The sequence below is a fragment of the Cyclopterus lumpus genome, chromosome 11 (assembly GCF_009769545.1).
Source record: "Cyclopterus lumpus isolate fCycLum1 chromosome 11, fCycLum1.pri, whole genome shotgun sequence".
Lineage (NCBI taxonomy): Eukaryota > Metazoa > Chordata > Actinopteri > Perciformes > Cyclopteridae > Cyclopterus > Cyclopterus lumpus.
In genome coordinates this window covers 9,672,094-9,744,182 of record NC_046976.1, presented here as the reverse complement: position 1 = coordinate 9,744,182, position 72,089 = coordinate 9,672,094, and the positions used below count along the sequence as shown (strand labels likewise).

The 72,089-nt window shown below is 42.9% G+C and overlaps 3 protein-coding genes across 8 annotated transcripts in view; 1 reads left to right on the top strand and 2 right to left on the bottom strand.

Moving 5' to 3' along the window:
* The window catches only part of tpd52 (tumor protein D52), a 16,074-nt gene extending 1,116 nt beyond the window's left edge, over nucleotides 1–14,958 (top strand). The window contains exons 2-7 of one of the 3 annotated variants that reach the window (XM_034544780.1): nucleotides 8,031–8,158; nucleotides 9,126–9,274; nucleotides 9,678–9,779; nucleotides 10,920–10,961; nucleotides 12,146–12,194; nucleotides 12,781–14,958. In XM_034544780.1, the coding sequence (XP_034400671.1) occupies nucleotides 8,031–8,158; nucleotides 9,126–9,274; nucleotides 9,678–9,779; nucleotides 10,920–10,961; nucleotides 12,146–12,194; nucleotides 12,781–12,903 (593 nt within the window). In that variant the 3' untranslated portion in view covers nucleotides 12,904–14,958. Of the gene's footprint in view, nucleotides 1–8,030; nucleotides 8,159–9,125; nucleotides 9,275–9,677; nucleotides 9,784–10,919; nucleotides 10,962–12,145; nucleotides 12,195–12,780 lie in introns of those variants that run through there. The other 2 variants (XM_034544781.1, XM_034544782.1) reach the window with 2 other exon arrangements.
* Nucleotides 14,959–24,645: 9,687 nt separating this feature from the next.
* On the bottom strand, nucleotides 24,646–65,837 carry znf704 (zinc finger protein 704). Of its 2 annotated transcripts, none has more exons than XM_034545547.1 (9): nucleotides 65,067–65,837; nucleotides 57,600–57,787; nucleotides 32,687–32,790; nucleotides 31,195–31,472; nucleotides 27,797–27,897; nucleotides 27,075–27,369; nucleotides 26,175–26,309; nucleotides 25,996–26,087; nucleotides 24,646–25,502 (listed from the first exon to the last, which is right to left on the bottom strand). In XM_034545547.1, the coding sequence occupies exons 1-9, from the start codon at nucleotides 65,325–65,327 to the stop codon at nucleotides 25,391–25,393; spliced, it is 1,566 nt and encodes a 521-aa protein (XP_034401438.1). In that variant the 5' UTR covers nucleotides 65,328–65,837; the 3' UTR covers nucleotides 24,646–25,390. The 2 variants fall into 2 exon arrangements, with proteins under 2 accessions (XP_034401438.1, XP_034401437.1); XM_034545546.1 differs by having other exon boundaries at nucleotides 24,646–25,505; nucleotides 65,067–65,835.
* A 1,715-nt stretch (nucleotides 65,838–67,552) lies between these two features.
* The window catches only part of pag1 (phosphoprotein membrane anchor with glycosphingolipid microdomains 1), a 41,165-nt gene continuing 36,628 nt past the window's right edge, over nucleotides 67,553–72,089 (bottom strand). For all 3 annotated transcript variants that reach the window (XM_034544712.1, XM_034544715.1, XM_034544714.1), the window contains exons 8-9: nucleotides 70,056–70,115; nucleotides 67,553–69,782 (exon numbers count right to left, since the gene is read on the bottom strand). In XM_034544712.1, coding sequence (XP_034400603.1) covers nucleotides 69,420–69,782; nucleotides 70,056–70,115 — 423 coding nt within the window. In that variant the 3' untranslated portion in view covers nucleotides 67,553–69,419. The remainder of the gene's footprint in view (nucleotides 69,783–70,055; nucleotides 70,116–72,089) is intronic.

The window sequence follows — 72,089 nt, the reverse complement described above, 5'->3', positions numbered from 1 at the left end:
TATTGGCCTTAAGGTGAACATATATTCTAATGAAAGGCTCAGCATATTTTATATATTGACAGATGTAACTTGTAACAGGTTGATAATGTGAGTTTATTGATATCCGACTGAAAGGGGTCCGTCAGTCGCTATGTCATCTCAATGTATTTTTCAATTATCTTTGTCACTATTAGTTACAGGCTACTTTTCTGGCTGCTGGTTTTGTGACCATGGTTCCTCTTTGGTGTAGTTTTCCTGTGCCTCGCACAGGAAAACTACAAGGTTACAAACCTTCAAGGTTTTTCCTGACATTACATTATTTCTACCATGTGTGTGTGCAACTGATACACCAGCAGTTCAGGCAGCAAGTATCTTAAGTTGCCTTTTGTGGTCTCAGATAGAAAAAGAATTATGGACTTATGTAGCAGAAGGACATTTTCATCCTTGTTTGTTCCTTTTATATATCACCATAGGAACTAATGAGTTCTCTTTTTTTATATAGTCTCACACTCATGGCAACAGTGAAGTTCATTTTATTGTCACCCTTCTATGCAGGACTCTATGGTGTCTCTATCTCGGCACCGTCTGTACCCACGTTCTTGTTAATGCTTTTCCTTGTCACTGTCAGCTGTTGGATGTCAGCCTGCTAAAAAGGTGCGCTACAGTAATCACTGCCCTCAACAAACTGTTGCAATAATACTCAATTGGTTCATGTTTTTGTAACTGTATTGTGTACCTTGTGGCTATGTTTTTGTGATTGTTTCCTAATTGTTTGTGTGTGTGTGTGTGTGTGTGTACGGGCTGTGGAAACTTCCTCTAATGGAGAACAATAAACTGAGTGACTGTTTCTGTGTAGCGACTGACTAAAAGGGCCCTTTTGAAGCATATCATAACAGATCTCCCATTTAAAATCTGCTTTGGTTAGCTGGATGCGGATGAGCGAGGTTAGCAGGTTTTGGAAGGAGGGAGGTCAGTGAGCCTATTGAGTGTTCAGACTGGCCTTCTCAAAGGAGCTCTCAGGGGACTGGAGGGGGCTCTCTTCTGATTGTGTTTAACTAGATGACCTCTATGATAGCCAGCATCTCTTTCTTTGTGCTTGTGTTTCCCTGCAGCTTTTCCTTTTCAGTAATAACTTCAGATCAATTAATTCTAAAAAATAATCTTTCTTTCTGAGGAATGTATTCCAACTTTCTTTTAGCAATTCCCATTAAGGTTTTATTCCCTTTTTTAAAAATAATGCTGCTGTATATCTCACTCCAGGATTCTACACAAAAAATTGGGATTTATAGTTTGAGAAGAAAGTCCTGCACGCTCTGCACCTTTCTTTGGATGGTTTCTGGTATTTTCTGCTTCCTCGATGGAGGCTTAGAGTCTCAGCTCAAATCAGATGTTCAATCAAAATGAGACGGTCAGGCTTCCCAATCAATCTTGTTTTTCTAACTCTGGTGTCTCATGAGATTGCTCATGAGCAGTCTACAACATTTTTGTCTTATTAGATTTCATTGAAGCACAACACAATGCTTTCATCTGTGGGAACAGTCAAAGGAGTTATGTCACAGATGGCATCCCACCAACCACGTAAAGCAGACTTGTTTGTGTACGAAATGGTACAGGACAATATTTATTTATCATCCAGCCTTGTTTTAAAGTCTTGATTTAACTCTTAAGTCTGAGTCAAATAGGACTCCGCAGCTATCGTTCTCTCGTGTTAAATATTTCATGTAGGTGGTACCGGATGTTTGTTTACCCAAAAAATACTCAAAATGATGTTTGCACACCAGTCATGGCTAGAAGCAGTTCTAGAAAGGTCTGATGTAAGCCATTATTGAACTAAAACATGCTACCCAAAGCTCATAACCTAACCAGGTTCACTGGTGTCAGAAGATTTCCTCATTTCATCTCAAAGATTCAAGGGAAAGGCGCCTGTCTATTTCACACCTTTTCATCTCTGAGTTGACTGTTACATGAATGAAAAGTAGCACATGTGGTGTATGATTAAAACGTTACCGATGCTACTAAATATAGTTTATTGCAGCGATAAGAAAGTAATGGAAATCACAACATCGATGACAAAACTTTGTAACACAGAGACGAAACTGTAGGAAATTGACTACTCAAATTATACAGTGGCCATTTCATTCATTGTCATGTACCTTCTCAATGGAGAATGTTTCAATAACGTGTGAGATTTGTCCAAGCAGAGGTCTCACCTGTCTGGGATTTCTGGCAACAGATGGAGTATCTTCCAACATGGCACTGTGGAGAGAAACGTTGGGTTTCACTGTTAAATGGAGCATAGTAGGTGAGGTGTGTTAATTTAAACCCTAAATAACATAACCGAAGATTTCATTTGTCATGTACTCTCTCTTTTTTTTTTTAATCGGTGCATCTTTGGAAAAAAATAATCTCTTGTTGAATTAAACTACAAATACTGTGCCACAAACTGCTGAAGGCCTTACTACTGACTCCTGAGAGATTTCTTGACATCTCTGTGTGTCGTCTACACACCACAACAGTTTTCCAGGGCTTCTGTTGTGATGAGATATTTGCTGTTTCCCCCTCAACACAGACGTTTTTATAAAAGTGACATTCTTTTAAACAAGGCAGTTGAAATCTTTAATCTAGGTAAAGCGCAGGATGTCAGTTTTAAGACACAATTGTCAGGGTGGACCCCTTCGCATATTTGGGATAAGTCAAACCTTGTGTTTGAAGAATGAACCTGACTTAGTATGTTAACCTTTGTTTAAATGAACGATTCAACATTTTGAGAAATATACTTTTTCTTGCCAAGATTTAAAAGAGAAGATTGATACCACTCTGGTATCTCTACGGTAAATATGAAGTTACATGGAGAGCTCTGCTTTAGACGCAGTACCACAGTAAAACCACCACCCATTTGTCTGTGTTCCCTCTTACTGTTTTCCCATGGAGCACATGTCATGTGAATATTGTGGAGTGGCCACTCTCGCTGCATCCCGGGCCATCTATGTCTCATGATTCTTGTTTTAGGCTAATCATGTGACAGGGTATGCCATACATTTCACGATAATGGATCTCCTGCGGTGCTTCATTAACCACTTGAAAACGTCTGGTTACAGTCTGGGTGAATTGGTGCTATGTACTGTGATTGAATTTTTATTTATAATATTATTAATTTATCCAATTCAAACTTACCAGTGATTTTCTATTGAACAAATGTCACATGAAACCAGTGTTGATCATGAATAAGTTAATATATATACTGATCAGGAGGGCGTCAGTGGAAGTAATGTTGAGTATTGTTAAAGTATTCATTGTGATTTCAAAAAAAATATTACTACCATATTCATAGTTGAAGTGTTAATTTGCGAAAGCAGATAAAAGCCATTCTTATAATGAATAAAGTGCACAATGTTACTAAGAGATACTTTATCAATACAACCAACACACGTTTAATATTGTCCTGGAACAAACACACAAACATGATTTAGGAAAATCAATAAAAGTGGAGATATACATTTTTGCAAATCAACCCATTTTATCAGTATTTTATTTTGTCTCAGAATAATGCAGTTTTAGATTTGGCTTTTTAATGTGAGTGTGTGTGTGTGTGTGTGTGTGTGTGTGTGTGTAGGTTGAGGATGAGATCCTGACTCTGCTAAGAAGGATTAATTGTCCTTGATGCAAGCCCATTTTAGTGCATGTGTACGTGTTGATACTGTTGTACCTTTCTGGGCTCACATTGCTACATGGAAGCACAATGCAGTAAGGCCTGACTCTACAGACCAGGACACAGCACCGCCCTGCATGACCCAAGTGGTTTGAGATTGTAGAGACCATCATCATTTGTTTCTCTTCTCTATAGAATGAATAACTACAAACGTATTAGTGTGGATGTCACCTCACTTTCTGACTTTTTATGCTCCAGATGAGTCTCTACCGCCCTCCAAACCTCTACAGAGGTACACTCAGTCTTTAGTAGAATCTAGATCTAATAAAGTTAGTGCCGGCATGTCACCAGGCCGTTTCCTCTTCACTGCAGCCTTGAGAGTATGCAATGTCTGAATGTCTTAGAATTGAATAAGACGTGACCTATTCTTGCATGTTTCTTCTCTCTGTGCAGCTTGAATTCCTGCCTCATAAATCTCCTTTTTAAATGCTTCTTAAATGTGTATATTTGTAGTCTTTCATAATATAAAAATATATATGAATGGTAATTGTTGGATGAGCAAAACAAAATGTTTTATATTTTCAGATATCTGGATGTTATGACATTTTATTTACCAATCATCGATTTTAAGCGAGAAAATAATCTAGTAACAAAAATAGTCATTAGTTGTGGCCCTAGCAAGAACAGACAAACAGACGGTGTACATGTACGAGCTCTCTCTACCACACATAGAGCACTTTTCCTTAAGTACACACACACACACACACACAATACTAAGTGTAGCCTCTGGCAGCCTGTCCCCTCCATTCTAGCTCACTAGCATTACTGCTGCCTCAAACTGGACTGGCCACCCTGGATTAGCGCTTCGCTGTAATCTGGGACACTGCAGATTATGCTTTTCATCTAAAGCCCCCCACAACCACACACACGCACACACACACACCATGTGACCAGCCCACACAAATGGGACTTCTTTTATTTCCACCTTGGATGACAGAAAGTGAGGGAGGGAATTGACCGAAAGACCTGAGAGTATTGGAACTGGACTGTCACGCAGTATCACTGCAGAACCAGCTCTGCTAATGGTGGCAAGCATCTGAAAACGGCACTGATTGCGCAAATGGATGGCTTGAGAATTGACCTTTGGGATTGTGTGTGTGTGTGTGTGTGTGTGTGTGTGTGTGTGTGTGTGTGTAACAGCTGCTTGAAAGGACAGGTAACTTATTAACAGCAAGAAAGGAGCAGGGGGTTCACAATGCCTTGGCCTGCTGCAGAAACAGAAAATGGAAATCTGGCTTCACTGTACTCTCACTCTGGCCATCTGAAAGCCAATACACATCCTCCTCCCACTTGCACACACCCTCGGATATTGTGTCCCTCTGTCACACACACCACGAGAGTCCAGGACGCTGTAAACAAGGAGACACAGAGCCAGCACGCGGCAGCATCACATGCAGACAATCAGCCCTTGGCTGGCTTTGCTTAGGTAGCGGTGGGGGTGGGAGTGGGGGTGGTAGTGAGGTGCTCGTCCCTCCGACCAACAAACACGCTACAGGCTGTAAACATGGAGCCCCTGGAGGAATACCACTCTCCGTTTGACTTTGAACAAGGAGTCAACGCCAGCTACCTCTACCTCTCCCCGGCCTACAGCGACACGCCGCCCAGCTCGCCAGCTGTCAAACCCAGAGGTAATCACAAGGTGTGCGTGTGCGTGCAAACATAGGTTTGATTCATTGGGTGGGAAGAATTCGGGGAACACAGCTTTCAGTTTACCTTCATTTAGTTAAAAAGACTTTTAGTCTACTTTTGAAGTTTAGAAAAAAAAAAAAAAAATGTTTACTTGACATGAGAATGTATTTTGATTATTTAATTGCACTTCTCTTGTTTGGTACACCGGATGTTTTCATCTATCTTGTTTTCATCTGTGTTTTTTTACACATTATTTGAAACATATATGAGACAAAAATGTTCCATATCTTAATATTTATAATGTTAAGTGTTTTTAGATCTGCACCATAGCTTTCATGCCAGGAAGATGTTTGCATATCTTTTGGGGTCCACATTTAGAAAATTGCATAAAGTTGACGTTATACTACTATTAATTATGTAGGAATTGGAGACCACCTAATATTATTATATATTAACTGCGTTGTTGTCTTTGCCACACTGCATCAGAAAAAGACAAATGTGTGTGTATATTCAGCTTCCAGACTAAAGAAACTAATCTATTGATTCCACATTAATTTGTGCTACTTATGAAAGATATAAAAAAGTGGCTTAGTCAAAATAACAAAGACTAGTCTACATTATTGGGCTATAGTAGAGCTTTGCTTGTCACTCATTATCACCAAAGAGGAGATCAGTATGTGCAGGCAGTTTGGCAAGTCTGTTTTTTTGGCATTCTTTTCTAATTGCTAATTGTTTTCTAATTATTGAATTGTCTAATCTAGTTGTTGTGGATTTAATAGCCGCAGAGAGTTGGGTGGCTATTTGGCAGAGCATTCTCGTCTAAAAGGAAACGAGGGGTGGGGCAGTAATGTGGGGCGGTATGCAGTTTGGTAAAGCCAGACAAACTTCTGCTTCCACATACAAACTTCTCTCTCTCGCCCTTTCCAAGTGTGTGTTTTTTCCTACTGATGGAAACGCCTACATTCGCACATATAGCTCCCTCCACACGCTGCCGGCAGAAGTGTGTGTGTGTGTGTGTGTGTGTGTGGCACACAACTACAGGGCGGATAATCATACAAAAAGCAGCAGAATGTGGGTTATCATAATAAAAGAAGCATTTAATGAGGAGGGGGATTGGCTCTATTAGTGACTGAAGGGAAGTGTCCACTACACAGTGCTGTCACTAAGCAGGTGCGTGCTGTTAAATATATTGTGTATGTGTGTAAGTGGCACTGCTGCACCATCAGTAATAGGAAGTAAGAAGTGAGAAAGAGATGGATGGGTGGGGGGAGATGAAGTGTAAAGCTTCAGAGGAACAGGGTGGTGTCTGAATACTATTTCCACTCACTTAATCTCTGTATGACTGCCTCTGTCATCTGTAATATGATTGACACATTTTTAGTCATGCCTGTTTTGACATTTATAAATATTAAGACAGATCCAATCAGTGCTTCTTCTTCCCAGTGTATTATCCCAGTCCTGAGCTTATGATAACACTTTGTTTTTGGAAGGCTGAAACATGGTGTGACTTCATGAGCAGTTCTCCACACAGTTGGGACACGATTCTACTGTATTCTCTGTGGGATTGCATACTGATGCTTGTGATTTTGGTATCTCTGTCCTAAAGAATATTCTGTCTCATTTAATATGTGTTTATGGTGTTGGGAGTTTTTGGGGTGTGACATTAAAAGAGAGAATGATGGACAAAATCACTAGCGATGCTCGTAGATGCTGAAAGGCAGATTTTAAGGTAAGCCAAGTTAAAAATGATGAAATATGTAATTAACAATACATCATATTTTACAGAGAGAGCTGAGAGTGGTATCGAACTTCTTATCTAACTGTCGGCAGGAAAGTAAATAAGCAATATTTTCCACGACAATATAACATGCCATTGTGTTATCTGAATAAAATAACCAACAACCAGATAAATGCAAAAGGTGTTCTTGTTTGTTTTATTTATTTTTGGTCCAAGGCTTGCTAGCACCACGACGGGTTCAGAAGTTAAATGATATTTGCAAAGGAAATCTTTTAATAAAATGTACTTTCAGTCCCTTTCTGCCTTCCCCCCCTTGTAATGACTCAGTATAGTCCTTTTTGTTTCTCGAGCCGATCCTTTTCTTGTATCTAGCACATTTGTGTCACCCTATTCCAGCTCAATTCTGGCCCAGTTCACCGTCACCCGCTGTTTGTTTTTTACTGGCAGATCTTCTTTTTATTCTGTTTCTCTCACGCTGTCTTAGCCCATGACGTCTCCATCTAGAAAGTTCTTTGTATTATTAATGCACTGCTGCTCCTACTCGCCACAACGGTTGTGCGTGTGCGCGTGTGTGTGTGTTAAGATATCCCCCCCCCCGTGTGTTTGGTGGGAATGAATGTTTTTCCCTTTTGGCTACCACCCATTGTGAAACTGCGTCTTTTGCATCCTTCATTTTCCTGAAGTTTACTACTACTACTACTGTCCTACTACCAGCTTCCTTTCTTTTCCCCATCCTCCAGAGGACCAGCTGAGCGGAGTTCAACATAAGACCCCCCCCCCCCCCACACACACACACACACACACACACACACACACACTATATCACCTGTTCATTCACACAGTAAACACGGCCCCATACATGTCTTTTTAAATAACAATCGGACTCTACAAAGTGTCTACAGCCTCAAAGTGAATACATGCATTGCCGAGTGAGACGTGCGGATGTATTTATAAAAAATGTATTTGACCTCCCAGGTTCCCAGTATCATCCGGACTCAGACCCAGAGGTGGGAGAAGATGCAGCGACATCCGTCGGTCCCTTCCCCCCTCCCCCCGCCATGACAGAGGAGGAGCAGCAGGAGCTACAAGAAGCGTTGGTCAAGGTCAGGACAGGAGGGATTAGGGATTAAACAGGTCTTGGTTCAGGGAGTCAAGAGCAGGTGTTGGACCCCATAATGCAAATAGTCGATAAGGGGTTTAAAAGCAGGCTACAGTATACAACACTTTTGATTGCCGCTTTTGTGTCTGACAATAGGTTGCACGTGGGTAAAGTATGGCAAGGCCAACAGCCTTCCATAGTAACCAGATAATCATGTTTAGGTCCCTTGTTGCTCTTGTAGCTGATCCAACCACTTACCTTTGCCTTTTTAGATGTTGGATTTGTAATTCACATCACAGCCAGTATTTCCAGCAGCTCTTTCACCACTGGCGGTGGCCGCTTCCTATTCCTTTAAATATAGGATAGGCAGTGGTATTCCAACTAATTTAATTCATTAATCAATACATATTGGTTTGATGAAATGACACAATTCCCCAGTTGCCAACGTGGACATCTTCCAACGCCATGTCAAGTCCGTCTAACTTTCCACTTTACAATGAAGAGCAGAAAAACTCATTGAAGAAGTTTGAGAATCTTTTGCTTTTTATTTTTTACAATTAGTAGCCAAACAGTTGTTGATTCATTACCAATGGACGGACTAATACACAAATCAACTGTTGCAGCTCAATTTGGAAAAAAAACATTACATTATAGTCCACCTTTACTCTCTGTTTTTGGTTCTTTAGTTGAACTATAGTTAAACTGATATATAATCAGACTAGACATGGTGAAGCATATCATATACATTTAAAACCTCAACAAAATAGGTGTGTGTGTGTGTGTGTGTGTGTGTGTGTGTGTGTGTGTGTGTGTGTGTGTGTGTGTGTGTGTGTGTGTGTGTGTGTGTGTGTGTGTGTGTGTGTGTGTGTGTGTGTGTGTGTGTGTGTGTGTGTGTGTGTGTGTGTGTGTGTGTGTGTGTGTGTGTGTGTGTGTGTGTGTGTGTGTGTGTGTGTGTGTGTGTGTGTGTGTAGGTTGAGGATGAGATCCTGACTCTGTCCCAGGTGCTGGCGGCCAAGGAGAGGCACCTGGCAGACATGAAGAGGAAGCTGGGCATCACACCTCTCAATGAGCTGAAACAGAACTTCACCAAGACCTGGCAGGAGGTCACCACCTCCACCGCGTAAGTGCCTCCCCCACCACAGGGTGCTGAACTGAGAGTGCACCATATTTCACTTGTTACGCAGAGTTTATGAGATACCTTTTGTAGTAGCTTGTCCTTTTTTTGACCTCGTAATCAACTGCTTTCTTATCCATAATGTTTCCTTTATTTCTGTACTGAATGCCTTGAAAATATAGTGAACTCAGCACTGTTGAGAGAACAATGAGGAATAAGATGTGAGTGCTCTTGACAAGCTGCCTGTAGTGTTGCGTTTTTATATTACGGGAAACGAGCAGCATTGTGATGCTTTCTAAAATAAAAAAGACATTGAGGTTTAGTTCTGACCTTGATCCTTTCATCACTTCCATATCTTCTCTTAGTGCTAACCATGTCTTTCTCTTTCTGTCTCCTACCTTTCTTTCAGCTATAAGAAGACATCTGAAACATTGTCTCAGGCAGGTCTGAAGGCCACGGCAGCGTTCTCCACTGTGGGCTCGGTCATCACCAGGAAGCTGGAGGATGTCAGGTGAGACAGACGGGAGACTTTGAACGTGAATGATATTTTGTGAAGCACCGAATCTTTAAGAAACAACAGTATCCTTTATTCCGCTGAGCAACCTGATGATTAATTTCCTCAGTGCTAGTGTTCAAAGTGCTAGTTAAACAGGCTGAGAGATTCAGACCCTGAATATCTTCAATTTCTTTCTTACTTTCTTTCCTACTCTCTATTCCATTTTTACATGTTAACAATTGTTTATATTTGTTTGTGCATGTAATTTACCAACTTCTACCAATTTAACTGTGATATTGAGGTATTAATGTCGCGGTAATAGCATGTGGTCCGATTCAGGCGGCAACCTCCCAGTCTGAAAAGTGAAGGTTGCATAAAAATGACAGCCGAAAACCAAGATGGCGATGGCCAAAATGCCAAACTTAAGGCTTCAAAACCAAAGGGTAACGTCATATTGACTACAGTCCATTTCTTATATCCAGTCTGTGGTCTGACATGATTCACAACTATCAACTTTTCTGTTGTCTTCTCCTTAATTAATTAATAAAAAGGATATATTATTGTAGCTGTTCGATTGTAGATTGATTTTCTGTCCTCACATTCTAATATCTACCACTACATTATTGCTAATATTTGCTGGTTGAAAAATGCTTTAAAAATGAGCAACAGATTGTTCTGTTGGAGATACTATTTGAGATCCACATGACCCGTGTGTGTGTGTGTGTGTGTGTGTGTGTGTGTGTGTGTGTGTGTGTGTGTGTGTGTGTGTGTGTGTGTGTGTGTGTGTGTGTGTGTGTGTGTGTGTGTGTGTGTGTGTGTGTGTGTGTGTGTGTGTGTGTGTGTGTGTGTGTGTGTGTGTGTGTGTGTGTGTGTGTGTGTGTGTGTGTGTGTGTGTGTGTGTGAGATATCCCCCCATAATACACAGGATTAGTGCACACCCACTGTGTTAATACATAATCAATCTTAATGGGATAAAGCAGGATTTATAGGATTTATGCACTTAGTACTCACAGAGTGAACATATCGTAGAATAAATAAGGGTAAGTGTGCCTGTCTTTCTCTCTTGGTTCTGTCTGTGTTAAAGTGTACTGTGCTACGATGACCACTAATACCTACCATGCTAACACCTTTCTTCTCCATATTGCTGTCGGATAGCACACGCTCAGTACAACACTCCGCTAGTATGCCTGTCATGAGGTAAGGGGAAGTTTGTGTTAATGTGAGTCTGGCACACTGTGGTGCCTCTGAGCTGCACGCGTTTAATAACATATGAAAGAGGAGAAGGCCGTACAATGTGTACAACGGAGCGAAAAGAGAAACGTGTTGGGCTTTAGTTCTGCATAGTTCATGCCTCGTCTCAAGTGTGCACCTTGAGGAGCGACCACCGCTCAGAGCAATCGGGGGAGCTGCAGCATTTGTTATCTGGCCGAGACAGACCTCAGTTTCGTCAAGCTGTTAGAGGTCGTGCAAAAAATCTTGAGATAAAAAGACATCTTTGAAGCCAGAGGCATCATCGGTTAGCTGTGAATTTGGAAGCATCCACTTTCAGCAACAAAGAAACGCGGTCAGTCCCGTGTTCCTTACTGGTGTGAAGCCAGTTTGACGAGGTGCCGGTCTGGATGTGTGAGATTAGAACTGCAATTATTTTCCCTTATCAATGAATCTGTGGCTTATTAACTGAATAATTGATTAAATAATTAATTGTTTGGTTTCAGAAATTAATTTTATTTAGTAGAATTTTAAAGGGGATGTCTTTTTTAAATTGCTTCTGGCTTCACAACAAGCCAAAACTTAAGAGTTCACTAACATAGAAGACTAAAATGCTTCATATTTGAGAGGCTATAACCACTGAATTGATTAATTGTCTGTCAATAGGCTTATTTATTAATCGTCCAACCCTATGTGAGATTAAAACATTACATATATTACATTCATGCAAACCATTCTGACCTATAACCAACAGAAATATCACACGACATGAGCACCCATCTGTGTTTCTGCAGCTCTGTAAATCAAAGTGTTTTTCATTCACGGTCTGCCTCCATGTTTTCAAAGTTGTATGAATCGCACACAGCTTTTCAAATGCTACACATAGATTGTTTAGAGGAATATGTTTTACGGTTACCTCCTACCATCCTGTTCACTCTGCTCTTGGTGATGTTTTCGTGAAAAGGAAACGCCTCTTTGCACCTTTTCATTAGAACAGAACAGAACGGGGTCACTTCATGGTTCGTGTTCAGTATCGGATCACATGACCTCTCCTGCTCCTTCTTCCTTATGATAGGGGCAACTTGTTGTCTGTAACTCACGTTCTCAAACTAGAATGTAGAAGCATGTCGGATAAATTCAAACAATGATGTTGTTATTTATGTCTTTCACAGGAATGCATCAACTTTCAAGTCATTTGAGGACAAAGTGGGGACTTTGAAGGTAACTGAGTAGCTGCGTTTTCAGACGTACACATTTCAAAATGTTTAAAGTCCAGGGCCGAGTATGAAACCACAAACTATTTTCTAATCAACATTTAAAGTGAGACTATTTAACTTCCTGACCAGTGGTCACAAGTGTTCGTCGCAGAACAACAGCACAACTTCTTTTCATTTCCCAACATTTCGAGTCCGTTGCAAATGGAGAAATGTCTTGAAAGACAGCAACTCTACGAGGAACCGTGATGCAGCAACGTCTACAGAAGCTAACGCTCAGTGTATTGAACTGAGCAATGTTTTACTTCTGTGGATTAAACTTGTCTTTTGTAAGAGGAAGAATTTGTTATTTCTTTCTTCAAAAGCTAAATAGGGTCTCACTCTAAATACATACATTGATGATCTAAGATCTGTTTATTTAAATAGGATATTTTCATAACATTGATGGATTTTAAATTGTAGCATTATAGTTTCAGGAATTGTTCCACCGTTGTGTGTGTGTGTGTGGTGTGTGTGTGTGTGTGTGTGAATTACATAGTTAAGTCAATAATGAAATTATTATTCCTCATCTTTTCTTCCTCTCTATGCTTCAGACCAAGATGAGTCCACCAGGGTCTTCCGGCATGCCCGACCAGCAGGAAAGCGTCGTCGCCTTCACCGAGACTTCGATCAGTCAGCCCGACGACTTGGCCACCCAGGAGACGCTGATGAACTGAGACCTCCTGACCTCCCGCCCGCCCCCCGTCACTTGACCCTCTCTAACCCCTGGACCGTAAACACTCGCCCCCTAAACTCTTGTGTGCCAGTCTTCCTTTATCGGAAACAAGTGACTTCCCACAGCTTGTGATCTAATTGTCTGGTCTTTTTGTCTGACACGTGCGTTCACTGGTTGATTGGTGTGGAAACTGAAGGCGCGGGCCGGGTGCAGCATGTGGTCTCGTGTCGATCGTATATGTTATCGTCTATTCTGGCTCACTGTGGGAGAATTCCTCCCTGCTGTAGGACTTTCCTTTTCTCCGTATCCTTTTATTTGCCTTCCTTATTTCTCCGCTTTTATCCAACGAGCAAAACTTGGATGCCAAACATGCTCCAATATAATTTTTCTTCATCAAATTAACACTGTTGCGTACTTTGTTTGAGTGTAGAACATTGCACATATATAACATTTTACAAACTTGATTAGAGAAGGATTTATACATAACAAGTTATTATCATAAGCCCTTGTTGTGTTTTAGGACACCACACGATCATAAAGTAGTTCAGAGTATGAATGTATGCCTTCTTCTGTCATATAGGGACACCACTTTGTTTACTTCATCCCACAGCACTGAGTCACTCAGCCACCCACTCCAAAGCTGGTCTCTTAAAAAAAACACACACACACACACTTTAGAATAAAAAGCATCCCTTTTACCATTGTTCTGAGTCTGTCATAAAATGATCTCCACGCTTAGATAGTTACAGGAAAACAGCCGAGATCAGCGGAACAGCGGCAGAGCAAACACACAGTCAAGGTTCAGCCTTGACCCGAGGTGAGAGTGGGATGAATATGTCTCCTCCAGAGTCAATATTGAAACACTTGCCCATTGTTTCTGCTGGGAGGTAACACCTAGTCGCTCCCCTTTCTGTCATCCATTTGAAAGCAAGGCGAGCGACTCCGCTGGCTGTACTTGTGTATAATAATGGTGGAGAAGAGAAGGTATCCAAGTTTGACATCATTTGTCTTTCGTTTGGTTGGTCCACCACTCTGTTCCAGACTGAAGGATCTTTACAACATTCACGTCCGTCTCAGGATTATTTGTAATAACTTTGTAGATCCCTGAACTTTTCATTCTAGCAACATGATCCAGTCCAATCGTTTGGTTTATGACCTGCAAAAGGAAGGACATTCCCATCAGCCTCAGCTGTAATTTGTGTTCAGTGCTAATGATCGAATGTTAGCATGCTTTCCTTGGATGGTGAACATGGTAAACATTACAGCTGCTTAACATCAGCATGTTTTGGTTTTTGATAGCATGCTGACGTTAGCATTCCCCTCTACCTAATGCATGCTTATAGCAAGGCTGGAGGCTCTTAGCCTGGTTACTCCTAAATGTTCGGTTTGGAGACGTTTCATAGGGAATTGCACACAATGATCAAAATCAGCTGCTTTTGATAACTGCAGGATTTACAGTATTTTCTAAAAATTCTGCTTTCATACATATCCAAACTATCAAACAGTTACTCTCACCACAGTTGTCTAATATGCACAGGGCTACTAAATGAAACCTGAAGGTCAAACGGAGTCAACCAGAACACAGCCATGTGTCCTCTGCTACACACATGGAAGACACAAGGACTGAAGGCATTTTTTTTTCTAGCACTTGTCCTGGACACACAGGACTGGGCTGGTACAAGTCTTCCCCTGCTGGTGGACAAGTGAATACTCATGAATGTGAATCAGCTCTCCCACGTCATTGTTAGTGCCGCACTTTGACACCCAAACTGGATCAGCACCCAGCAAATAAATCGCAAACAGGCCAAGGGGGATTTCTGCTATTAAGATCTTGTTTTCAGCCGCCATGACAATCTTTAGCTGTGCAGTATCTCATGTCCTCATGGTGAGCCATGACCTGGTTCACTGAGAGAATGTAATATCGCCTTTTGTCTCAGACGTGAGGGTGTTATTTGTATTTAGTCATACATGACACACACACACAATTAGTTTGTTCTTAAATTGGAACCGTGGCATGAAGACATGCTCTAATTAAAATGACCTCTGAAGAAACCTTGTTCTGAGTTAACTGGTGTCTTTATGCAACAACAACGGGATATACATGGGAGTTTATTTTACTGCAAGGGGAGTTCCTCCAGTGCAACATACCACTGTGTTAGTAGCATGTGGCCTTTTATCACACTAGTGTGTCTAACATGGGGAAATGCATTTAAATTGACCCACAGAAGGTCAAAACAATACAACTATATGAAAGAAGAAAAAAGCCTCATTAAACTGCAGTACCTAATGTGAACACCGGAGGGCAGCCAAGAATAGAAGCACCACTTGATGAATGTTATTTGTCTGCATCCAGACCACACCTGAGATGAGGGAACATTTGGGTTTTCAGTTTAGGGAAGAGAGGTAACTTAAACTCTGGGTTACCATGGTAACTGACTCCTGAGTTACTCAGGCAAGCTGATTTATTTCCTCATTGATTCAGTTTTAAAATATATTGGAGGGTTTACTCTATGGCACATACTAGTTTGATACTCAGGACTATCAAAAGTGATTGTGGAAAATAAACAGCAACAAAACCCCTTTAGTCCAAACCAACAGAAGTGCACAATTATACAAACATACTAAGATAACAAACACTTCCTCAGTGTAGCCTCACAACAATTAACCAGAAAAGGAAAAAAACTCGAGACAATTACACAAAAATGTAACCAGGAGCTGTGCACACCACACACAATACAACGATCCAGTCCCATCGGCCTCAGTGGAAGCTACGGAGGATTCTTTAAATGTTAGCATTTTAGCACGTTAGCCACACGCAGCGTGCCCCGAAAAGGTAGTGGAGTATAAAGTACAATATTTCACTTTTTAAATGTTGGAGAAGCGAAAAGTAGCAGTACAAATTAAATCCTTAAGTAAAAGTAACTCAACGGTATTTGAGAAAATGTCCTCAGGTCAATTCCACTACCGGAGAGGCGGACATATCATAGTCATATAAAGTACTTTTGTACTTTCATGTGTTTTTAAATAACATTTTATTGATAGAAGCGTTCTTTGAATTCTGGCTGAGCAAAGAAAAGACACAGTGACAGCGGCTAACAAACAGCTGCCAACAAATCTTTATTCAGCTAAAAGCAGATGCCTCCAGATTCTTCCATTCACACAGTTCACTCTGGAGAAGTAAACTGTAAACACAGAGTCAAACAACAACAGCACCAGAACGAAATTAGTCAGAAAACACAATTTACAACAATAACAATGGCAGTTTCTACACACAGAGATTTGATAAGAAAACAACTGGTACAGAGAATAACAGTCAGTGTGTGTTGATTCTTTGAGACAAATCATTATATAGAATTCATTTCATTATATTGTAGAAAAGAATATTAGAAAACATCATTGGTGCAACAGAGTATATAGCATTTGTGATAGAACAGATATTGCAAGTGCTTTGTGTGGTGTGTTAACAATAAAGAATTTCATGTTTAGGTTGAATGTGTTAACTGATGGACGGGCCTCGTTTTAAATGTGCAGAGCGAACAATCAGTTCAAACATGGCTTAGTTTGAGTGTGGGTAGAAGGCAGAACACGGCCCAGATCAGAGTCTACGGACACACTTTGATGGAAAGGAACTTTAGATATTTGGAGTTATTTGCCTTCTTTCAGAGAGTTATATGAGAGGATTTAAGCAAATACAAAGCCCAAAATGTCAAACTATTAATTCAAAGTTCAAAGGGCAGGGAGTCATTTGTGGGTTCATCCACAATATCGACACAAAAACCAAGGTCGTGCAGTTGTGCGTTTTCCCTTAATCAGTCCCGTTTCTTTTCCTGGTGAAACAATGACCTCAGTGACCTCTGGCTCGGAGACATATCAGTTGTAGTGCAAGAAGACATACCTTCCTCTATTATTAGCTAACTGAAAACCAGATCCTCCTACAGAAATATCTCCTAATCTTGAGTGTGCAGATGGTTTAAAACTGATCCCAAATGTGCCCCTTTCTTCCTCCTCATCCTCCCCCTCGCTCTGAACCTCACAGCGGAGGGAAGCTCCCGATTTCACGGACGGCAATGATTCTTATCCACCGAAGTCACAGCTGGAGCCCGTGTACATTCAATGACTCGGACACACGTAAACAGCTCCCTGTGCTCCTCTAAGACGGCGAACATCTTCACTCACAGACGCCTCGATTCCTCTGCACCTCAACCAAAAGCCTCACTGGAGCCGACAGATAAGTGCACAGCACCTGTCTGCAGCCGGGACACACACACCTCTACAATCACTGCATCGTGGAAAGATAACCAGATGTAGCGTCCATTTATGCTTTGCATCATAAACTGGGGGCTCCTTTTGGTCGTCCGATGCTCTGCAAGATGCCGACGTTTATGATAATGAAGCAGCATGCGTATTTGAATTGTTTCATGTCAATGCACTAGTTGATAATGCATGAGGGATGAAACGTGCATTAATGGCTGCAGGAATAGCTTGATCAGGGAGTAAAAGTGCACCCACACACACACACACAGGCAGGGTGAGCTTTTATGCTTACACTCCCCCCCCCCCCCCCCCCCCCCCCCCCCACACACACACACACACACACACACCGACAGGAGGAGGTGTTAATGCTCCATCGAGCAGATGGGACATACCTCAGGCGGTCATGTGAAACACACACTCCCTCATCTGATGCTATGAACTCCTTGGCGGAGCTGTGCGTTTGGACCAGAGGGACGCGAGCAGCTTCCACCAGCGAGCTCTTCACATCATCGCAGGATGAGAGACCTGAAGCCACGGGGACATATGCTGAGCAGCACATTGCCCCGACAACATGATCCAACACAGTCGGCTTTCACAGCTCTTTCACTCGTATTGTGTCTGTGTGCGTGTGCGCAGAGGCCTGGGTTGTGTGATATGAGCTTATGCATGAGTGCAGCGAAAGAAGTCCTACCCCCCCCCCCCCCCCCCCCCCCCCCCAAAAAAAAAGGTATTAATGAACAATAAAACACGGGCGACACACGTTTGCAGCTCAGATGTTCAGCTGCATATTCAAACGCTGATAAATGATGCAGCCTGACGTGAATGTTGCAGATGATTGAGAGGTGGGATCGAATGGGAAGGAGGCGATTTAGAAACATCAGGCCTCTTCAACCTTATTAGCGCAGAATGATGGATGTTGTCTCACACAGCGTGCTCATAAAAACAAGCCGCATACTCTCGATGACCCGGAGGAAGCACACCTGCGGGACTCCTACTGGAGCTCATGCCGTAGTTTTAAACCGTCTCCCAGACGTAGTTTCTCCACATCAATATAAAACAAATGGAGCAAGTACTCCTGTTAGAGCCGACAGTGTTTGAGCTGTCTGAGCACTCTGGTGTTGTAAATAATTCCTCAACCTTCTGCCAAATTAAACTTCCTCCTACATCGTTTTTTTTTTTTTTGTGGTGTGGGATATTTGAGGTACATGATGAAGTGGATGAAATGTCAGCGGGCACATCTGGAAACAGTTTTGAATACTTTCCCTTCTTGTCCTGGACGGACTGTTCATCTGAGCATCCCATAACAAGGCAAAACATGACAAGAATGTAAGCTAATCAGCATATTTCCCTGAATGTCAAACTCTTCCTTGACATTTCCTTCAGCACAGAAATAGTACCCCCCCCCCCCCCCCCACACACACACACAAAAATGCATCTTCCCTGTTCATGTCAGGCCATGTGTTGCATCTACGATTTAGTTAAACACATATCCAACATGTACATTTAGAGGCTTCAAAAGGATATAAAACGCAACATACTGTGCCGGCCACGTCAGGGTGGAGAGCCGCCGCTGCCAACTGGAGTCTTAGACCCCTGTAGTGTTCGTGGTTACGTCTCAAAACAAGCGCACACATATTTATGAATGTCTGACCAGTCCTTTTAAAGCTCCCTGTGTGTTTCGGGGTTGAGGGATGCAGTTGGAGGAAGAATAACTGCGACTTCCCACTGAGACCTCTTCGTAACTCCAGCTGCGAGTGTTCCCACCACTGCAACACTCACTGGGAGACGCAGTCTGTGATGCACAGCCTCCTCTAGTGATCCGTCTTCCACAAGCATCTCACTCAACTCCCCCGGGCTAACCGGCTAACTGGTAATACACACACCAACACGGATGGCGAGACTGTGACAAATTGGTCCGTGCCAGCAGGGAATCACAGGTACTTCCGACAATTTTGGACATAATTGAAAACACAAGACAGACATTTCTTGTTGTATCCCAATCTTATGTTTTGAAAATCACAATATAGGTGTGAGGTTGAGCTCAAATACAAGTATAACGAGGCAACCCCGGCTGCTCCCAACCCGTCGTGGACGCCAAAGCACAAATACAGCACATTTATATAAAGTCATGTATGTCATCATTTCCTTATTTGCATGCACATGCAGTATTAAAAATCCAGATAGACCAGAGCATATAGGATATATAATGTTTGAAAAAAAGAGTGTAAAAATCCAGTGCGACAGTCAGAGTTCTTGAGGTCTACATGATTGTAATCGGATAAACCAGCCAATGAGATGATCCAGTTTACAGAGAGGGCGGGTCTCTGTGTTGCATATTCAAGTTTAAACTGAAGGAGCTGTGGCTGAAGTACTCTTTAGTCATATTTGTGTGTATTCTGAATTATCACATCCAATTATAGAAGAGGTGCAGATGAGTGCTCTTTTTTCATCTGCCTTCACACAAATAAGCTTTCTGTGGAAATTACTGAGCAGCTCCTGCAATAAAAATGGATAATCTCACCGAATGTTTCATGCTGTTTGCTGAATGAGGCTTCCTTGATTTCCTAAATATTTCTAGATTGCACCACGACAGTGATTCTTCACATCAACATACATGTATCTACAAGCCCTTGTTCAAAAGGGAGAGAGGAGCCATGTTTGGGAAAACAAAGAGAAGGAGAAATAAAAAAAGATTACACACACACATTGAAACACAGTGTTGTCCTAAGATCGGATCAAAAAAGTTTACAAGTCACAGCAAAGAGTAGAAAAGTCACTCTTAGACGTTGCAACATCTTTCTAGAACCGAGGCCAAAGGGGCCTCTGAACGTGACTCACAGGACATTTCTTTGTATCACAAATCTTTGAATTGTAGGTATAGAAAGCAGAACTCGCACTAGCCAGCACCGGAGACATTCCATCACCGCCGCTGTGGCCCTGCACATCACAGCAACGCACCTCTACTCAGAGTTTCTAGAGACAAACATGGCAACGAGGTCCACTCTAGAAACTCCAGGCTCATCAAGGCACATTCAGGACTCCTCTTTTCCTCCAGCGATAACCCTAACGGGGGGCGAAGCAGCCCCTGGAAACACATACTCAGGACTTTTTAATTATTAATGTCCAACGGGGGAAACCCCCTTAAAGAAAACTGCCTTGGGAGTGTTTGCAGAAGCCATTTCATCCACTTTTCCACCGTCCTCCTCCTTCACATTCCTGAATGAAAGAATAAAGGACGGAGGGTCCCTCCTCTTTTTTTATTGACAACAACACCACCCCTGTGACCCCGGCTCTGGATAGGAGCCTGCCCGTCCGCATGGTTGCCATGGAAACTAGCCGTACGGTTAGTGGGATTTGGACACTTTGAAGACACACTGCTACTTCATCTATTCTCAGGGTCGTGCAAGGCAACACCATGACGACTCAGGTGTACGCCACTGTCCGCGAAATCAATTTCTTTTTTGAAGCACAATTGAAAACAAATCTAATTACGTTTCCCAGTAATTTTCACGTGACATCTGACTCCACAGAGTGCCACCTGCTGTCAGACTATTGTTGAGTGGCATTTCTGCAGGGCAGCGGGGCAGATAACAACCCTGTGGGCTTCTGCTCACATGTTTGATGGCCAGAAGTGGGTGGCCAGCTAATCTGCAACCACAGAGCTGAGGGGGCCTCCTGGCTGAAGGAGAACCTGTCACTCTAACATCTGGAGGTGACGGTGCAAACAAAAAAGGAAATAAGCATGTTTTGTTTTTTTTAAGTCAAGGACATCACATAAACATAATGGTACACACTGATACTGTAGCTTAGATACTGTACTGCATCTTAATCTGTATATATTGTAGCATATATTGACCTATACTTGGATGATAAAAGGTATAATAAGTGTCAGCCTCTTGTCACAAACAAGTCTTGTCATGTATGAAAGATTGATCTGAGTAAGGATCAGGTACATAAACCATGAATGCTTATAAATCTGTCAACATATGAACTGCTGTTAATGCCATCACTGCTCAGTAGCTGTGCTGGACAATAATATGGCATACAATGTGTGTGTGTGTGTGTGTGTGTGTGAGAGGACATATACATTGAGTGTCCCTCATAACTCACAAGAGTAGATTTTTATACCGTCCATAAGCAGAATAATTCTATCTTGTTTTATTCAGCTTATAAATCACGGTTGAAAGCTCAGCCCTTTAATAGGCGGCGGCGGTAAACACATCAGAGGACAAAAGCCTGACCAGCCGCTCCATTTGAAGGGGGGGAAAGTCCTCATAAGTATTCATATCACTCTCACTAGAGCAACACGACCGCCTATTGTGGCTCTTTGAAGGCAGTTTTATTTCTGCTGTGCCAACACGTGTCCATCATGGCAGGCCGTTTCTGAGCGGCTCACTCCCTGAGAGATAATTTATGCTCTAATATGAATAAGTTAGATGATCAGATCAGGAGCATGATGCCATATGGCATGTTTGGCATCATTCGGGTGTCAATTTGGGAGTCAGAATGTAGGAGTCATAATCCCTCTTTTTCTGCCAGTTTTGCCCAAACAGAAGTCAATTATCCCAAACATCACACAGCATGTTGGGTGCAATTTTAAAATGCTAAGAATCTATGATAATGAATAAAATAATGACAATGAAACTATGGATGAGTTTTTGTAGCTCGTAAAAGTTAGTTTGTCATATTTAATGTACCCATTTTTAAACTAATGGGCTAACATCTGGTGAAACAAGGTCAGCTTGGGGCCCATTTATACACTCCTTCTGGAGATTTCGACCAAATCACATGGTCTTCAGCAGCAGATTGAGTTTGTTCAGTTATTATGAAAAAAGGAGTTCAAAAACAAATGTTAAAACTCAATCTACCGACAAAGACTGCGTGCTCCAGAATAAGCGAGAAAATGGACCTCAATGTGAAAATGTTCAGCGGTTTCAGGGGGTCAAGCATAAACGGTTAGCTTAAAAAAAAGAAATAATTATGCATTTGGTCTAACCTTCAGGACTGAGATTAACAAATAAGGAGACAGCAATGAGAACTAGTCATCAAAATAGACGAGGAAGCAGGAGAGAACAAAGGTTTCGGGCCGACGCGCTCACTAACTTGTGTCTAGACACTTGGTCGGCTTGAGGCAGGGTGTTTTTATTTTCATGTTCTACAGCATAACATTGTGTACAAAATGGAGTAATAACATCGTGGGAGAAACAGCACCGGGTGGGAATATAGCACCTCCATTTCTCCCCCTACAGCACCAGTACGCACCGTGTGCAAAGACAGACCTGGGCTGAGTGTCTCTGTGAGGCCCTCACTGCTCAGGCCATCTTGGTGCCATTGGCAGTAAGTGGCACCAAGATGTTCTCAGTAGAACGATGCAGGCCTTGATCCCCAAAGTGTTGTTTGTCAGGAACCTGACAGGGAAACGCCACAGGCCATGTGTGGTGGGGGGAGCAGTGCCCGGGGCACCTTCATGTTCATATACAGAAGCGTGTGACGGCACACACACACACACACACACACACACAAGCGTAAACACACCGAGATGTCCACCAAACTAATTGCAAGTGGGCCTGCGCGCCACAGAGAGAGCAGAATTAGAAATAATAGAAAGGTGTTAATCAATCGCGGATTCCGCCCGCTTAGCGGAGCTCCAGGCGGGAGAATAACAAGCTTGGCTTGCAGTGAGAATTATGCCTGGGCTCACACCTACGGTTACAAATAAAATACAAAATAAAACCTTTAGCCGAACATGAAAACAAAATTCACAAACAGTATATATATTTATATATATGTGTATGAAAAGAAAAACAGCCAAATCAATGCATTTTGTTCTTTGAATTAAAATTCCAACATGTTTTTCTTTACATATAGATTTGTCTAAACAATAATACGTTCACATAATACAATGGCAAATTAGTTTGTAGATACTCTAAATATTCTTACTAAAACATTAATGTAAAGACATAGAAGAAGCATAATGAGTTTTGTTCAAGAGTGACTTTAAGGCCCTATCCCTATATTCCGAACAACAGAAGCCCGACAGGTTGAATGGAGCATTGTTTTCTCACGCGATGTCCAACCTGAACCGGTCCTGTTCGTAAGGTTGCAAATGTAATGACCGAGGTAACGGGTCCGAAACACGACGCTTAGAAAGAATATATATAATAATTACATATAAACATGAACAGACAAAAACGAAACAAAACCGCTGAGCAAACATAGCAAAGCTACGATTTTACGATCAGCTGTGGAAGTACTGTTATGATACTGTTAATGTGTATTAAATGGGAGAATGAAATGATTCTGTGGGTGAGACAGAAATGCCAATAAAGATTTCATCGTGCGTTAAAAAAAAAAATCATATAATGCAGAGAGTAAATGCAGAAACAAAAAATGTTTGTAGAAACATTCGTAGAACATTTCCATCAACACCAGTACATCGTAACGCAGCCCCGGTGACAAACAAGTTCCATTTATGAACATCTGTAAACCGTTCACTATTCGGCCTCGTGAGCTTGCTTCCTGCCTTCGAGCCAACAAGGCCGGAATTAAAAAGATCACAATCAAATGACAAATCAGATATTTTCACCGATGCCACTCTGGACCTCGGTTTCCTCGTCAGTAACAAGGTTACGTGGCATCACGAGGACTCTTATGGAGGCTTCAGTCAAAGCTTTTCTGGCATGTTGCCAAGTGAATAAAGTGTGCTGCAGAGCACATCAAACCACAAAGCAATGACCTCGTCAAGTGCCTTTAACTTTCTTTTTTGTTCCGACAAGTTTGGTTGGACATGAAGAGGGCTAGAGGGAACAATTCAACTCAATAGACGTAACCACAAAAGGTACCAAGAGCTCTGTGACACACACACATACAGTGCAAGTGTCTCACTTTTGGTTTGCAGCCCCTCCCCCTTTGGTAAACAGATCATCACGATGCGCCTCTGTGGCGTACACAAACAAAGATATTTTGATCCCTTTGGGATGGTGTACATGTTGGTTGGGTAGGAGGGCAATCTGTCTCTCTGTATGTGGTGAGAGGTGTTTATCTTTTTATGGACTTGCAGGCTGCTGACCTCATGCTTCCAGTGCTGCCAGGAAGCTCTTTTAACACACTTTCTTTAGCAGGTGGTAGGTAAACAGTCTTGGCTCGCCACAAGAGAGGAAAAAATTAAAATACATCAGCAACAGTAAACATTGTAAACATCTTAAAAACACAAAACAAAGAATAACATGTAGAGTTTTTGGTTGTAAAGTTGTGTAATGAAAGAGAGAAGCTTTTGAGACTGTGCTGCTAGCTGCTGGTTTTTGCTTTCTTTAGATTCACATCCCTGATAAAAGATAAAGAAAATGAATCAACTAGATAAAAAAAGTGACATAGAAAACTGTCTTCTGCTTGATTGTGTGGGGTACCTGTGTTTGTTTGTTTGTGTGTGAATTCTTTCTGCGGTCCATCGGCTTTCCCTGACTGTAAATTGTATCTTTTTTTGCATTGATCGTTCACCATGTGCGTCTCTATTCCTCACTTTCTGTGTACATGTCAACCTGCCGTACATTCCCTCGGAAAGCTGTCAGGAGTGAAGAACAAGTGAGGAACCGGCGAGGCTGTGATGTCAGAGATAAAAGAGCTCCTCAAAAAGTCCAGAAATAAAAGAAAAACAAGTTGAAGGAAGAACAAAAACAGCAAGCTTTTCCTCCATGCTTTTTCATAACGCGTTTCAAAAACTGCAGCAAAGGCTTCCATTCTTCTTTTGGATAAAAAAAAAAAAGACATTTTTTATTTGACAAAAAAACACACACAAAAAAGTTAGCTCTTTTTTCCCCCGGATCCATTCCTTGACTAGACTTTTCATTTACAAACCAGAGCTTTACAAAACATAGAAAGATGCAACGATTAACCCAACATAAAAAAAAAAATAGAAACCGTAGAACAATTGTTTTTTTTATACTTTTTAGCTGCACTGGGGTTTCCCAAAACTGGGAATTGTGGGAATGGTGAGGCAGTGCTGGGAATCCTGGACAGCAATGTAAAAGTGACTGCTGTCCTTCGGTTCCTTACACGACTGGAGTTCAGTGGAGCTGAAGAGGGCGACGGCATGGGCGGAGCCAGGAGTTGACGGACAGTTGCGACTTTTAGCAGAAGAAAACCAAATGCATGCAAAATGAAGCCCCTCCCCTCTTATCTGGCGAAAGGCAGCAGTGCCTGTTGGTGTGGCGCGCTGGGAAGTTGGTGAGCAACGTTCAGTCGGTAAATCTCTGGCAGGCCTTTTTCCAGCGGCAGGCGGTGCACCACATGTCGCGGTTCTCCATCCCGTACACCTTGCGGCACTTCTTCCCTTCACCGCGCACCTTCCTACTGAAGAGGGGAAATGGAGAACAACTGATGAAACGGTCATGATGGAGAAGACTGTACATTATTATGTGTTTTAACAATAACCTGCAGTAACCCTGTGATCGATTCCTTTCCCCAGAGCCAGGCTAGCCATTTCCCATCATTATGCTAAGCTCAGCTAGCCAACGGCTGTCTGAAGCTATTTACCGTACAGGTATAAGACGAGCAATCAAACTTATTATCTAACACAAGAAAGCAAATGATGAACCTATTATCTGAAGTAGACTGAAGTAGGTAAATAGGAAACACACCACATAAACCATACAATATCTTTCACTTCCACATGGTGTTCTTTACTCAGTCAGATTTAATTGAAGTAGAAAATCATATTGGATGCATTGGCTTAAATATGAGTTGTCTCTAAGTAATATCTAATATGAACTTTCAGTATGTCCGGTCTTTAATTAAAGCTAAAACGGAAATGTTAGGTAAGCGTGCTGCGAGGATCCAGTACCTGAGGGCAGCGGTGGCTCTGGGAGGGGATGAGAGGACGCCGATGGTCTGGGAGCGCTGTTCGCCAAAGCCCTGGCTGTTACTGGGGGACACCTTCAGAGGGCAGACACATGTGTGGTTAGAGGACCAGAAATGTAAATAACTATGTGGCTGAGAACAAATGCCTGAATGTTTCCTCACCATGGTCCCAGTGAAGGTGACGGGTGGTGACTGCCAGGAGATGCTAAAGCTGGAGCTGTTGGTGGGAGTGAAGGTGGTGGAGGCTGAGCCGGTAGAGTTACTGCAGCTGGACGGGATGGACACTGGAGCCGTGGCCTGAGGGCAGAGGTCAAAGGTTAGAATGGTGGTATTTTCTCCCCCAATAGAACAATGCCCGTGGAACTGGAGTACTTCTGTGGCCTCGACAAATCATTTTTCATTCTCAAAACCCTAACCTCTAAATGACCTTGTCATGTGTTTGTACCTGCTTGCTTTGGCTCTGCGTAACTCTGTGGTGTAACTGCTTTCCATTTTAAAATAGGACAATTCATTTGAACGGTTAAAACATTTAATTTTCTTCCTGAAATTCAACATAGTAGATCCAAGTGAGCCTCAAACTGAAACAGTGGTCATGTTTTTTGCAGTAAAGGTCTTTAGGTATCTCACATTGTAAAAACTCTTCATTCAAATGAAGCACTAACAACTAATGTTGCTGTTATGTGGCTACACACACGTTGCTGTAACATTAATTGATGGATTGGGTCATTATTCCACATTGTTCAAACCTGCTGCTGTGTGTTGATATACCACAACTGTTAGCACAGCTGCTAACGGGAGCAAGGGACCATTAAGTCGCTGTGACATCATTCGTTATCTTGTAAATAATCACGATAATGAAGACCCTGATAGTAGTGTGTGAGAACATTTGTGCATTTTGTGCAGCCTGATAAGTGTGTTGTGGTGTGCATATTGATCCAGAGAGTGCATTGATCGGTGTGTGTTGTACACAGATCTGAATCTCGCCTGTGTGTATGTACATGTGCACACACATACACACACACACACACACACGTGTTCCTCCGCTCCCCTGCACTCGCTCACCTGGTAGGCGTGGTCCGTGTGGATGAGGTAGAGTGCGCTGGGCGCCGAGCGGCTGAGCGGGGTGGCGCCGCCAGCGTGAGGCTCCTTGGCGTTGGACGAATGTGGAGGCCTGTGGGAGTTCGACAGCTGGCTGAGAAGCGGGAGAGGAGCGGGAGGAGGAGGCGGGGGAGAGAGGACGGACGGGGAAACAGGGGACAGACTGCTCAGCCCGTCGGCCACCGAGTCCGTGTTGAGCTTGATCTCCGTGTAGTAGAAGTCCTCCTCGCCGTCACTGCCGTCCGAGTCACAGTTGCGCCTACAGACCGAAGGATGCAAACGGTCATGAGACATGAAGAGGCAAATGTAGACAAATGTCCCTATGAGAGCTGATTGCTCCGCATCTACAGGGCACAGAACAGTGTTGGTGCTGTCGCACACGACTGCCCCCACCTTTAGCATTAATTCCTCCAACCAACTGAACACAACCATCTGCAATGAATCAGTGTCGGACCTCAGTTTAATTGAATGTCAGTATAAATGTGTGATTCATCCGATATCATTGTTCTCCTCCTCCACCCTTTCTCCCAGAGCAAGCAGTGTCAGCGTGGCCATAATCCATCAGCCATTAATCTACCGATTTGACAATGAAGCCAGTTGAAAGAGGGGAAGTGAAGAAGCGTTTGCTTTCTTAGGAGGCTTTGAGTGGACAGTCGCTTAGGTCGCAGTGTGTATTGGTGTCTTACCCCAGGTGAATGGTACGGATGTGTCTCTGGATGCCGGCAGCGGTACTCAGCACCTTCCCACAGTTCTTCCACAGGCACTTAAACATCACCTTCATGGAGTTCTGCAGGAAGCCAGTGTCAGAAAACACAGCAGCTCAGAATTGATTTCATGATTCCTTTCCCAGTATAACATTTGTGTTTGGTTCACGCTCGAACACGGACGTTCCTCTATCACCCCAGAGTAAATGACAAGCAATCACATGTGTGCTGTTGTGCAATTAAATCATAAACTTAGTGGCTCATTTCATTAAATCCATCTCTAAAATGTATCTGGTATGTCCCTCCATTGGTTGGTGTGCGAGCCATACACCAGGCATACTGGAGGAGATGTTTCCCAGTTCTTTTAATCAACATCATGAAACAAGACAAAAAGACGCTTGTTTCGGCCTACCTATTTTTTCTAGATTGAGTGCAACATATTAAGTTAAGTTAAGGTAAATAAAAACGGTAGCAACTTTCCTATCAAGTGTCCTGTATCCTCCTGGCAGTAGACTGAGCTGCTGCATCCCACCTGCCTAAGTGGATTAGCCTGGATCCACTACTGCCGGAGAGGTGTTCTCCTCTCCCCTGTAATCAACTATGGACTGGCCAGCATAGTATATATATAATCATGGGATGGGGGCAGTGTCTCTTGGTCAAAAAAGCACTCACTACATTGGTTATATGGTTATTCTAATCCGTCACTTGCTTGATACCTTTTTTAATTCTTGTTAAAACTTCAGGTGAATAAAATCCCTATCATTTCCACCTTTACCTGCTCTCCCAGCTTCATCACAGTTGGTCAACTATCCTAAACTACATCATTTTGTCCTCATTATCAAGCAGGGAGGAGAATATCTCTGTGACATACAAACATATTGATAGCTCAATGCAACCAAGGCACTTTTTCTCTCCTATCGTAAGGGGGCAACTTTTTTTCCTATTTGTATTATTACTTTGGATTTAATCTGCAGGATTGGACATGAAAAACTAGATGAAGTGACACCTTTAGGTGCATGAAAACTATGGTTACTATAGTCAACGTTATCCATTGACTCATATGCTTATGTAGAGGTAATACAATACAAGCTACTGTAGATTTAAGTGTTTCTCACTATGCTGGGAGCTCTCTCAAAAAACTGAAGCACAACATACATCAGCTGCATTGTGCATCTTTGACTTGATGTGTACACTTCAGTAAAGACTGAATATTCACTGTATACTGACTATAGAGGAATTAAATAACTTCCCTCTAAATGCACCTACAGCATTACTGTAACATCTTTGTCTGAACACGCATTCACCAGGAGCTGAGTGAGGCCAAATGGCAGTACATGTTTCTCTGGTTGTGAGCTGGTGAGGCTCCTGTATCTGTTATCTGTCTGCTGTAATTACACCACTGGCCTTCGAGAGACTGCAAATTGTTTTTCATGGAGTGAAAAGTGCTGCATGCGTTCTTCTTGCCCTCTTCTTGCCCTCCTGCTTCCCCTCTCAGAGCCATTATAAATGGTCTTATACAGGAGGCCTGTCTGTCAAACTAGTGTTGAGAGGGCTGAATTAATTTTGCCAAGATGTTTTTTTCTTTCTTTTTTATCCTCTTTTCAGAAACGCAACTATCATCTGCCCCCCCTGTGCATCGTTTAGTCTTTGGTGAACAAAAGCCTGTTTTGTGTGTGTGTGTGTGTGTCTGTGTGTGTTATTATTCCCTTTTAAAGATGCGTTTCACAGTTAATTAAATGGTGAGCTCCAAACAGATTCTTGCCAAGAGAGAAGTGAGAGGAGCGTGTAGAGTAATCGATGTGAAACCTTGGCATCGTACATATAACGTGTGTGTGAGTGTTTATGTAAGTCAACTTCATTGTTTTCCAAGCTTATTAGAAAATCAGCTTTTGTCTCCATCCACATGCCATACTCGGTTCCCTTTTCCTGTTGTCAGTCCTTCTTTAATTCTTCTTCTTCCTCCTCCTCTCCTTCCTTCCCACTTTTAAATGTCTCTCTCCCTCATGTTGCTCTTCTTCATCATAAATCCCCAATTAATACAGTATGATGTATCACCCAAGAGTCTTTATTGATTTTTTAGACATGAGGCTGGCAGGATCTTTATGTTTAATAAAGTGTGTATTAAAATCATTACTGCCGTTGCAGAGCAGATGCATGTGAAGACTGAGAAGTAAGGACAAATGTCACACACACACACACACACACACACACACAAGGGGAGAAGGGGGCGAAAACATCAGCGAGAGCTAAGGAAGTGGGGAAGAAAGGGGGAGAGAGAGTGAAAGGAGGAATAGATGGATGATACCGACAGCAAACGACAAACCAGTGCTGATAAAGAGAGAGAGAGATAAAAAGGGAGGGCAAAGCAATATATATATCGGAAAAAATAATGAGTGACACTGTGCTGTGGATGTGATGAGCTGTCAGTGGTGTGTAGAAATGAGACAAAATGATAAGTGAGAAGGAATAGTGTGTGTGTGTGTGTGTGTGTTGTGCTCATAACATCTAGGTAGCAAAGACAAAACGACCACTGGAGCAAAAAGGCTGCGCGTCCTTTCCTGTCCCATTTTCATCTCTGCCAATCAGTCAGCGTCTCACTCCACCCGTAACCTCAGAGGTTAATATCAGTGTGCTGGAGGAGGGAATCATCAAGCAGCTCGCGTGCTGCTGACAGCTTCTTATTGAGAGATCTGCCTGTTATCAGGGGAGCTGCTGCCGTTCTCCCTGAAGCCCTTTTAATATGACTCCACATTGAAATAAGACACTTCTTACAGTACTGTTGACACTGTATTACGTTCATGATCACACTATTTGGATTCCTAGAAAGTGTGAGGACTGAGGAAGTAACTGGCTACTTTAATAGGCTGCACAAATAAGGTTTTGAAAGCTACTTAGCATAGTTTTATCTGAAAATGCATCTTTTCTCTCCACTTTGGCCTTCTATCCACAATAAGCCATTACTCACACAGAGCTTATGGAAACGTTTTCTTTCTATTTTTTCAGACAGTCTTTTGTTTATTTGGTGAGTATTTAGACACGTGTGTTATAAGTAGGTTGTTTTATGAGAAAATAAAAAAACAGCTGAGGTTTAGTGGAGTAAGCAGCTGTGTCTGTACCACTCCATACCAGATGATGGCTGTCAAGAAGAAGAAGAAGAAGAAGAAGAAGAAGAAGAGTAGCTGTTTGCTTACCATCTGGTGTTTTTGTGTGTTCAGTATTTTAAATGTATTACAACTTATTCTTGTCTTCTTCAAGCCAGTTTGTTTATCAAGAAATGCCTTCACTTACTAGTTTACCAAGATGTGTTGTTCTCAGTGTACAGAAGCAGAACTGGCCTTTCCTTCCAGTCTCTTAACTCAGATGTTGCCTACAGTATTCACCTTGCGCTTGCGAGGGATGGGCTCATCGAAGAGCAGGCTGCTGCCGTCCTGCTCATCCAGGCTGGGGTCCTCGGGCCCTGCGGGGCCGGGTCCCACGCCGCCCATGCTGGGCACACGGAAGGGTTTGAAGCTGTCGGCGGAGAGCGGTGGAGAAGGTGTAGAAGGGTTTGACTGGTCACTGGGGGCAGACCAGCTCCAGTAGCCACTTGAAGAGCTGTTGCTGGATGGGGTGAAGGGGCCAGCCGAGCCGTTGTCCTTCCACGAATTGCTCAGACCTTCTAAGAAGATAGACATGAAGGTGAGAGGCACAGGGATGGAAAGAAGGAGAAGATAGGGGAGAGGAGGGGGAAGCGAGTAAGATCACAGTCAATAAATCCAACTCCTTCAGTCATATTTGTAGATGATACAACTCCAGCAAAATGTGCCGGTGTTCTTCTGTCAATGATTGGAGATCAAGACAGTCAATTAAGTTCAAACCGCTTTATTTGCACTTCGCACAAAAGAGCCTCCCAGCACCACTGTTGTCTGTAACACAATGAACAAAAAGAGCTTTCTTGTGGTTCCGTTGAGACACATCCAAGGTCTTGTTTTTTTCAGATCAAAGAAACATTTCTTTGGAATATCAGCTACAAAAGACATTTTACTTTGTGAAGGCTGAGGCTGGGGGACACTTTTAAGTGTGTACATAAATGAGAGAATATGTGTGTTTTGAGTCAGAGAGTTAAGAGCAAACCTGGTTTCACATTAAAGAGGAAGCGGCTCACCAACAACAACAACAAAGCTGCTCTGATATGCATTTGGTTTTGTGGTACAGAAATATTAAGATTAAATAAAGTGCTAATAATCTTAAGGTAACATTGTTTTTAATAAGACAACTCAATTCAATGAATTTAAATGTCAACCATGGTGCTGTATGCATGAGAACCTACTGTGTGTACTGATGTACATACACATTGTATGTTATCCAACTTTTAACATCTGACCGTGTGTGTGTGTGTGTGTGTGTGTGTGTGTGTGTGTAACTGTGATAACACGTGCATGGTGGTTGGAGGGTTGACTGTGCGTCTGCTTGGTTGAATGAACCGACGTTTGGTTGCACAGACTATCCGAGTGGTTGCGTGTGACTGCAGTAATGGGGCACTTTGGATTTCCGCCACCGTGTTTGGTGGCAGAGATCCAGACTCATTGTGCTTTTCTGTGGATTTGCAGGACTCATTGATGAGCGAATCCTAAAGCACAGCAGGTGGCTCAACCTAAGCTTTCACAAGCATTCAGCAGATAACAGCTGTGAGGGAATGAAAAGCCAGTGTTTAAGCAGAACATACAAATTACAGACTTGGGCTGCGCTACTTTTGTCACTGGCTCATTTTTCATAAACCTTCTGGGGAGGGAGGGAATGATACATCAAAACCAACAAACAATTTAAAGCACATTGCTTACCGTAAAAGAACATCCCCCACGTACTCAGTTATCTATTAGCAGCACTACTCACCGTTGACTCTGACAGGTGGACTCCTGACCAGCGGGCTGGTGGAGAGACTCGTCAGCACCATGGCAGCCGTCACCTTGTCCATGTCCACTTCCTCCTCGGACCGTCTGTGAAAACACAACCGGAAAAGAGGATTTTACTGAGCATCTTCTGCTCCAAAGACATTATCATTTCATTATCACTGAAAAAGACTCTCCTGTATGTTTTTCCCCAGCCACAATACACACACACACACACACACACACACACCATACACACATATACCAATGTCTGCAGTTGGAGATGAGCTGAGTGCAGCTCAAGAACTCAGTCAGTGCGTCTTCTTCATTTAACTTCAAAAGGTTTTTAAACAAATATCAGGCCCTCTGGTGGTCTCAAACTAACTCAGCTCTGCATTCTGCAACATAAGCTTCTAATTCTATTGAAGTTGTATATTTTATATCCTTTGTGGGCGACTGATGCAATCGCCCAGACAGTATTAGAAAAATCAACAGCCAACAGCTAAAATGCTACTGTACAAGACAAAAATACATCAATGTAAAACTAAACTCGACTGATGTGGGTCTTGTATTCAATCCCTAAAGACTATTATCAGCACAAGCTCAGTGCTGTACAGTGCACACACTCACCAATCCATATAACAGACTAACCACACACAGCACACGGTTTCGTCTCTTCTAATTGGCCTGTGGCAAACGCACCAATTAGAAGAGACATAAAAAAGGAAGGTATCATAATCCTTGCGCATGTATTCCTCAGACAGAGGCAATGATGTCAATAGCCTTATTAACGACAGTATACCTATGGTCCATGCACATTATTAACATAACAAGCAGTGTGTGTGTGTTTTGTTCACGAGCATGCAAGACTTTGATGGTGTTGTGAGACCCAATGATCAAAGTCAATTATGTTACAATGATGAAACCTCCTGCTGCCTTGAAAAACTCATGGCGTCAGCCATCACCAAGTTTCCACAGTCGCTGAGATCAAATGGTTACACTGCATCTTTATTGATATAAATCCAGCAACAAGTAAAGTGAAATGCAACTCATCTTTTACTCTCCCGATACCTGCCAAACAACAAATAAAAGCCCACTTAAAAGTGTGGAGATAAAGGGTTGTACAAGTTTAAACAATCTGTGAGGTGATGTAATAATTATTCTCCTCCATCAGCATCTACAGTACTGGTTGCACTGGTTGTGTCCTCTCTTATCTGATCACGGCTGTATTAACCCTACCAGGACACGACCCAACGCATACAGTACAACCAAAAGCAACAGTGGAGCTTAGCAGCAACATCAGTGTTAAACGTGTTGAGTGGCCCCGTCTAAGACGTGACTCCCCCTGTTTATTTTTAGAACAGCTTTAAGGCACAGATGCTCCCCAGCCAAGTGGACCGAGCTTAAGCAAATCTAGAGAAAAAGAAAGTCCCAAAATTCATATGTGCCAAACTAACACTGATGTGTTCATGAAGACTTAGACGACTCAACACTGGCAGACGTTGTTCCACAATGTAACGGAGTGACTAAATGAAGTTTAAATGAGACATTTCTGTCTCTATGGGACACCTCGTTGTATTTTCTCAGTAGCTGACAGAGCTGCATGCCAATCCAAGAGCTAAAAACTGCCCAAATAAAACAGTGGAGAGAGTGTGTGATCGGATGATGAGACATTCATTACAAATTGTCGTATCTGTGGTTTGAACAGGTGAAGCAACCAAGTAAAAGTAAATTAACATTGTTTTTACTGCCCAGAGCGCCATCGAAGCCTGATCGTTGTGTTTGTGTGTCTGTGCTCCACAAACATAGGAGGTTGTTGTTGATCGTAGTGAGGCTTCTTCTTCTTGGCTGCTGGGGCCAGAGCACATCAACACGTGTACAATGTTGATCAAAATGTGTAGTTCACCAAATACACCGAATGCATCTGTCAACTTTCAGACGCATGGAAGCTGTAATTTTCTTTATATTTCATACACCGTTCTGTTTGCACACAAACGCACGATAACTTTGCACCGAAGTTAAATCTACGGACAGACTCTTTAAAGTTAGCGTCTTGTTATACAAATTACAATTATGTAGCAGAGACAGCGACGCAGAGCAGCAGCTGACACCAAGCAATGTTTTGGAGCAAAATGATTGCTCGGGTAAATTCAGTAGTCGCTGGGTATTGCTAGAGACATGTCCCTTCCAAATTCTACACCCTTGCATTAACGTGGAAGCGATTCAAAGTGTATTAACTTCACAGGCAAAAGAAAGAGATTGGGTTTCCATGTGAGCGTTACCTAACAAAGACGGAGCCTCAGCCCCCCATTAGCTAATGTCTAATTTATTACCCTTTCCACTGTTGAATATGATGTCATTACAGCCTTCACATAAATCAAGAAACAAGCTGCGTACACGACTGACACTTTTACCCGTAACCCCCCACCCTACATTATCGTAAAAAAAACACTTCCTGGTCACCTTGGGAGGCCGTCATGTGACCGTAGATATTATCTCCAAGGCAACAGCGACAGACAATAATTACTGTGAGCTTTGTCTATCTTGAAATAAGAAGGACTAAATCTCAGAAAAACACATTAGAATAAGGAATAATTAAGATGTGACACATGAGCGGCAGGGAAAGAGAGAGTGGTAAAGGGCATTTGCCTTTTGTCTTATCAAACTTAGTTTTGGTCCAAGTGCTTATTATGGCTATAATTAACACACACCAAGCATGTGTGTGTGTGTCGGGGAGACACATGATAAAAGGCATGATACATGTGACACAAAAGACGTATTGGGACGGTTAACGGATGGGTAAGTGAATTCTGATAAAGGAGTTTGGTATGTTGCCGTGTTTGTGTGTCGCTGAACTGTGTGTGTGTGTGTGTGTGTGTGTGTGTGTGTGTTTTTAAATATTCTTACTTCACTAACTTGCATTAAAACATCCTCCAATATCTGACCCCTGAGGCCTCCTAAGTGGAACATTATCATGTTCATCAACAGAAAACTCATCGTGTGATGTACTAATGTACATCACACGATCCATGTTGTTTCTTCCTGCTGCTGGCTATTCAGAACTGGACAATGAGTTTATCTTTAGATGCCAAACATAACATATTCTCTTCTCTCATTTTGTATCTCACAATGTTATTGCCAGATGTAAGTAGAACTTTTACTGAGTAAATCGTGAACACATGTTAAACACAGAAATTACAAAGTACAGGCGTTAAAATTAGATTCATCCCTGCGAGGGAATGGAGATACAAGTAAAACAACAGCTCCCTCTTCAGGGGTTCTTATGAGATTAATGGGAGATATGTCTGTTTGCCAACCTGCCAAAAAGCTGTGTGTGTGTGTGTGTGTGTGTGTGTGTGTGTGTGTGTGTGTGTGTGTGTGTGTGTGTGTGTGTGTGTGTGTATGTGTATGTGTGTGTGCGTGCGTGTGCGAGGCAAAGTCTCCACCATTGTGGGGCACAGGCAGTGTCCAGTTTCAAATTAAACACAGGACAGGGAGTGAGACAATAACAAGGGTTTGGGTTACTGTGGCCATGTTAGTTTGACAGGTACATGTGATCCAATGAGACGTGGGTCTGTTTTGTATCACATTTTTAAATTCAGTTTGATGTTCAGGACGGACAATGTGCAAGAGGGTGCAATTATTTTGTGAGGTAAAGATGTAAACCTTTCTTTTCAGAATGACAGTGAATAATTTAATGAATTGCTGTTTTACCCGGATAGTAAAGGCATACATAACTTCTGTCTCTTGTGACACATTGTAAGGCTCAGCACCAGACTGCTAAACACAACACTCAGACCTGTAAACAACCCAGTACACAACAACCAGAGCAGCCTGTGGACTGGTCTAGTCACCAACAGTGGTGAAGATATGCGAGGGGGCATTTCATAACCTTAACATACTCAGAAATGCAACACTGTAGTTCCCATGTTCACTTCTTAAAACCTAAATGCTTCAAAACTATATGTAAAGATTCCTTTGACCACAGCCACGGTCACCTCTAAATGAAACCACGGTACAAATCTTGCATTTGAAGCTTGTTATGCTCACCACTTGTCCTGGAACAGCATTTGGCTGCAGACACACAACTGAACATCCCTAATGAGGGAGAACCTCTACCCAGTCAACAAAATAATCACAGGTCACATTCTTGACAAGTTCAGATACAATACAGTTGATGTTTCACAAGTAGCACCACTGCAATACACCATTTAAAATGTGCAATCTTTTTGACCAAACTCCTACTCCAAACTATAATTCAGACTAAATGTGCCACGGCCAATCTTTATGCACACGCACGAACATGCACAAATCCCTTGTATCTTTAGTTTCTATGTCACCCAACAACGATCAGTCAGCTATAATGAAGGCAGCTGAAAAGTGGGGTGGGTTACAGGAATTCCCCTGAAACAGAGGCCATGTGGCGCTGCCTAGCACACCCCTCCCTCCTACACTGTCTGTACTGCATCCTCCTGCTCCTTTACCTCCCTTCACCCCTGCAGGACTTGAAACCCTTTCTGCCTCTCGCACCAACACCCGCTTTCACTCCCACACTTCGAGCATCTTTGACTTTTGTCTATGTGTGTGTGTGTGTGGGTTGGCATGTCTCTTTGATGGTGAGCAGTGCCGGGAGGTCTACTCATTTATTACAGCCACTGGACTATGACGCCTATTTCCTCCTCAATAAGCTCCTATAAATCAGAAAGCGTCTCCTATACCGTGTGCTTATCTGATCTCTTCCTCTCACTCCCTCACAAAACCACAAAAGGAATCTGCATATTACACTGGGGTAACAAGCATGAAGGGCAAAGCTTTTGATTGGCATATGTGTATGAAGGAACACACAGGAATTTTCTTTGACATGATTGTGTGCATCATTCAGGCTCTATAGATGTTACAGATAACAGTCCTTGGTTGGAAAACACACTTTCTGCGTTTCTATAAAACCTGAGAAATAAACAAGACGGCATATTACAGCATTGTGTTGTCAGTGAGGTGAGTTGTGAGTAGGGCTGCAACTAACGATTATTTTAATAATCGATTAATCTGTCGATTATTTGTTCGATTAATCGATGAATCAGATAAAAAAACAAAAAAGCATTCATTTCCAACCCTTTATTCAACAGAACTGTGCCAAAAAATGCACAGGTAACAGACACCGTAAATTCAGGACTATAGGCCGCACCTGCTAATTTTTAAAAGAAAAAAGAAATTGTACATAAATAAGACGCACTTGTCTATAAACCGCAGGAAAAGGGGGCGTGGCTTGTCTCGGTAAAAACAGTTATTTCCGCCGTATCCACGGAATAAATAACCAGTAGTTCTGCTTTATACTTGTTGTGTGGACATCCCATAAACGTCGGAACATCCAACACACCCTGGTGTTTGGGTTCATAACATCACCCGTAGGCTCACACAGCTCGGGGAATTTCACCGACTCCGTCTCGATAACTTCCGCTTCCAGCGCTGCCGGAGCAGCAGCAGCATGCAGGCGGGCAGGAAGGGGCGTGGCTTGTCTAGGCCTTCACCTATGACACACATGAGGGTGTATGTGAGGCCTTATTGTAAAGCCGAGAACATGGGTCAGCATCCATTTCTATAGATGCAATTATATATATATATATATATATATATATATATATATATATATATATATATATATATATATATGTGTGCACAACGGATGATAAAACTCACGGTTTGGATCGTATCATGGATTTGAGTCACAGATTATCCTTTTACTTTGTTAGAGTCATCTATAGTGGTGTTTGCACACATCTCAACTGATTAAGAAAGATTGTATTTTTAAATCTTGTCATTTTAATGATGTAAAACTGCTTATTCAGACGTTAAACAGGTCACAATTACCTTTCTAATATCTATGTTATATTGCTGTGAAAACATCTCCTTCAAACAACGGGATTTATTCAAGTTTCTCACCAAAAACTATTTTACCAGATAACATTTAAACACATTAATCTACCTTCGCCCAATGTGAACCGGGAGGGGGATCCGTACGGATCAAATAGCCAATTCCTAATTTCTATACTGAGAATAAAAAAGGCACAAACTGGATGTTGTTGCTCTTTATGCTTTTATCTTTAATATATGGTGAACATACCCTGCTGACAAATATGATGCCCTCATCGGATGTGCAATTTTTCAAAACGTTAACAGTCCCATGGCTTTAGAGATGCATTGTTAGTCCACCGCATTGTTCCAGACTTACAAACAATCAATATATCTCGACAACTCTTGGATGTATTGCTATAAATTGCCATACAGACATCCATGTGATGAAGAGGATGAAGCCTCATGACTTTGGGATCCTCTGATTTTTACTCAAGCGCCACCTTGGATGTGTGACAGATAAATTGCCATGAAATGTTCCATCTACCACAGGATGAACTAAGTAATTGAAATAACTTTGGTTTATGAACAAATAATCAGTCTTAGTTGTCCTTCATGTTTAGTGATAATCAGCCAATGATAGCATGCTAACATGCCAGATGGATAGCATCAACCTTGCTAAATCCTAGCAGCTAACATTTAGCTTGAAGCCCCACTGTTCAGCATCATTAAAAGGTGCTGGCATGGCAGTTTCTGAACTGAACATCTGCTCTGGAAGCCACACACATATATGTAGACATATAATCAAAAGGACCAAGTCCTCTTCCTAGCCATAACAACATATGCACTGCACTGGCAGCCTGCTCCTTGAAATAGGAGTCACGGGCATCTTTCCCTTCATACAGATTCTGCTTCAGCTCTTAAGAGTCAAAGGGCCAAACCTCCATCTGATTTACTGCAACTCGAGCTTTACAGCTTAAAAACATCAAGATACCCTCATTCAAAGAGATGGTTTGGAATTACAACATGTAATCGAACCAGAAACCAAAGTTATCGCCTGCTTGGAAAACGGCAAATGTTCTGGCAATAATGTAATAACTTTATTGTTTCTAGATTTGGAGAAAATAAAAAGCCTGGTCTGAGTTGTCAGATGTAACCTGGAGCAAGATATGTTCTTTAGGATGAAATCTCCCTTTAATCTCATAATAAAGACAACATACTGACTGGGAATTTAAGTCCTGACAGCAACGCTGCACTAAAACTGATATTTGATTCATTGAAAAAATACCATGACTTGAATTTAGTGTTACTTTTTCTTTGTTGACACGATGAAGCAGTTGATTGATAAAAAACAGTAAGATATTCACATGAAGCGACAGCAGAGTTTTAAATAGTTTTTTCTTGATTTGTATTGAAGATTCCCCCCCCCCCCCAATGTTGGCAAATACACAGGTCTAACATTGTATCACTTATAAGTTATCAATATGTCACACATTATGAACTACACAAACTAGATGGTTCTTCTTGGTGTCTACAAAACCAGGATTCACTCTCTTTTGTGAAGTGGGTGAAACGAAGACATCCTTATGAGTGGTTGCTGACTTTCAAAGCTTTTAAGATCAAAAGGTGGAAACAGGATCTTTGTGTGATCAATCAAACCCAAAGAACACACTCTGTGAACACATCAAGTGAAACAAAGCATTGGAAGATCTTCCTTAAAGAACTATCAGGAGGCAAAGTAAAGTGTTTTGTTTTCCTTGAAGGAAAATGAAATATGTAAAAGGTTCAGGGTCTTATCCCATCTTGTTATTGCTCTTCCAAAGTTTAAATTGTCATTTTTGTCTGTGATCAATATGTTTTCTGAACAACCCACCTGTGCAACCCACACCACCACCCTTTTAAAAACCAAGACAATCCTGTGCACCATCTACTCAAATGACCTGTACCGAGAATGGCTTATTGAATGTAGATAGTAGGCAGATGATAAAGTCATTAAGACTAAACTACATTATTAGTGCTGAGAGACACACTGTGTCTAATCATCAGCATTTGCTAGGAGCTAATTAGCTGAGTACGCATTAGCAAAGTGTTTGCCTCTCTCTCTCTCTGCTATATACAGAAACATTTTTACACATGAGTAAGCGACAGTATGTGCAGATGGAAACAGACAGTGTCCGCTAGTTCTCTTTTTTTTAAATACTCAATTCTGAGTGAACGCCCTCTAGTGAGAGCAAAACAAAAACAGGGCGTGGCATACACTAGCCTGGGCATGGAGCCAAAGACCCTGTGTGTGTCGAATGTGTGTTTCTTCTTCATGTGTCTGCAGACAGATAGCAACAGTAGATACCCAGAAATAGTCTCAGGTCAACAGAGCAGGATTTTATCTGCACGTCTCTCTCTGTTTAGCTTAGCCTTCTTCCTTTTATGCCTCTCATACATTGAGTAAATGGATAAAAGAGTCAATGGTGACTTGCTGACTTACTCTCTCGTGCACACAATTTTCTCAAATGTACAATTCACAACAGGTATATAATGAGTGTTTTTCAGACTCTCTTCCTCTCTCTAGTAAAGACCTCCAGTGTCAGCCTCCCTCCTCTGTGTTGCTCTTTAGCCTAGTTTCCACTACACACCACGCCGCTGGGAGACTGGGAGCACAGACACATGATTACACGCATATGCAAGGGAAACACTGCACACAGACACACACACAATCTGAAATCAGACCATACATTGTAAATAGAGATGCATGGAGAGGGGAGAAACAAATAATGTTACTTAGATTGAACAATTAGCTACACAGGGCTCATTTTTGACAGCTTCAAATGTTATGTTATTATCGTCATCTGGGCCATAAAGCTGCACTGAAACACTCAGTCACTTGTCACCAAGTCATTAGGGCTAAAGTACCACGCTGCCACGGGGAGAACGTGCAAACTCCACACAGCAGGTGTGCCCAGACCGGGAGCCGAAGCCGGGCCCCTCTTGCTGTGAGGTGAGGCTACTACACCACCGTGCAGCACAGCATCTTCTCTAGCACTTTATTTATTTTTCCTTGGAATATCTTGAGGTAGTGTATGTATACAGGAGAGGAGGAGCGGGGCAGAGAAGCAGGTCTTGTTCAGAGAGTGAATGTGGACGTGTCAAGTTGATGTATACGAGTCCTCATTTCTTCTAATTTACCACCCATAAAGACAGTTAACCCCGTGAGCGACAGCAGGAAATATGATCGCCCGCTCTCTCCACTGTACTTTACCTTTTAATTTGTCTTATCTTTGATTGACACACGTGCGACGCTTCAGTGGCGTGCCCTAGATTTTCACTATAGGTTAGGGTTACTCCATACACTCTACCCTTTGGGCTTGGGGGTGAACACGCACACACACTGGTGATTATGCCCTATATTGATGCTATAGGTTGGAGGACCCACTTATGCACCAGCCTCTGGGCCACACACACACACACACACACACACACACACACACACACACACACACACGTTTCGTATGTAAACACATCACTAACAGGGTTCCCCTTCATCCAATATTAGTGGCAGGTGAGGTGAGTGAACAAATTCAATTACACATACATTCACTTCAGTCTCAAACTGTCAAATGTATTTTGGGGGGCAATTTCTCCCAATACTGAGTCCAGTGTCTCCACAAACCTGCACCCTATGTATGTAATACTGATTGTGTGTGACTGCTGCACTATATTTTAACACCGCCTGTATTTTCAGTTAAGATACATGCCTTGCTGTTTTTGCATTGTTATGTTTTGATTTATTTTTCTGTATTTACCTCTTGTGTCTAGATGTATTGAAGTAATCCCCTGTGACTATGCTATTGTTGCATCTCAGCGTGCTTTCCTCAGAGATGAATCTGCCCTAACATAAAATAAGCACTTTGACAAATAAGTTTAAAGATGCTGAGAAACCTGAACAACCAATGTGGTCTCCTCTTTTAGGGCTAAGGTGCACCACACCACATCAGCAGCTTTAAAAAGCAGTGATTTGGATCTGTTACTTGAATTTGTGGTCTCTGCCCCTGTGAAGCACAATAAAGAAGCAACTCCAAACCAATCATATAAGGTGCCTTGATAGTAGGGGTTAAGATGCTGCTGTTCATTTTTTGTCCGTCTTTCTGTCTTGTGAATCCTATAAAAAAGTCCACCAAAATGAAAAACATGCACATAAGAACATCAAAAACAGCACAAACTTGGATGTCAACAATGTCACAAAAAAATGAAATGATATAGCAAAAACCCAGAGGCACTGCTCCAAGAATAGATGCTCTCATATCTATAAAGATTTGATAACAATGGGAGTAATAGGTGTAATGATGGAAACACATTTAAAATGCAAAGCGTGATAATGAAGGAGATGGAAGGAAGAGGGGTAGGTGGGAGCAAAGCCACACACACACACACACACACACACACAGACACACACACAGTGATGGGTTTCCCTGAATTGATGTTGCTGTATGCCCTAATGAGCAGAGGGAATACACGGAATCTCACTGCTCCGAGCTACACATTTGGCCTTGTGTGTGTGTGTCCCTTTTTCTGTTTGCGAGTACCTGCATGCATTATTGCCTGAAAGCATGCAGGCAAACCTACATGGATGTATATGAATGTGTGAGTGTCAGAGAGCGAGTCAGTGTGAGCAGTGAGGGGGTCGCCCACTGATGCGAACAAAGGCAGCAGCTATGAGAGTCATGACGACCTTTAGAGTGGCTGGCTGGTAAATACCCCCGCCTTCATCCCCGTCTCCTCCTTTACTTTTGTCCCATCTCTGTTGCTATAACCCTCCATTCTTTCACATCAGAGCAACACTGCCCGTCCATATGATGCAGCGCTGGAGTAAACAAAAGGAAGTGGCTGGAGGAATGGAGTATCTGAGCCTTGTCAGAAATGTAGTAAATGAAGAACTTGGGAGAACCAACATCAGAGGATGCCTTTCTCTCTGCCTCCGTTATGCTGTTAAACCACCACTAAGAACACCTCCCGCGCAGATAAGCCTTAATAGGGTATAATCACAATATTATTACCACATTAACTTGTAGGAATAAAACACCTTTTGCAGGAGAATTTTAGGATTTTTTTTTAGGCAATAGAGGACAATGATCTTCTAACTAAATGCAGGTTGATGAAATGCCACCTGAGTTGGTGCGACCATCTCCAATCAAAGGGCTCCTCCGTCCATCTCCACTTTTTCCTCTTATTCCCCATCTTCCTTCAAGGATTGGAGGAAGCTGCTCCTCCAACTACCTTACACCTCATCAGAGCGCATGTTTGTGTGTATGTGTTTGTTTGTGTGTTCATTAGTGCTTAGTGGCAAGTGCAGTCTTGATAATGGGGGTCGGAAGAGCAGCACGAGTTAGCCCTGAGTGGTCTTTTCTCTCCAGCTGCCCCGTGGACACACACAACCTGCCAATAAGTGCCATAAACCACACAGACATAAACAGGCACAAGCACCCTTTTATCACCGCTGATCTTGATTATAAACACCGTGGCTCTAAGCACAGTGGACGCAGACAGACACACACTGACCCACACTTCTACGCACACCTCCAGCCCCTCAGCTCCCAGAGAGTGATATACACACACTGGAGGAAGGGGCCTCTTTCCCAATTACACCTCAAAAGAGGGTGGGGGGCCGGGGAAGCTGTGTGTGTCAGCGTGCTTGTGAGTGTATGTGTGTGTATGTGTGCGTGTGCGTTTGCTGAAGGTGCTCATAAAAGCCCCGCAGTTTGAGCTGATGGAAGGCATTATAAAAGGCCTATCAGCTGGTCCAATCGCCTCACATCGCCTTAAGGCAGGACAAAGGATATGCCCACCACTCCAACATTTACCTAGAGGCCTTTTACTCACACCCCTCCCCCTTTACTCTCACCCCCTCTGCCCCCTTCCTCCCCATTTGATCCACTATTTGTGCGATTGTTGACCTTGACTCCAGAAAAGTCAACCAATATGTGGTTTTACAGCAAAGCCCTCCTTCACACTCAAGAGCTAGACATATTCACACCTACAGTACATCTAGAGTTGTTGACGGTTGTAGCCATACTGGAGAAGCAGCCAGTACTGTAACTGCCTTTGTCCATTGGGACCATAATAGTTGTTGGTAAAGGACAGAGAATCCCTCATTAGTAGTCAGGTAATCAATACAAGTCACAACTCTGTTTGAATGACCTTTATGTTGAGTCTTTCTTTGATGATGGACATTGTTTTGGAGAGAAAAAACAGAAGAGGGAGTGACAGGGGGAGAGAGAGGAAGGATGTGTTTTGGGGGAAGGTCTCCATCAGGCGAGTATAATCTGTGATTAATTTACTGCTATGTGGTATGAGGATGAAACACCATGAGAGGGTGGAGAGACGGCAAGTCTACTAGGGTTGCACGGTGTACCGATACTAAAAAAGTACCGCGGTACCGGTACGTTCAAAACGATACAGTTTAGCATATTTTTAGTATCGATACTTTATTAAAATAGCGCGCGATCAGAGCGCACTCACTGTATCGTATCGTATTGGTGGTATTGTATCGTAAGTATCGGGTATCGTGATATTTATGGCAGGTATCGTATTGAAGTTATAATTGTGGTATCGTGACAACCCTAAAGTCCACACAAAGACTCCTCCGCTCCATTATCCAACACAAAGCCACACTGATACATCAAGACAAATACTCAAGGGTTTCCTGAAGGCAACTATGTAAAAGCAATAAGTTATGGAGTCACTTTAATTCTCGTATAAAGAGTACTGTGGTCAACTGCTTTTGTTTATGTACATTCTGGCATTGTTTTTTTAAGGACTCTGACAAGATATTGCATCCTGTGAGACGCTCCCGACCAACCTGATAGTGAAGGCTGTCTGTATGCAACCTGACAAGAGGTACTCCGTATAATGTGACACTTGCAGACAAAGAGGCCCAAGGCGCTCACTGCTGTTCACAGGGTTCGTTGCTGAGAGTCAGTCAAACAGTCAAAAGCAACTGAAGCCGCTTTCACACCCCGAAATGATAGACATTACACGGAGGAGCTGAATGTGAGAATGCAAATGTTTAAATCTGTTGGACCGGACATTAAACAGACTTTACCCGGCCAGCTCAGTCCGTGTAATGTCCGATTGAGCTTGTGTGTGAATAGGGCCGGTCGTTGTCCGGGTGACAATGATGACATTTCTATCATCCGGCTGCTGTATGAAAATGGAGAGATTTGACTAGACAAGATTTGGAACTTATGTTGGGAAGAGCCAACGCTGGAATCGTAATAGAGTTTGTTGTTAATGACCAAATTAACCAACCAAATTAATTAATCTCTGTAATGTTCTGGTGAACAAGGACTTAGTTAAACATAGAGCAGGGGTCACTAATCGGCAGGCCGCGGACCCAGAAGCAATAACCGATAGATAATTGATTATTATTCAATTGTGAGATAAGCATCGCGGTTTGATCATCATAGACACACGGGAGAGACGGGCCAAGAGACCGAATAGTCAGAGAACTTATTTCAAATGCCGTTCTCCAAAAAGAGAAATGTGGACAGCGAGACAAGAGCCTTAAACCAAGAATGGAAAGACTCTTCTATGTATGTATTTATTTGTCGATCGTACTGCATTTGTTTGTGGATTGCTCCACGTGTGTGTGTGGGATTTATAAGACTCCCCTGCCGTGGCTGGATTCACAAATGCGTTTTTTTCAACATAGACCTATCTGTAGCCAATCAGATGTCAAATAAATACATACAAATCCACAAACAAATAGAAGAATCGACATAAATAGTAATTTATTCATGAGTGCATTGTAAGGTATTTGTGAATCGTTCTGGGTGCATTTGTGAGTCTCTCTGTGTGCATTTGCAATTATTGAGACTGATCTAACCCCATACAAAACCAGTATGTCACATATGTTCAGAGACCGTGACGGCAATGTGAGGCGCCACTAAGAGACAAAGAAATATTTTGACCAAACGTACCAACTCACCTCCAAAAGGAAGGAACAAAAAATAAAAGCTAAGAGCCCAATATGATCAGAATCCAAACATTAATTCACTGCCCAACAATGATGTAAACAGAGAGGAATGGAGCTGAACAAGTGGTTTCCATAACCAAAGACAGAGTCCCTGCACACAAATGTGTCTTTTTAGAAGAACAGAAGAATGTACAATCAATTCACACCTGAATTAATTTAATTTAAACATGCAGAGCAAGGACAATATATCTTTCTAAACTTCACTACTTTATTTTAAGATGCATATTTTTCAAACGCTTTCTGTTTTGCAATTTACTAAATGCAGCCCTTATAGCCCTTGACATAAGAGAAAAAAAGTATTGATTATTAGAGTATCTATTATGTAGAATTCACCCAGTTCAATTTGAATTGAATACCCCTGATCTAGAGGGAACTCTGTGTTAGTTTCCATTGGACTTTCGACAGAATCATTTGAAATACAAGAACCCATCACTCTGTTTAACAACCTCTCCTTTCACCGACCCAGTGAGCTCCCAATTACAAACGTTCACATAAATAACAACACAACAGATTCAACGACTCAAAGTAAATACCTTGATCAACATAAATGCCAGTGCACTCCTATCACCTGTGTATGTCTCAGTTGAGTTGAGAGTGATTTGATATCAAATCAGTGTGTGATATCATAATCATTTGTAAATGTGTGATTGCCCACCCAACATTGATCATTAACCTTTCCTGTGGGGGTTAACTGCAAATGATTGGCATATTTGCATACATAATTGGAAATGTGCATGTGTGGGCATCTAGTGTGGGTATAGAATATGTATGTGTGTTCAGTAAACTGTTCATTTCAGTGTATATTATAAATTACAGCCGTTTTCTGCACACCTAAATTTCCCTTGTGAAAGCAGCCAACTGAAAGCAATTCGACAGTAGTGACATCTGTGATGTGTGCAGGCAGATTTAAAATGTATTGTTGAGAATACTTTAGTGGCAACATTTCACCCAGTTGTTTGCCAGAGAAAGCTCAGATAAACAACTTGAACTCAGCTCACTGTATGCTAGTGTAAGTTAGCCACTCTGGAGATACACACACACACACGCACACACACACACACACACACGCACACAAACTAGGCAGCTGAGAGAGGAGACAAAGGAAGAGAGGGAGGGCTAGAGTGTGGGAGAGACACAGATCATGGGGGAATCGAAGGGGGAAATGAGCAGGTAAGCAGAGATGGAGAAACAGTGAGTCAGGTGAGCCAAAGCAAGAGGGAGCGAGAGAAAGAGAGACAAAGGACAGAAAGGGAGGACAAAAGTGGAAAGCAACATTAGAATGCTCAATCCGACATCTGGGCAAAGGGACCGATGAGAGGGAGATGGGAAGAAAGAAAGAGAAAGGAAGTGGACACTGTAAGTGGCATAAACAGAGACTAAAGGCAGAGGAAAGAAAGGGAGAGAGAGAGAGGAAGAGTAGAAGGTTTTCAGTTTATTCTTTGATATAGTGAAACTCAGAAAGACCTGATCTGTTATTACAGAATACATAATTTGATATAATACATAACATTGGCCTTCAAATCTGACTTTTCCCAGTACTGGAGCAACAGCTTTCCAAATGAAATGTTAAAATCATTTTGACATGTGCTGTACTGTACTGTTTCCAGACTGAAAATGGTGGCTTCAACTGACATGGCACCAGTCAGCACAGGATATAGAAACAATGAGATAAGTAATTGCCTGATAGAAGTGTTTGTGTCAATGGGAGTTGCATAAAAGGAGTATTTTGTATTTTACTCAACTGAACCAACCCTTTCGACAAAGACCCACGACAAGGTTGCCGAGAGAAGCACCCATGTTTACATACATGTCAATGGGAGGTCATGAATTATGCATGCTATGGAGGGCTATGGCTGTGTAACATGGTGTGTACGTGTGTATGCATGTGTGTCTGTGCAATTAATGTTTGCAGTCTTAAACTCCAGAAAATGCTTTCATGTGTGTGTGTGTAATGGGGGTGAGGGGGAGAGAGAGAGGGAGAGAGAGGGAGGCCCCTGGTAAACACACCCATTTCCAGCTCATAGTGAGGTAATGCTGCCAACACTACCACAGTACACACACAGTTCTGCAGGCAGACCTCCAGCTTGGCAGAACAACCGAGTCCCACCGACCCAAGCCCCTAAAATAAATGTGTACGCGCACAAACACACACACACACACACACACACACACACACAACCCATAATCAAAACAATAACAACCTTGTCTGCAGATGCTGGAGGCTCACATGACCGAAGCTACTGGCTCCCATTGTTTACAGGGAGGGACGGGAGAGAGGGGGGGGAGGGGAGGAGGAAGGGGTTGACAAATGTGTACCGGTAGTTCGGGGAAAGTGATGCCTTGTTGATATTAAGAGCTCCGTTATGGTGGGTGGGGGTGGTCTGCTGAGGAAAACAGGAGATGGTCTGAACGACTTCTCCAAATGGGGGTTGTAGGGGCAACTGTACCAGCTGTCTTTTGAATTCCTGTCTACACACACACACACACGCACTATATAAAACCGCGAAGCCCAAAGGGCCCCGGCTGACTGTTTAACCCCCTTACAAGCTGTTCTGTACAGCGACATGGGACAACCTGAAGATGAGCAGAACAGTGAAAAACTAACCTTGTCCATCAGAAGGTTGTGTGTGTTTCTGTGTGTATGTGTGTGTGTCGTAACCATGCCACTGCTGGCCAGCTTGCAAGTGAAGCTAGTGAAGCTCATGACAAATATTTTGAAGAACAAAGGACGGCAGAGAAAGAAGGAGAAAGAGACAAAGAAAAAGTGAGTGTGTGTGAAAGAGAGAGAACATAGCACAGAACCCCCGACAGATCTGGGGAAGTCACAGAAGCCAAAGCAATATATTGTGGAACAGAAATGCAAAGTTGAGAATAGCCAACAGGCAACTGGACAAACACACCAGGGATCACAAGACTGTCTACGGACAAGAGGAGCGTGTAGTTCAACTATTAAGCCACGTGCTTTATTCCAAGTTAAGTCAAATCATTCAGCACACATTTTCAGGGAAAATAAGATGGGAAATAGCTACCATCTCTGTTTATTTTTACTGTACGTGGCCAAGTGCAAGTGCTGGAAACCCAACTGATGATGGATTACCTTTTAAATGTCCTTTTGGAAAGTGCCTGGTTTCTTATTTATCGTTCTGGTCACTTGCCTACTCGCAGCTTTAGATCTTACTGGAGACACCAAAGACCACAGAGCCCCCTTATTGTATTATGAAGTAAAAGGATATTCTACTGTTGTCCTGTTCGGGTCCAATGTATGTAGATTGGCCCCAGCAGATGGCTGTAAGATGTCAGACTAACAAATGACTAACTTTCAATTAACTGTATTGCTCCCCCTCACAACATAAGGCCTTTTTTGTTGAGGAAGACATCTGTTGAATAGTTTTCACTAAATGTCTGGCTTTTATTAACAGTGTGGAGCAGAATTCAGAGGATGCCGACTGTTGGGATGCTGCATGTTAAATAGCTTTCTTGTGGGCTAGACGTCAAACAAATAAAACAAAATCGTGTGTGGCACCATCATGACTTTAAATTTGTATGATTACTGAAAGATGATCCTCTTTCTTGGAGGGGACATTACATGCCAACACATTATAGCCTCTCCCTCCGTGTAAATATCTTGTATACATCTGGTAGTCCAGAAGGTGGATTCATACCACTGGGAATTAGCGCAGCCATCATGACTTTGATTCATTACTCGAGTTAAACGATCATATGAAGACAAAGTTTTAGTTGACAAATAAGTGACATCACTTGGTGTAAAATGTACAGGAATATGCTTTAATAGACTACCTGTAAACCTTTCACAGCATCACTCGGACCCTGACAACAATTAACTCTTTCAAAGTGGGTTCTTTATAACCTTTAAAGGGCGGTTTGAGGATTCACGGTCAATTCTCCAGAAGGATGCCATTATATACTGGATTTACAAGTCCTTTCATTATCAATTACTCAACTGTCATTACACTTGTGGAGACATATTGACTGGATCGGAGGTTGTCAAAGCATTGCTTGAGGGGAAGACTTTCTGAGTGGCTGCAAAACATTTGTTGAGAAAGCAAAGACACCTGTGTATATGTGTGATATGACTCATGCAGGCAGCAAGGTGAGTAACATGGCAGAGCTGATATATAACGTGTGTGAACTCACTACATCCATAACACACACGTGTTAATACATTAAATAAACATGCACACAAGTACTCTGATAAACATTACATTACATTTCATTTAGCTGACACGTTTATCCAAAGCGACTTACAATCATACACCGTAGACACAGATACGGTGAGCAATTCAGGGTTAAGAGTCTTGCTCAAGGACACATCGACTGGGGACTTGACGGGATTGAACCTCCGATCCTCCGATTGAAAGACGGACCAGCTAACCACTGACTCACAGTTTACCCTGTAAACAGAAGAACTGAAGCAAACTGAACTGTTGTTCCAAGTCTTTTAGACATGTGGGACCCTTTGGGAGGAATCACATTGTTCCTTTTTAAAATGCGTGTCTGCATGAGACTAGCACACAATTCTTTAAAACATTTTTTTCCAGTGTTTATTGTTAATTGATTAAAAGTATATTTTGGTGGTCCCTCATTATAAATATATGGCGAGCAGCTCATGGGAGGAAGTAATATGTTCTGTTCCCCTTGGATCATGATAAAAAAATAATTCATGTTCTCATGCAAACTGTCATTGACAAAGAATGGAAGTCATTTAAAGCAGGCGCCGCTGCCAATCTGAAAAGTGGCAAATTGGAGTGGTATCTAATATACTGAAACGCACACATGTCACATGAGGGCACCTCCAGCGCACCTTCGCCCAACCGCTCGGCCACTCTGCGATAAAATTGATGAGCAACACTCAAATTAAAATGGGGCTAAAATTATGACACCCACATGCCGTGCACTTAATTAGTACATCTCCATTTTAATTAATAAAGCCTGTCAGCCTGACAGATATCAATAATTCAAAACAAATTCAATGGAGCTTCAAAATTGATGGCCATAATTAGAAATAATGTAGGGAGGAGGTACTCCTGTCAGGCTGGGTTTGTTTTTAATAGGTTATTATTAGACAAATAGCTAATTTCCCACTGCTTTATTGGAAAACAGGTTAATTGACTTCCATTTAAGAGGAAATAAAACATGAAACACAAGTGATCAATAAAGACAACTAGGTTCAAACAACAATTTACGTCGGCACATAAATAAAATGAATAAACAATACGGTTGTGTTCTAACAATCAGTTAGATTATGGTTATCTTGTCTATAATAAAAAAACGAATTACGATTATTTCAGTTATGCTCATCATTTCAGGAGGTGACTTGAACACAGTATCTACTAATTAAACTGCCCAGTGCAGGTGAAGTTCTCACTTCATACTTTAGAGAATGGAAGTTCAGTTCACTCATTGCACCTCTTAATTGGTGCTTCTGTTTGGACACAGAGTGTGACACTGTCGTCTATAGGTGTCATCTCCTACATACCCTAGATGACCGTAACGCACGCCAGTCGATAGAACCAATTAGAGCTTTTTTGTTTTCCTGTAGCTCTCTGTGCCATCAGTCCATTAAAGCCTGGGACTATGGATTAGTCTGAAGCAGCAGAGGGCCCACAGAGCCCAATGTCACATAAACATTGGCTTTGAGGCCTCGCACTATGCATTATAGAAAGCAGGCAGGGAATTAGTGAACACAAAACTACCATACAGACACAACAACATTGATGGAAGACTAATTAGCATACTAGTGACATTTTCTGTGAGGCTTTAGATTGATTCATTTGTTGATTCATGCCATTGCTGCTGTCAGGCCAACACATTTTGTCCAAATCCCATGACAACAATAAAGAACTATATTTATTTACAACATCAATAACTGCAAATAGTTATTTATGTGTAGATGGCTTTAAGATGACACATGAGTCAATTCTACTGCTGGCGTCACAGTGATCAGCATTACATTTCTTGGGTGCCAACTACTTTATTTAGATAAACTGTAGTGGATGTTGTGGATTTCATTTATACTGCACGCAGTAAACCTTTGATGTCAAAACTGGTACAATCTTTATTTTCTCAATAACTGATGTTGTAATTAGCACGCCAGATGTACAGCAATGAACAAAGTATCTCTGAAGTCTTTTGCTGTTAAAGTGAATGTAAATCCTGGATTGCGATCACAACAACACACACATTGTCTACACATGCAAACCTCGCTCCAGTGCTTTGGCAAATGTTTGCAGGGAATTTAGGTTGAACCGTCTGCTGGTCCGCGGTTAAGCATTCCCCCACCCAAACTCGCCGATATTCAGCACGCTTAATTAAATAGCACATTTGCATATAAATGTAAACTCACAATTCCACTCATGCGGCATCACAGGTGGTCGTTTTCTCAGGAGTTAGAACTTGTCCAACGAGCCATCTCGATGTGGCTCGCACGAGTTTGCCGTGGATATTGACAAAGAGAGAGGACTTTGTCTTTGATTGGTTCATGTGCAATAAATCTAAAGCTGCGTTAACAGTGCGGGGGGGTGGATCCATGAAGACTCGACAATTGTATCTGAGATTAGAGGTTCAGTGCAATCAACTGAGGAGGTTTTCAAGACTTGAACAAAGCAAACTCAAGTGAATCCTGTTACATAGAGCAATCCAGTTAGAGATAGAACATCCAATAAAAACTGATATCTAAATAATTCACTTAGACCACTATGTAATAAGCCTCAAGAAAATGTGTCACGTTAGAAAATCGCAATGACAATCTACAACACACAAGGTGCTTTTGTCTTATCTGGTTTCCTTCTGTGCATCTTTCATTGTGTCCCATTAAACTGAGTTATATTATACTGAAACACAAGATGGAAAGTGGGAGTTAAGCGAATGGCCCTGATATTACAACGGTGCACACAATGTGTAACCCTGACTAAAATGAGATCATGTCACTCTAATTCTAGTATGTTAGCACTGGTTACCTGACACGCCCAAAATTGATTTCAAGATTATACTGATCCCTTTTAAAACACAAATGCACCTGGTACCAAGATATGATAAGACATTTTAAGCTCATATGAGACTGGCTCAATACGCCTGGTCGGTCCCTACTGGCTTCTCTTGAGCCAGGATTAAACACAACATCAAGCTCTGTTTTGTGAGAACTATCTGATATTTGACCAACCACATGTGGTTTGGTCAAGTAAATTGTTGCAGGAAAAACTTCAATCAGATAATATAGTACATTGAGTCTGTGAGAGTGAGACAGTGAATGAGGGGGAGAAAAGAAGAGAGAAAGAGAGGTAGAGATCACGAGAGCTGTCTTTTCAGATGGTAATCGCATGGTTTCTGAACTCCACTGGCACCCAAACAAGGAAAACGGTTTTCTTTGGCTAACGCTGAGCATCTCTCTCACTCTTTCGCTCACTCTCTGGAGAACTCGGACTGTTCTCATGCACCCGCCCTGCCCTCCCCTCATTTCTCTCATTTTGAAACTCCCTCTTTTGCCACAAACACATTGTGCAAAAGAAGTAATAGCACTAAAAGTGCTCCGTAAAAAAGGTCAGAAATAACCACAAAGGCAAACAAAACAAAGAGTAAAGGAAAAACAAGAGGATTTTGAAACCTTGCCACTTTATTAAAAGACCAGAAATAATTTGAGAGTCCCTTTGGGCCTCTTTTGCTGAAGATGGGGAGTCTTTGGGCTCGTTCCATGTCTGAGTTGGCTGATGCACCAGGCTCCGAGTGAGGAACACATGGTTGGCTCAGCACAGCGAACTGGGTGATGTGCAAATACACTGATCAACAATAAAAATGTACAATAACAAACTGTTTTGGCATCAAATTGGGTTTGGAAGTCAGCCCCACCAGCTTTGGTTTACAGCTATGTGAAATGGTCATCCTTTACCATAAGTCAGATTAAATGTGGTCATTGTGTCGGACTTCCATTTTTTTTTTTTTAAAGGAAGAAATTACAACATCATAGAGGACCAGCAAGGGGTCCAGCTATTTTCACAAACGTGAGTAACCCTGCTTCATTCAAGGGATTGCTGACTGCTGGAGAAGATTTGAATCCTCAGATCTGTTGTTTTGGGGTTTTGCAATAATAAGCAGAGCACTCTCTTGATTTCCCCTTTAACTAAAGTTATAATCCACTTCCCCTGCTAGCAATTAGTCCCCAGAATGCTATTCGTCAAAAGCCAAGCCATTTGTTTCCACTGGTATGCCCCGCCAGCTCTTGTTACAATTGACTGTTTCCTGGATAGAGAAAACATAAGCTCTTTGAAGGAAAGAGAAGGCCCAGCAGCTGGCTAAAACCAGCAACTGTGACAATGAGTATGTCTGAAAAGCAAGACTCAGACAATAAATATGGTGTAAACAAATCAGAAATCTGCCACAGCAAGCAAATCCATGTCTCTTTATTTCAAGACATTGAAAAACATTTCATAAAGGAAGACATTTCTTCGGACATTTGGGAGTTGGGGCAAAGCAGAAAATAGGTAAATCATGGAATGACACCCATTGAGTTTTGGAGAAATATCCGACAAAATACGGGTGAAGTAAACAAAAACGACGAATGGGGTACTCGATAAAGTAATGAGAGCTGGACCAACTGAGAGAACCAGAAAATGTCGCAACACAAAACCCTCGAGGTCTAACGTCTCTTTGGTACATTGTAATTTTTCCCAATGATTGCAGACGAGGCATTGAGGTAGGAAACCTATTGTATCTGGGTTTCAAGGGACCTGGAGAGCCATCAAACAGCGAGACAGGGAACTTTTCAGAGTGCAATTAACAACCTCAAGGTCAGACTTCTCCGGAGAGTTAGCTCTGAAAAATCCTCAGGCATTCCGTCTCTCTCTTTTTCCTCTTTTGCTATTATCCTCACAGTTACACACACATAAATCAGAATCATGTCCATAAACATGCTCTCTCCATCTCCTTCACATTACCTTGTTACTCCCTCGTGCCCTTTCGCCCCCTCCAAGCCTCTTCCCTCCCCTTTTCTCCATTACGGATAATCGTTATTTTGTGGCGACACCCTTTCTTTCCCAGTGCCAGAGCAGCGCTGAAATTCGGTCGCAGGTGTGCAGATGATGAGAGCCATGTATCTTAATTTTAAGGCAATAAAGATGATGCTGTGTGTCGTTGAGGTTAGGGATATCTGAGAAAGGAACTTGGGGTCATAACTGCTCTCAAAATGTAGCAAGAATGAACTTACCATGTTCTTGATTGTGTGAGCACGCTTTACAAATTGGACTGAAATAGACTTTTTTCAAAGTCTCGTTTTGCAGTTGACAAGCACAATAGATCGCTGGATTTAGAGTACCAGGCTTTGAAGTGGTACACACAAAATAATTAGACGTCAAGTCCGGGCGGTTGGTTAGAAATCAGCGTTTTCATTAAGACATAAAAAAGCCTTTGACATTAAGGGATGAACAGCTGGACTTTTACTGTGAGGATATTACAAAGCCTGAAACATGAAATAGTCGCAGAACCTAGATTATGGGCCACACTTAGAAACCAAATGGGTGTTTTGCGAGTTCCAAGTGTCTCCTCTCCACACACAGCTTTACATACCTGCTTTTCTTCTTTCTTACCGGGCAGGAGATGACTACATTCTTCAGGTAGAGAAACATAAAGAGAAAGCTCAGCTTGTGTCTGCTGAGCACACTCTTGAAAAAATGAAACTCTAAATTCACCGACAGCTTCTCAGATGGTATTCCACAATGTCCAATGTTTCCAAAGGCGTTGCATATTATTTTTCATAATGCCGATGTTTTAATGTAGGGAGAAAATTGAACCCTTATCTAAGGTTATTTCTACTTATGTGGGGTGTTTGGCTGCCAATTATCATACTGATGATCACAGACAGGCAAAATAAAAACATTACATACTTTGGCACATTGCTGTTGGAATTTTGGTGAGAGAGATGACTTGGGTGCGATATTAAAGTGTGTGTGTGTGTGTGTGTGTGTGTGTGTGTGTGTGTGTGTGTTAAATAAACAGGAGTTTGGTTTATAAAGTTAGAATGAAACTTGTGCAAGGGCATAGAGATGATCAATAAGCCATTCCACAATAACCATATAAATATATACATATTATGGCAATCCCTATGCAATGAGCCAATTAGGATGGGACTGTTCTAATCCATGTGATAGATTCAGTTTTAAAGGAGATTCTTCCTCTTAATGGGCAAAGAGAACCAAATCAATGATTCAAAAGCAAATAACTATTAAATGTACAGCAGCGCTCAGGCTGCAGTGATAAAGCGGCTCAGACGGGCGACTTGAATTGTACTTTTTAGCAAGTTGCCATCGATTTGACTCCTCCAGCAGCACGAGGATAAGTAATGGGGAGTGATATTCGATAACAGCACGGTGCTTTACAAGGTATGAGTGTTTCACATTTAATAGTGAGTGTTGTTTCTTTATAAGATGCGTGCGCGTGCGCGTGCACGTGCGAGTGAGTGTGTGTGTGTGTACATGGTATAAAAAGCGTCACTGAATGTGTGAAAGAACAGCTCTAGCATCATAACATAACAACTGTTTGTATTGTGTAAATGTGTTCCATGAAAGCTTCTCCCACACAAATTGTAAGCGTATTTCTACTTATGTCTATTCTGGCTATAAAGTATGTAAATGTCTTTGCTACGAAGCCGGAAACAATGCAATGTTCTGTGTTAGTTGACTTTCATGGCCTTGATGTGTCAATTTTGATACAAGACTAAAAACACATTCATTCCAACATACAGACATCACTGAGGTGAAGTGCAACATGTATGGTGGCATATAATAAAATATATATGTAATGGAATAAAAGTGGACTGCATTCAGTGGTCTGCTAAAAATGGCCTTAAGGACCACATGAAAAAAACGGGATGTCAGCCCATATTAACCATGTCCTACTTATGAGATGACATCTATGTCATAAACCTTCAATGAACTTCTCTAAGACAGGAATCAGACTCTCCCTGTTAAAGAACTGACTTGATGACGCACACACGCTACCGAGCACACACACACACACACACACACACACCTACCTGGCATGAGGGACATCGATGCTGCAGGAGACCACCTTGCGTTTGTGCTCTAGCAGGGACACTGAACGGGTGTCGGGGTCCCGGCCGACACGCTTGCCCTCAGAAAACCGCTGCTCGTCCACTGCCTCTGGGCTGAGGGAGCCGCCTTCCACCTTATGGCTCTCTGGAGCTCCGTTACTGAAGCTATGCTGGAGATGGATGCAAAGAAGATTAAGTCAGCGCCTACGTGGAGAACCATGTTGGCAAGTTGGCAACAATGCTGATGAGGGAAAGCATCATGAGAATCGTTGATCTTTTTTAAATTTTACAGGATCAGAAACATTTTAAAACTTTGATGTTGACCTTATATCATTCAGAGCACGATGCTGATCGTGGTTTGCTGCGCAGTGTCGGTCGGCAAAACCACCCAACCTGTCTTGAAACATGGACGTTTAACATGCTTTATGTGTTTGACTTTTTGCTTATCATCTATATAATAATTTACAACCAATGTGATTATGACTGAATTGTTTACAAGATCATTTATTTGTCTATTTCATTCTTTTTAAATGGTCTTCATAAATCTAGCCTCAAAGTGCACCAGACCACATTTGTTTGTAGACTTTTTTTGTTGTAATGTTTGACACCTTAAATACTGATGAGCCAGAGATATAAAAGCTCTTATTTTGGTGATTTTAAATCTGCCAAATAACTCCATCGGCCATTGACTCACCCTACCATGGAGAGCGAACGTATGGATTGTTTGTGTTGCCTTGAAGTTACTTGAAGTGTAACATACAGGATTTAAACCAAACTGGTTTATAAGCTACAGATGGGTTGAATCTAGCAGAAATCAAATGTTTACATCGGAATGGAATAATGTTTAAGGCAAAGTTGTCAAAGTGGGCGAATCGGAATTTAATAACTTAATAATAAACATACTCAATACAGCAAAACTGCAATACACAAAATAACATCTCTGCGCCAAACACAGTTCCCAACATAAACTATTCAACTGACAAATAATCAAAAAATAAAAGCATTTCTGCCATCTGAAAACACCCACCTGTAGCGATGTAAAAGAAGCCCAACATAATGGCAGCAACAAATGGCATGCTTCAGTACATGAATACCTGCATGCACCTACACTCACACCAACACATACACATCTCTGTAGGTAACTAAAGCCATCAGGCTCTTAGAAACATACTGACAAAAAGGCCAAAACACAGCCAGTGACACATACGGCTGCCCATGCCAATGGAGCGTTAAGGAGTACAACATGCAGGCCAGTGTGTGTGTGTGTGTGTGTGTGTGTGAGTGTGTGTGAATGATCTAGAACCTTATCTGAAAGCACTGCAACACGATTAGGGCTGACTGTAGAAAAGGCAATGGCACCTAGTCAATCACACACACACACACACACACACACAGAGAACAATTTACTTTGATTGAGGTAAAAAAAACAGGAGAAATGAGTATTGACTATCGCTCATGATCGAGGATCGAGACTGGTCGCACAAACACTCAGTGGTGTGTAGAACACTCTGAGAAAACACAGACTTGAGTAAAACAACAAGATGGATTACACCGGCTCGAGAAAGATTAGGTGTTGTGTGTACGACGAGGGTACTCCTCAGATAAAACCAACAGTAATTCCTTCCTTCCACAGTGATGGCCTTTCACAGAGCCAGGATATTGTGAAGCATGCCAAATCGGTTGTGAAAAGGGAGTTGCATGTGTCAAAGCTGGTGTACGCGTATCTGTGTGTGTGTGTGTGTGTGTGTGTGCACATAATAAATACCCAGAGTGTCTCTCATTCTCCTTCTCTCCCACTCACAAAGAAACTCATAACCATACTCGCTTTGGGCCATTTGTCAAGCATAACGAGTCTTGAGCCTTTATGGGTCAAAGGTCATAATGATAGCTAATTAACATTGATATCATGAAGTCCAATAAACCCTGATGATAAGCAGCCCACGGACTGAAGCTATCTTGCCCGGACAAGGGAAACCGGGGCACCCTCCCGGAGCCAGACCCAGGAGGGGAGCTCGTCGGCGAGCGTCTGGTGGCCGGGCTTTCGCCCATGGGGCCCGGTCGGGCTCAGCCCGAAAAAACATCATGGAGCAGCAGTCACCCTGTGGACCCACCACCCGCAGGGAGAATTATCGGGGTCGGGTGCTATGTAGGCCGGGCGGCGGGCCAGGCGGGAGACCTGGGCGGGCCGATCGCTGGCGGCATAGACTAGCTCTAGGGATGTGGAACGTCACCTCACTAGCGGGGAAAGAGCCGGAGCTGGTGCAGGAGGTGGAGCGGTACCAGCTAGATATAGTTGGGCTCACCTCCACGCACAGCATGGGCTCTGGAACCAAGCTCCTGGAGAAGGGTTGGACTTTGTCCTTTTCTGGAGTTGCCCAGGGTGAGAGGCGCCGGGCGGGAGTGGGGATACTCACGAGCCCCCGGCTGAGCGCCGCTGTGTTGGAGTTTTCCCCGGGGAACGAGAGGGTCGCCTCCCTGCGCCTATGGGTTGCGGGGAGTAAGGCTCTGACTATTGTTTGTGCTTATGCACCAAACAGCATTTCGGAGTATCCGGCCTTCTTGGAGTCGGTGGGAGGGGTCCTGGAAAGGGCGCCGCCTGCCGACTCCATAGTTCTCCTGGGAGACTTCAACGCTCACGTGGGCAATGACAGAGAAACCTGGCGGGGCGTGATTGGGAGGAACGGCTTGCCCGATCTGAACCCGAATGGTGTTTTGTTGTTGGACTTCTGTGCTAGCCACAGTTTGTCCATAACGAACACCATGTTCGAACATAAGGTGGCTCATAAGTGTACCTGGTACCAGAACACCTTAGGCCGGAGATCAATGATCGACTTTGTAATCGTATCATCTGATCTGCGGCCGTATGTCTTGGACACTCGGGTGAAGAGAGGAGCAGAGCTGTCAACTGATCACCACCTGGTGGTGAGTTGGATCAGATGGCGGGGGACTCGGCTAGAAAGACCTGGCAAGCCCAAACGTGTAGTGAGGGTGAACTGGGAACGTCTGGCAGAGGATCCTGTCCGGGAGGTCTTCAACTCCCACCTCCGGAAGAACTTCTCACAAATCCTGAGGGAGGCTGGGGACATGGAATCCGAGTGGACCTTGTTCAAAGCCTCTATTGTGGACGCGGCTGCTCGGGGCTGTGGCCGGAAGGTCATCAGTGCCTGTCGTGGCGGCAACCCGAGAACCCGGTGGTGCACACCGGGAGTGAGGGAAGCCGTCAAACTGAAGAAGGAGGCCTTTCGGGCCTGGCTGGCCCAGGGGTCTCCTGAAGCAGCTGACGGGTACCGGCGGGCCAGAAGGGCTGCAGCGGCGATGGTCGCGGAGGCTAAAACTCGGGCATGGGAGGAGTTCGGGGAGGCCATGGAGAAGGACTTTTGGTTGGCCTCAAGGAAGTTCTGGCAAACCATCCGACGGCTCAGGAAGGGAAAGCAGGGTCTACCCCAGGCTGTTCTCAGCAGGGGGGAACTGCTGACCCGGACTGGGGACATCGTCGGGCGGTGGAAAGAGCACTTTGAGGAACTCCTAAACCCGGCCAACATGTCCCCCGGAGAGGGGGCAGCGCCGGAAGACTTTGGGGGGGATTCACCCATATCCCTGGCAGAGGTCGCTAAGGTAGTCAAAAAGCTCCTTGGTGGCAAGGCGCCAGGGGTGGATGAGATCCGCCCTGAGATGCTGAAAGCGCTGGACATTGTTGGGCTGTCTTGGTTGACACGCCTATTCAGTGTCGCATGGGGGTCGGGAACAGTGCTTATGGACTGGCAGACCGGGGTGGTGGTTCCCATCTTCAAGAAGGGGGACCGGAGAGTGTGCTCGAACTATCGTGGTATCACACTGCTCAGCCTCCCGGGAAAAGCTTATGCCAGGGTGCTGGAGAGGAGGCTCCGACCGCTTGTCGAACCTCAGATTCAAGACGAACAGTGCGGATTCCGTCCCGGTCATGGAACAGTGGACCAGCTCTTTACCCTCGCAAGATTACTGGAGGGGTCCTGGGAGTTTGCAGTAGGAGCTGTGTTCGTCTCCTCGGTAGTAAGTCAGACACGTTCCCGGTGGGTGTTGGCCTCTGCCAGGGCTGCCCTTTATCACCGGTCCTGTTCGTGACCTTCACGGACAGGATATCTAAGCGCAGCCAGGGGGCGGAGAGGATCCGGTTCGGGAGTCTCGGGATCGACTCTCTGATGTTTGCGGATGATGTGGTCCTGTTTGCCTCCTCGGACCGTGACCTCCAGCATTCACTGGGGCGTTTTGCAGCCGAGTGCGAAGCGCCAGGGATGAGAGTTAGCACCTCCAAATCTGAGGCCATGATGCTCTGCCGGAAACCGGCGGATTGCTCCCTCCAGGTGGGGGCAAACTGCCTACCCCAAGCGAAGGAGTTCAAGTATCTCGGGGTCTTGTTCACGAGTGAGGGTAAGGTGGAGCGGGAGATCGACAGGCGGATCGGTGCGGCTGCAGCAGTAAAACAGGCGCTGTACCGGTCCGTCTTGGTGAAGAGGGAGCTGAGCCGGAAGGCAAAGCTCTCCATTTACTGGTCGGTCTATGTTCCAACCCTCACCTATGGTCACGAACTCTGGGTCGTGACCGAAAGAACGAGATCTCGGATACAAGCGGCCGAAATGAGCTTCCTCCGTAGGGTGGCCGGGCTCAGCCTTAGAGATAGGGTAAGGAGCTCGGACATCAGGGGGGAGCTTGGAGTCGAGTCGCTGCTCCTTCGTGTCGAAAGGAGTCAGCTGAGGTGGTTCGGGCATCTAGTCAGGATGCCTCCTGGACGCCTCCCATTAGAGGTTTTCTGGGCACGTCCAACTGGTAGGAGGCCCCGGGGAAGACCGAGGACACGCTGGAGGGATTATATCTCCCGGCTGGCCTTGGAACGCCTCGGGATCCCCCAGAATGAGCTGGAAAGTGTTGCGGGTGAGAGGGAGGCCTGGGTCGGCCTGCTGAACCTGCTACGACCGCGACCCGACCCCGGATAAGCGGGTGATAATGGATGGATGGATGGATCATGAAGTCCCAAAACGACATGAGACTCATGTAGCCTACCATGGTTATTTCATTAAATCGAAGAAAATCAAGTATTCTACGACAGTAATATTTATTTAAATACTAGCTGTATGTGTATATCAAACCTGTGTTTGTGTGTTCATAGCACACATGACACAAACATAAACACCTTTCACGTGAGAAGATTAATCATACATCATCACGGGCAGCTTCCGGACGTGACCCTGCGGTCGCTGTGCTTCGTGCTGATGCTGCTCAGCCAACCAATAAGGACAGCCGACGCCGGCCTGCCTGACTGGGACCCCCGCTTCAGAACAAAGAGTCACTCAGATCCCATCAACAAGCTTGCTTCATTGACTCCCACGTCAGCGTACGAACGCAAACAACAACAACAAGGCCAACAAAAGAAGAGCCCAGCAAAACAAAAAAAAAGTAATGCCTCTTTATTAACAGCGAGGGTTCTGTGTGGCATTGCTCACACAACACACACTTGCACAAACCAACAAGTCAACAAGTGGCATTCTGTGCACCCCCCCCCCCAGGGGGGCATTCGTTTGCCATACTGGGCAATGGGCCAGGCATCCAGATTCTTTGGAGCATGATACCCGTTGCCAACCATGGTGGTGCCTGCTTTGTTGGCCGTACAGCTGCTGCGCAAACAGGGCGGCATGCCCTCACAAACAACCACCACTCCAACATTTAAAGTAGTCAGTTTTAACTCATTCAACATTCAAATACACATATGGGAGAAAGCGTGTCCATGTACATAAAAAGCAGCAGAGGCACATGTGTAACCCCCACCCCCTCTACACACACACACACACACACACACACCACCCCTCCTCCTCCTCCTCCTCCTCATTTCATGGCTTGTTTTCGACCTCAGTGAGAATTGAGCGCTGAAAGCGACTCGACCATCGTGCTGACTACGCTCTCCGCCTCAGCTGCACTCCTCCAGCCTGCACCGGTGACTGTATTGTGCAACAGCTCTTGTTGAGTGCACCTCTGCATACACAAACATGCAAATGAAAAACAAGATAACCCAAGTTTACAATGCAATTCCCAAAACTGCTCTAAAAATTCTCCACTCAGAGCTGTTGCATTTCTCTTTGTTACAAGTTTTTATAGTTTTAATGATTCATTTACAGCTTAAATTTGAGATTTGCGAGCATTTGAGTGTTGTTGCTATATCTGTAGAGGAGCACCGTCCCTATATCTCACATTCACATACAGGAAATGTGAGCAGTCCAGCATGTGTGGTAATAAACAGCAGCCAAACATTTCCGTTTGGTTACTGAAATAAGACTTAACAGCCTGTAAGTTACTACATCGATAACATGTGAAAAAAATAGCACGCATGAATGCAAACAGGCACAAAACCACAACATTCAAAATAAATCTAAAATCAGCAGACAATCAAACAATTAAACAACAACAACAACAAGCTGTTATTCGGTCACATGCATTCCTCCATCACTCCCTCACTATAAAAAGGACAACACACACACACACACACACACAGTGTTTCATCTAAGAGCTGGATTTGCACAATATATTCAGTTGGAAGTTGGAAATTAAGGCAATTAGGTCACTGCTAATTAGACCCATATCAGGATTACATATTTGGACATCAGAACTTCACATTCTGCCTCAAATGTCACTGGAAGCCCAACGCATCTACATTTAGCCTTTGTTAAACAATAACAGCTGTGTTGTGCAGAATGAGTTCACATAAAGCCATTCAACAGGGTGACAATAAGCTGTAGCATTATTCATCAATGAAAATGTCCAAAATATAATACATTCTTTCAGTGCATATGTGCAATTAAAGGCATGAATCACAACATTGTCTGTATTATATATGATGTGTATAAATCATAAGCCTATGTGCAAAAACCTCGGACCAGGTGTTTACATCAGCCCAAAACGCTGCAGTCAGAGCGTGTTTGTTTGCCTCGGCTCACCCACCCACTAGCCCACATAAACATTGCGCAGGCCCTATCGAGGCCTTTGTCCCATATATATATATATATATATATATATATATATATATATATATATATATATATATATATATATATATATATATATATATATATATATAGTATGTCGCCAAATGTCATGATAGTATAGTCCGGTATTTGATGCAATATGCAAACCAATTTGCATTATCTCTATTCTGAGTTATGCTGGTTTTGTCCCCGCTGGTTAAATAAAAAAAAATAAAAAGTGGCATCAGCAGCAACCGCGGCGGTGGTGGTGACACCGTTAAATCCGCTCCGTGCAGGAAGCGGTTAAACGCTGCAAAACACTGCACAACAATAACAGTGAAGCGCTGCCTGCCGGGTCGGGACGCTTTACACGCACGCGCGCGCACACACACACACACACACACACACACACACACACACACACACACACACACACACACACACACACACACACACACACCTTCAAGCTGGACTTAAGCGGTCCTTTGGCTACAATGTGGTTGATCCCCGCGGCTATCTCCTCCTCGGAGAACTCCTTCAAGCTCCCGTCTTGCATGAGCACGGTGTAGACGCTGCACCGGGCTCCGGCGGCCGACACGTCTCTGTTGTGCTGCTTGACAGCCTGGACCACTCCTGTCACCGGGGCACCGTCCCCCGTCGGACTCGGCGCATAGACGCGGCTGCCGAGGATCGACCGCTTCACCAAACGCCTCGTATGCATGTCGAAAAGTGTTTCGCTGAATTCAGAGCCGGCAAACCAACAAAACAGCAACAAAAACGCCGAATTTTTAAATCATTAAACGTCGAAATGTAATCGGTAAACAACGTCGAGAAAAACACAAAACCGCAGCGGGTAGACTACGCGCTCCAACAGCCCTGGTTACAATGTTAGAGAGCGGCAACATACTCGGGAGGCGAGGACTCAAAACAGCAGCCTAAATGCACCAAAAACTGAAGGAGAACTTTCGATTAGCAACCGAGAAAAAAAACGTCAACACGAGCGCGACTCATTTGCCGCTAAATAACCTCCACATCTAACCGGCTACCGGGCTTCATCCGCTCGACCTGTTTGTTTTCCCAACTGCTCCTCGCGAGCTGAGCGGGCAGAGCGAAAACACGGACCGGATCCTACTTCCGGGACGCGACTTAACGTTTGTACACGATTTGACAAAGTTGCGGCTTAATCGTGACTCGGCGACTAAAGACGTCGAAGAGCGGAAGCAAACACGTCGAATTGTTTCACTTGGCTCGGAGGTACACGTCGTCATCCCTCCGCCGATGCTGAAAACGGTCGAAAACACGGCCCTTACGTGACTCCGGGGCCGGCTACTCGGAGATCCAGTCCGTGCGTGACTCCGACCGAGCAGAGCCTCTACCGGCGGAATGCTGCCTGTAAACATGTGCGGTCCGGCGGCCGAGGCGGGCTGCGATTGGTCGGTGCAGCACACGCCTCCACAGGCCTCCACTGCTCCACCTTCCCCTCCGACAGAAGGGGATGCAAGCCGGGAGGATGCTACATTCAAAACAATGACGCAAGGATGGAGAGGAAACCAGAAGGGAGGGGGGTATAGCAGAAGGGAAGAAAGAGAAAAAGAGGCAATTGAGGCTACGGAAAAGAAAACTTTGACCAGACAGACACGCTTTATGCTATAACCTAGTTGTTAAAGGCATGCAGCCCACTTTCCAGGTGCCATGGGACTTCTACATTACTATGATCTGGTTCTAAAATTAAAGTAATTAACTGCACTGGTCTCGCTTTAGTGAATGTAAACACAACAAGTTATTATTATTATTATTATTATTATTATTAATTGTTGTCACATGTTTTATTCTACCAAAGGACGGGGTGAACATGCTACATTGCAAATATATAATACTGAGGTCAGCCTTGCCAGAAGTACTGCGATACCTTTATTTGATGAGCCAGTTGTCTTTTTACTGTGCTCTTCATTTCAACACTGCAAATAACAGCACCCACAGACAGATAACACTCCCATGTAAGCTACACTCGGTACTAAATAAGAAACCTAAAGTGTGATCTCACAATGTGACTCAAGTCATCGCTCTCCGAGAAAGAAAGCTACAGCTGATAAATGTGTCCCTTTTGATTGGAAAGTTCACAGTGCTGCGATAAATCAAGTTTAGCAGGAGAGTAATTCATTGGTGGTGATTATCGCCCTGTGCGGCAGAGAGAATACCAACAACGGATGTTATCACAGTTATACTGTAAATAGCCTCATTAATGTCAAACTTTTTTTTTTTTAAATCCTGCGAAACTTACAATCTTTCTACATGACAGCGCCACCAGTGAATAAAACAATTACACAATGTATTATATATATATTTTAATAGAACAATTCATGTCATAAAATATTTACATGCAGAGAATGGAAACGGGACAGAGTGGAGTGACAGATGTGGCCATGGCTTCCAAAACACGGTTTGTCCATTGATCAAAGGCAGGTGTCACCATAGAGAGTCTGCTGGTTGTATGGGGAACAAATGGTCTCATTATGGGGGTAGTGGAGCTGTCTATTAAGTCTGTGTTTGTGTTTACCTGGTTAGATTTGGTACTAAAACATTTAGTTGACAGATAATTTATAGCATCCTGTGAACACTGTTATATCTCAACGATGGCACCAACCTGATCACATCACTTCGAAGAAACAATGTACTCTTTTGGGAGTGTAAATAATGCAGATGCTACCTCTTTGAAGAAATGAACATCATCTTTTTATAGGCTTTGTTTACTTGTTTTTGTTCATTAAATACAAGAAATCCTCTATCATTTATGAATCTAATACCAGTCAGCGCGGGCAAGCTGCCTTTGTCTGAACCACCAACAAGCTCCTGCATGTCTAATGAAACATGAACGAAGGCTGGAGAGGCTGTAATATTTGATGTGGGTGGAACTGATGACACAAAATCTTCTGCAAAGACAGGCGATACTGGAGCAGTAAAGTATATATTTACAGCAAAAAGCATTGGCCCTGTTGAATTTGAAAACAAACATCAAACAACAGTATTGACACATTAACACAGTCAAAGAAAAAGAAAAAAAAGTACCAGACTCCATGTCTCTTAAAATACATGTATCAAAACATTGTACCGTATTTGTGACATTTGATTGGTTACTACTCAAAGGCTATTTGACAACTTTGAGTTACAATAATAATAATAAAAAAGCCATTGGACAGCATGTTTTCCTTAAAACAAGGCAAATATGCATCAGTGCTATTAAAAGACTCATTTTAAAAGTATACCACTCTGGACATTGTACAAATAAGTAAAAGCTTACATAAAACATTCAGCGAGTAAAAGCTGGTTAAAATAGTGCTCAAAGTATATACAAGCCTTAGTTGGCATGTCGTCAGTACAAGCTACAAACAGACAGATATGGATCGCTCATAGTGCTACTAGTAAGTTAAAAAGCATAAAATATTCAAATTGTGCAGAGCTATAGCTGGATACATGCTTTTATGAAGCTGTATATAAATGCAGTACCATGATATTAAACCTTGTGCTTAAAAATCATCCGGGACACCAACTGAAAGCAGCATACTGTACCAAGAGTAGGCTCAAAAGAACATGACAACCAACAAATACAGTTGGTCAATAGGTTTGTATTAGTAATGCAAGTTTGTAATGTCACTTTATCGCATTACACATCATTTGAATGTGACTCCTGTGCAAAATGACAAAAAAAGAAAATATGTTCACATCATTTTTTTTTTTTTTAAAGTCAGTGGAAAGCGTACCTTTATATCTGTCATCACCACACAACTCGCGTTCATTTAGTATCTAAATAAAATTGCTAAAAACTTCTAGAAAACCTTATTCACTTTTTCTCTGAGAGACATACTCTGTAATATTTCACAATTACATTACATTAACAATATGCCTCTTAAAATAAATAAAAATGTCACAAACAATGTTGACATGGACTGTAAAACGTATAAAAATGCTTTCAAAATGTGAAAACCTCAAGTGTGAAGCCGCCTTCCTCCACTTGGCTCTCGATCGCAGAGAATGTATGTCGCAGTCAAAAAGTCTTCCTTTCTATTTGGTGGCGTAATCTAACAAATTGTTTCAACTAAATATTAGGTCACAGATAAGACTGGCTTTTGCTCTCCGTGCCGCTAACCCATTCACATGAACTGCAAGCACAGGAAGCACAGTGGAGGTGCTGCTGAACCTGACAAAGAATAGCTAGAAATACACCATTTGACACCTCAATAAAACATGACACTGAGTCACCTAGAAGAAGCCAGAAAGACACTAGCAGCTGCAGATATGGCATACAAACAATGTTTCCTTCATAAGTACAGTAAGTGCATGAGTTACATATATGGCACAGAATTCTGTTTTTTTAAAATCTCACGGACACTGATCGTGTCCTCAGCAAACGGTTAAAATGCTGCTTGTGATTGGAGATTTATTTTATTTGAATTTATTTCTATCTTTTTCCACAATCGAGTGTTGTTAAATTATTTAATTTAATGATGATCCAAAGTGCACTCATCCACATGATTAATGCCCAATGACTGAGGTACTACATTTCATTTTCTATCAGGCCGACCAGTACCAATGATATTCATCGTGGTTGATAAATAAAAAAATCAGTTATGATAAACCGTACCCAAGCTGTAAAGAGGTCACTCATGCATTGATGATGAATGCTGTGGCGAGCCTTTTTCTGCCCCCCCCCCCCCCCCCAAGTCATGCACCAAAAGCATGCTTACTAGCACTGCAGTGATGTCAGAGAGGAGGCTCCTCCCCCGGCACCATGCATGAAGACGGTGAGGCGACAAACTCAGAGGCGGGACGTTTCCCGGCCCAGACCTAACTCTCCAACACTCTCGTAGTCAGGCTCCGCCGTGGCGGCATCTGATCCCTCCGCTCCTGGCCCGGCCCTGTGGTTATCATCCGAGCTACTAGTCTTTGGGATGCGGATAGTTTCGTAGCCGTGATCTGTGCGGTCCAAGACGGGGTCTTCCCCCGGCTGGGACTCGTCGGGTTGGTCAAAGATATCCCGGACAGTGGCGTAGAGGTCACAGGAGGAAGAGGCCGTGACGAGACCTTTGAGCTCTGCGATGCTGCTGTAGTCGGGCTCTGTGTCTTCCTCGTTCTCAGCATCATCACCGTTTGTCTTGTTGACTGTAGAGTACACTGCTGACTGAAGGACAGAGAAGAAACACCTGTGATTTGTCCTTTTTTAAAAAAAAATTAAGTTGTCTAAAAACAGTCTCTGATGAATTTGTACCACGAGTCCCGCGCTCGCTTTTACCCTCTTTGCGTATTGTCTGATGTTGTATTACTCTTTTACCAGTTTCAACCTCTTTTTGTTTCTTTTCAGTGCTCGGAGCATTGGCATTCACAGAGTAACACGCTGCCGTCTCTCAAGAGGAGACAGCAGTTTGGGGAATAAGGGAGTTTAACACACACTTACCTCATTGTCTGACAGAATGTGGTTGTCGAACCCGGGTGCAGGAGACAGAGGGGAGTGTAACTGGAGGAGAAAAGAAGAAAAAGATAGATTTAGATATGGTTCGTAGTGTAGGAAAAGGCTGAGGGCCAAATCTGACGCTTAAAACTATAAAGAGGAGGTTTACTCCTGAACGTGGCTGTTGGGAACAATTGAGGGCTTGTCCCACATTTGTATTTAAGATGTTGGTGGTATGTTCCTGTTGTAAAAATAAATAAGTAATTTGTAGCGTTTAAAGAGTTTCTCTTACAATCAAAAGCATCGAGCTGTAATACTGAAACCTAATGTAGCAATAGAGTTGTTCCAAACAACGTTGAGGGAATGCAATTGAGAAAAAGTTGCAGTTCTCATTCATCTGGATTACTAAAACAAACTATTGAAAAGTTTTCCAAAACATAAACACCAGCAGAGAATCTTAGTAACCGAAAGCGCTTAGTAACCGATCAATAAAGTGAACTTCTAATCTATCCCCATCAGTGGGAGAGAAACTATCTCTGCATCTGCCGCTTCTGCTGTGATACATATGAGACTACTGGTGTATATAACCACCCATTCATTAAGAAAATTATTGAGTAAAAGTCAATATTCAGTGACAGCGTGTGTGATGTTGTTGTGCCCAGTCTCGGTGCACTTAATCACCAAAGCACATCTGACAACAGCACCAAACACCCCGGGAGTCTAACAAGAACCTCAATATCTCTGCCAGCGTTGACTAAATAGTTCCCATCAGGTAAATGTTACATGTTTTTTTACACACAAGAGGAAAACATTGCTTTTCGTGTTGTCTTTCTGGCTCAATGAAAGGAATAAATCCTGACTTACGGAGTCCTCAGCCAGATGTACCAAGGTTAATGCTAATGCTTTTGAAAAAAAAGGGATCGCTGTCCATTTGTTGAGGCATAGTACTCGGTGCTTGTCAAGGGCACATCTTCACATAAGCTATGCTCTTATGTACTGAATATATAAACAACGATCATCCATCAAAATGTCCGCTCCAGCTATGTGCCGTTGTATCTTCGTGCAGACACGTTTCTCTGGCGTTTTCTCAAAAGGCCTGAATCAATATCATTGCTTTATATATAACACATGACTGGAGACGTGATTCACTTTATAGATTCGATGCACACACACACACACACACACACACACACACACACACTCTGCAACACAGCCAAATTAGGCAGAGTGCCCCCGGAGGAGTCTGCGGAGGTGACTTGACCCACTCGCTGCACCTATGAGTGCGTCTCACAATATTTGTTCATCTAATTTGCAGCCTCCATATTCTTGGCAAAAGTGGGATTGCCACTTAGTCATAAAGTCGGCAATAAACACTTTATTTAACATCAGTTTTATGCATATGGACATTAAGTTGAGTCTTAAAACTGTATTTAATGCATATTAAACTAACATAAAGACCTATAACAGCGTGTGGATGGGTGTTTGTCGTCATGTCATTGAGACGCGTTACAATAAAACCCGATTATAGTAATGTGTTTATGTGTAGGAGACACAATGACATACAGGACATGCAAGAATGACAGTAAGCTGATTACAGTGGCCTCAGAAGATGGACGACTCGTGTGTCAATGTGTCAATCATGCTGACGTGATCTGAGTACATCAACTCAGATTATCTGTAAATCCCTGTTTGGCTCATTCAAGTGCACAAGCAACTCCAACCAAACTGCTGACATAGTATATATAAACTGCATTAACACCAACTCCCATTATGACCTTTATCACACGTAACACACACATATTCCATACTCAAAATCCTCTAACGAACAGTAGTGATTCCCAGCTCAATGGTGCTGACTACGGCAGTTTACCTGGACCGTGTCCCCAGCGTAAATCCCCGCAGTCTACTGGCCGGGTCAAATTAATTTCCTGCACCTCACATTAAAAGCCCACCGGCGACACGCACGCAAACGATTCCAAACAAGTGTTTCTGCTGTTTATGGCGGTTCAATAAATGCACGGGATCAGCGAGGCAGTGAAT

Bases quoted from the DNA above. Each gene is read 5' to 3' on its own strand.
- znf704 (XM_034545546.1), bottom strand. From the start codon at position 65,327: ATGCATACGAGGCGTTTGGTGAAGCGGTCGATCCTCGGCAGCCGCGTC. The intron at 32,791-57,599 runs GTAGGTGTGTGT...GTGTTTTCACAG, and splicing joins ATCGATGTCCCTCATGCCAG to ACGGTCCGAGGAGGAAGTGG. The intron at 27,898-31,194 runs GTGAATACTGTA...GGCTTCCTGCAG, and splicing joins CCATCCCTCGCAAGCGCAAG to AACTCCATGAAGGTGATGTT.